This window comes from Perissodus microlepis, chromosome 12, assembly GCF_051167445.1.
Source record: "Perissodus microlepis isolate ML-2025 ecotype Zambia chromosome 12, ASM5116744v1, whole genome shotgun sequence".
Taxonomy (NCBI): Eukaryota; Metazoa; Chordata; class Actinopteri; order Cichliformes; family Cichlidae; genus Perissodus; species Perissodus microlepis.
Genome location: NC_140472.1, coordinates 385985 through 458073, shown reverse-complemented (window position 1 = coordinate 458073; position 72089 = coordinate 385985). Strand labels below are relative to the sequence as shown.

Below are 72089 nucleotides of genomic sequence, written 5' to 3'. Positions count from 1 at the left end.
GCCTGGTTCTGCCGGAGGTTTCTTCCTGTTAAAAGGGAGTTTTTCCTTCCCACTGTTGCCAAAGTGCTTGCTCATAGGGGGTCATATGATTGTTGGGTTTTTCTCTGTATCTATGAAGCGCCTTGAGGCGACTTTTGTTGTGATTTGGCGCTATATAAATAAAATTGAATTGAATTGAATTGAACAAAATCTTCAGAGAAGGAAGATGATATCTCCAATAAAACTATTTTTGAAGCCATTCTGGGAAGAAGAAATTTGAAGTACAACTGGAAGATATCAAGGAACAAAACAGACAAAGTGCAGCTATGGTTGCCAGCTTGGCTAAGGCTGTAGAGTTTAATGCTGCAGAGATAGTCGATTGCAAACTGAAAGTTGTTAAACTGGCAAATGCGAATGAACAGCTGCTTAAAGAAAATGAAGACTTGAAAAGAAGAGTGAGAGAACAAGAGCGCTACCGAATGAGATGGTGCTTAAAGCTGAAAGGGGTGAAGGAAGACAAAGACGAAAACATTAGAGTGAAGGTTTTGCAAACGCTTCAGAAGATTGCCCCTGACTTGAACTTAGAAGAGGCCGTTGATATTGTCCATCGCTTAGGGAAACGAGTTGATGGCAGAAACAGAAACATCATTATTCTATTCACACAAAGGCGAATCAAAGAAGAATTGTGGAGGAGCACCAAAGATTCTTCAACCTGCAAGCAAGAAGGCATCAGCTTCGCAGAGATGTTACCGCAGGAGGACATACAAGAGGCAACAGCGCCTATGGCCTCTGGTGGAGGAGGCAAGACGTGCGGGTAAGCGAGCCTACTTTCGTGGTCCACATGCCTTCATTGATGGACGCAAAGTTGAGGAAAGACAGGAGAACTAAAAATGACAAAAAACTGAAATAGTGGAAACTTGTTCGCGGTCTGAGGAGCTCAGCATTTAGTACTTTTTTCTTTTTCGTTTTTTTCACGTGGTGAGTGATATTCTGTCTATAGTTCATGTTGAATGTTAACATTTGTTTTGGTTCTTTAAATGTTAGGGGTTTAAGAGAATCTGTTAAAAGAAAAGCCTTATTTTTGTACTGCAAAGGTAAAAAAATCTAACTGTATTTTTCTACAAGAGACTCATTCATCTGATAGTGATGTATCTTTTTGGTCAAACCAATGGGGCAGCAAAATCCTGTTTAGCCATGGCTCATCGAGGTCGGGGGGTGTAGCGATTTTATTCAATAACTTTCCTGGGGATCTTGTAATACAGCGGACTGACTTGAATGGTCATTGGTTGATTGCTGTAATGAGAGTTGAAAGTTTGTTTTTCATTTTAGTCAACGTTTATGGATATAATAATGAAAGCCAGAATAAAATTATGTTAGAAGATATAACTTTAAATATTTTTGAACTTAAACGTCGATACCCTACAGAATACATTTTAATGGGTGGTGATTGGAATACGACTCCTGATGAATGGACTGATAGATGGCCCTCAAGGACAGGTAGACCACAAAAAAATAACCTAATTATAGATTTTTTGATAAACAACGATTTGACAGATATTTGGAGAGTAAGAAATCCAGGAATTAAGAGCTTTTCCTGGTTTAAACCAAATGGAGCTTGTAAGTCTAGAATAGACTATTGGCTAGGAAGTGACATCATTCTTAACCACACTGTAAACGTTGTGATGTCAAATGCACCTCTCTCTGATCATTGCTTTATTGAACTATGCTTAGAATCGGAAATTAGACAATCACATAAAAGAACTTATTGGAAGTTCAATGCCAAACTTTTACAAAATGAAGATTACTGCAACATAGTCAAAAAAAATTATAAAAGATATTATGGCTGATCATTTAATTGTAGGATATATCAGTAAATGGGAATTCATTAAATTCAAAATTAGAGAATTTAGTATTCAATTCAGTAAAAACATAAGTCAAAAGCAAAGAGAATATGAATGTAAATTATTCCAAGAAATTACTTATTGCTGTAGTAAAGATGATCTAAATATCCTTTTGTGCGTTCACGGGCCAAGTGGATTGAGGAGGGGGAAAGAAATTCTTCATATTTTTTTAATTTAGAAAAGAGCAGACAGAAAAGAAATTTTATATCTTCCCTGTTAATTGATGGCATTGAATGTGACGACCCTAAAATCTTGGAGAATTTAATTTATACATTCTATTCCAATTTATACTCCTCACAGTTCTCCCAGGCAGATTGTGATGTCTTTTTTGATCAAATAGATAATCTGATCCCTAAAATTGATGAATCATTTAAGGAATTTTGTGAATCAGACTTTAGAATTGAAGAGTTAGATGCATCTGTTAAGAAAATGGCGCTTAATAAATCCCCTGGTCCAGATGGGCTTACAGTTAATTTCTTCCAATTTTTGGGGAAGACTCTTGATAGATTCAGAATAGAAACTGGTAATTGTGTATTTTGTGAAACAGAAGAGGATTTGGACCATCTATTCTTTTTGTGCAATTTTATACAAATATTTTGGTTGGATTTTCATACCTGGTTTTATTCCAGTGGGATTCAAATTACCTCATTTACCTTAAATATGATAATGTTTGGAGTGTTTTTCAAAGAAAAGAAAGCTAATTATGGTGTTAATGTGTTATTAATCTTGTGCAAGCAATTTATACATAAATGTTGTTTTTTTAAGACCAAACCAACACTAGCTTATTGGAGAAACGACCTAAACCTGTTGGTTAAATCTTTGACTTTAGTTAAAAAGAAAAAGGCTGCTTTTTTTGTTTCCTTTTTGGAAGATTTTGATTTAGTGAGTTAATAATCTGTTAAATTATATGACCCCATCTTTATATCTTCTTTTTCCTATGTATGAAAGTTGCTAATATGTAAGGAATGTCTATTCTCTGAATGTGTAATATATGGTGCATTTTGTTTGTATGTTGATTTTGCTAATAAAAAAAAAAAAAAAAAAAAAAGCTTCGTGGTGGTCCCATATATCCCAGACTTCATAGCGCGGCGGTGGGTGTGGATAATTTTGCCGCAGACGGCAGAAGCGGAGCGGCCAAAGAGTGAACTTTTTAAAGTAAGTACTGAATATTATGTCACTTATTTATGTGCGAATGTTTAATAATGAAAAACATTAAAACATTACTGTTGGCCACATGTCGGCAAAGTTACAAACATTAGTGATGTTTGTACTAACTTGGTTTTAAAGCCTTTACTTTAAAATATACGCCGTTCAATAGTCGACCTTAATCCTACAGAGTATGTGATGATTTTATGGATAATTAAAGTCAGTCATATATCCACAAACACAACAAGCTGAAAGTCAGTGATGCTGCTCGGTTTGCAGTCCTGAATATCACGGCACAAGCAGGATTCACTGCACTGTTAATGTTAGAATAGAATAGAATTCAACTTTATTGTCATTGCACATGTCACAGGTACAGGGCAACTGTTATGGCCCTGGCCATAATCTGTTTTGGTGGCTGTTTCTTTGTCTGTGTCTTTAAGTCTTTGCAGGTCCCTGAGTGGATGAGCTGACGGCTGCTGATTGGTCCCCTGGTCATGTGGTCTCATTCAAAATCCCTCACCAGCAGTTGTCCCGGGGCAGCCACTAAAAGCAGCAGCAGACCTGACCCTGGCCTCCAAAACCTGTGACATTTGTGCCTGTGACTTTTGCGACTTTCTGAGTTCTGTATATAGTGTGTACATTTGTTTTCATTGTAAATAGCACTGGAACAGAAGGGGTGAGCTGCCTTATTGTTTTCCCTTGCACTGTTTTTCTCCTGTTTATCTCAGTAGGGAGTTAGGTGTAGCGCTTGTCTTTTGTTTGATTTTTGATTTCTCATAGGGTTTTAGATAGCACCTCCTCCTGACTTAGCTTGTTTTGTTTGTTATTTTGGCCTTTGTTCACCCCAGAGCTTCATTTTGCAGTGTAGAAAAATAAACCACCGTTCACTAAGAAATTGGTTTTCCCTCTGTGTATGGTTTTGGGGACCAGGGCGGGGCAATCTTTTCAAACTTATGTTGCGTTCCTGTACCCCTAGACTGGGGCGTAACATAAAGTGGGGGCTCGTCCGCTCTTTTCTTTTGCCATTCTTTTTGCTCATTGTGTTTTTGGGTTGTCTGCAGTTTTTGGTTGGCAGTTTTCTTGTAGTGTTGGGGGTGATCTAGTCACAATGACTTTTGACGTGAATGATTTTGCACTGCAACCCACCATAGATAAGTTGGATCGATGCACAAAGGCAGATTTGTTGTTGGTGGCAAAGTTGTTTAAGGTTAGTGTGCCTTTACATGCTAAAAAGGCAGAAATTAAGCAGTGCCTGACAGCACAGCTGGTGGATAAGGGGGTATTTGCAAAGTCGAAACCTCGGCCGGTTGAGGCGACTGGAGGTTTGGTGGTGGATGCGGGAGCAGAAGCTGCTGCAACCATCCCACAAGCTGCCAGTGGACGGATGACGCCAGGGGCGGAGGCTCCTGCTGCCATTCAGATCCCAAACGTTACCCCAGCCGGATAATTAACAGGATTGGTTACAGAGGATCTTAGGCTCGCCCTTCGCCTGAAAGAGGTGGAGCTTGAGGCTAAAGCCAAAGAAGTTCAATTCAATTCAATTCAATTCAATTTTATTTATATAGCGCAAAATCACAACAAAAGTCGCCTCAAGGCGCTTCATAGATACAGAGAAAAACCCAACAATCATATGACCCCCTATGAGCAAGCACTTTGGCGACAGTGGGAAGGAAAAACTCCCTTTTAACAGGAAGAAACCTCCGGCAGAACCAGGCTCAGGGAGGGGCGGCCATCTGCTGCGACCGGTTGGGGTGAGAGAAGGAAGACAGGATAAAGACATGCTGTGGAAGAGAGACAGAGGTTAATAACAGATATGATTCAATGCAGAGAGGTCTATTAATACATAGTGAGTGAGAAAGGTGACTGGAAAGGAAAAACTCAATGCATCATGGGAATCCCCCGGCAGCCTACGTCTATTGCAGCATAACTAAGGGAGGATTCAGGGTCACCTGGTCCAGCCCTAACTATATGCTTTAGCAAAAAGGAAAGTTTGAAGCCTAATCTTAAAAGTAGAGATAGTGTCTGTCTCCCGAATCCAAACTGGAAGCTGGTTCCACAGAAGAGGGGCCTGAAAACTGAAGGCTCTGCCTCCCATTCTACTTTTAAATACTCTAGGAACAACAAGTAGGCCTGCAGAGCGAGAGCGAAGTGCTCTAATAGGGTGATATGGTACTACAAGGTCATTAAGATAAGATGGGGCCTGATTATTTAAGACCTTGTATGTGAGGAGCAGGATTTTGAATTCAATTCTGGACTTAACAGGAAGCCAATGAAGGGAAGCCAAAACAGGAGAAATATGCTCTCTCTTTCTAGTCCCTGTCAGTACTCTTGCTGCAGCATTTTGGATTAGCTGAAGGCTTTTCAGTGAGTTTTTTGGACATCCTGATAATAATGAATTACAGTAGTCCAGCCTGGAAGTAATAAATGCATGAACTAGTTTTTCAGCGTCACTCTGAGACAGGATATTTCTAATTTTAGAGATGTTGCGCAAATGGAAGAAAGCAGTCTTACATATTTGTTTAATATGTGCGTTGAAGGACATGTCCTGGTCAAAAATGACTCCAAGGTTCCTCACAGCGTTACTGGAGGCCAAGGTAATGCCATCCAGAGTATGAATCTGGTTAGATACCATATTTCTAAGATTTTCAGGGCCGAGTACAATAACCTCAGTTTTATCTGAATTAAGAAGCAGAAAGTTAGCGGCCATCCAGGTCTTTATGTCTTTAAGACATTCCTGCAGTTTAACTAATTGGTGTGTGTTATCTGGCTTCATGGACAGATAGAGCTGGGTGTCATCGGCATAGCAGTGAAAATGTATGCTATGTCTTCTAATGATGCTGCCTAAGGGAAGCATGTATAATGTAAACAGAATTGGTCCTAGCACTGAACCCTGTGGAACTCCATAATTAACCTCAGTGTGTGAAGAGGACTCTCCATTTACATGCACAAATTGGAGTCTATTAGATAGATATGATACAAACCACTGCAGTGCAGTACCTGTAATACCTACAGCATGTTCTAATCGCTCTAATAGGATATTATGGTCAACAGTATCGAACGCTGCACTGAGGTCTAGCAGGACAAGCACAGAGATGAGTCCACTGTCAGAGGCCATAAGAAGATCATTTGTAACCTGCACTAAAGCTGTTTCTGTGCTGTGATGAGCTCTGAAACCTGACTGAAACTCTTCAAATAAACCATTCCTCTGCAGATGATCTGTTAGCTGTTTGACAACTACTCTTTCAAGGATTGAAAGGAAGTTGAGCTTATGCATCTCCGCATAAGGGCTATGGAGCTGGATCCTTCCCGACAACGCAATGTTACCTCTACCCCGGTGAGTAAAATTGTGAGTAAACCTTCTGATTCATTCTCCTCTGACCAATTTGATGCAAGCAAGCAAATTGCTTTAGTGCCACCTTTCAGAGAAAGTGAGGTTGACTCTTACTTTAATGCCTTTGAACGCATCGCAACCACTTTAAAATGGCCCAAGGATGTGTGGAGTTTGTTGCTGCAGTGTAAATTGGTGGGGAAAGCACAGGAAGTGTGTGCAAGCTTATCCATTGATGACAGCCTGGATTATGAAATTGTGAAATCCACTATTTTAAGGGCTTATGAGCTAGTTCCGGAGGCATATCGCCAGAAGTTTCGGTCATGTGAAAAATCTGCCAACCAAACACATGTAGAGTTTGCCAGGGAGAAGACTCTCTTGTTTGATAAGTGGTTAGCTGCAAGTAAAGTGAAGGACTTTGCTCAGCTAAGAGAATTGGTCCTGCTGGAAGAATTCAAAACGTGTCTTCCAGAGAATGTTGTTGTATATATCAATGAGCAAAAGGTGGATTCGTTGTCTAAAGCTGCTGTTCTCGCAGATGAGTTTGTGTTGACTCATCGCACTACGTTTTCAGCTGTGCGCGGTGAATGTGCTCCGTTGTCTAAACCTGCGAGGAGTTTGAGGGTTTCTCCTAAGCATCAAATGCGCCCTGATCAGGTTCCCATGACCGTCCGAGAATGCTTTTATTGCCATGATACTGGCCATCTCATTGCCAATTGTCCATCGCTCCGTCACAAAGAGCAAACTCACACATTGAAAAAGCCAAAAAGTGTTGGTTTTGTTCAGTCGGTTTCTACTCCTAATCCCGTCAGTGATGAACCAGGAAACGACAGTCTTGACAGCAGTTACTGACCTTTCATTTCACAAGGGTTCGCCTCACTGACTGGAATAGAGGAGGATCGCGTGCCGATTGTAATCTTGCGCGACACTGGGGCTACCCAGTCTCTCATTTTGGAAAGCGCGTTGCCTTTTTCAAGTAACTCGTTTTGTGGTGCTGATGCTCTCATGTGGGGAGTGAAAATGAGTGTGTTACGAGCTCCGCTGCACAGAGTCTTCCTACAGTCACCTCTCGTTTCGGGCCCGGTAACAGTTGGGGTGCGTGCTCGCTTGCCCGTGCAGGGGGTTACTATGATTCTGGGGAATGATCTAGCCAACGGAAAGGTTTTCCCAATCCCTGAAGTAATTGAAAACCCTGTCGATGATTTTGTTTTTGTTTCTGAGCCTGCTGCTGATAGTCTGCCCTCTGTTTTTCCTGCCTGTGTTGTCACACGCGCCCACAAGCGCAAATATGGTGATGTTGACTTGTCTGACTCTTTACTATGTTCTGAAGCTGTTCCTGAGAAAGCTGTGGAAAAAGCTGAAAAATGTGTGTCTGATAAAATGCTACCCGCTACACCTGACCTGTCTTTTGAGGTAAACAAAACAGATTTTATTCATGCGCAACAGAATGACCCGACTTTGGCCAAATCTTTACTCGCCGCAAATTCAAGCAATCAGAATCCCCGTGTCTACAGCATTGAAAATGATGTGTTAATGCGCAAATGGCATCCTCCCTCATCTAGTGGTCTTGGCTGGAATGTATTTCAACAAGTGGTTGTACCGCAAAAATTCCGACCCCAAGTACTCAGCCTCGCACATGACAGTTTCTCTGGACATTTAGGAATTAGGAAAACTTACCATCGTATTCTGCGTCACTTTTTCTGGCCAGGTTTGAAGTCTGATGTGACCAAGTACTGCCGTTCTTGCCACGTTTGCCAGGTCAGTGGAAAACCCAACCAGGTTATTCCTCCCACTCCATTGCATCCAATCCCGGCTTTAGGGGAACCATTTGAGCACATAATCATCGATTGTGTAGGTCCGCTTCCAAAAACAAAGTCAGGACATCAGTACATCTTGACTTTGATGTGCGCCGCCACACGCTTCCCCGAGGCTATTCCATTACGCACTATCAAAGCCAAATCCATCGTCAGAGCATTAGTAAACTTCTTCTCCACTTTCGGTTTGCCTAAATCAGTTCAAACGGACCAAGGGTCAAACTTCATGTCCAAGATTTTTGCTCAGGTCTTAAAATCGCTGTACATCAAGCATCAAAAATCCAGTGCATATCATCCCAAATCACAGAGGTTGGTGATCTGGCGTCACGTCTGCTTTGGTTGTGGGGTTCCCTCGCTCAAAACGAGCATAAAAGTTGTTGAGCTCGTTGAGGAAGGAGACATCAGAGGATGAGGGTTTGGTGGTCCTGTAGTCTGTAATGGTCTGAAGTCCTTGCCACATGCGTCGGGGGTTGGAGTTGGAGAAGTGTTCTTCTACCTTCTTTTTGTAATGGTGTTTGGCTTTTTTTAAAACTATGTTATATTGCTGCCTCTGCTCGGTGGTGTCGAGCCAAACGGACTTTAACGTGTGTTTGAACGAGCTGACGGTTCACTCGTTAAGCTGAAAGAAAGATGCTTTAATCACAGCAGTCACACATGTGTCCACTGGACCATCTGGGAACTCTTCTTGTTTAGCACTCGTAATAACACAAACACTAAATCCTCCTTCTCTGTGCTGTTGTGTAGCAGTGTGTACACCTGAGACTGTCACCTGTCTGTCTGTCCTGCACTCTCTCTCTGTTTCTTTCTCTCTGATTGTGGAATAAAAGTATGAACATGTGTTTATAAGTTACACTTGTGTTTGAATCCTGCAGCTTATCACACATTTGATTTCCATGTGTGACGACTGCAAGTGTCCAGAGTGAGGACAGACTGAGGGACCCACTGCTGCACATCATCTGTGAGGCTGTGCACCCCTGATGATCCACCAGGACAAACTCAGCAGTGTGTGAGGAAGAGGAGGAGGAAGAGCCAGCAGCAGCTGACAGATGGAGAGAATAGACAGACTGTTCCCTGTTTGTGAAGGACTGCTAGGAAAGTTTAACATAACTGTCTGTCCTGAATCAGTCTTATTAGGTAATGTTCAAATAATGTGATCATCCCAGTGTTTTCAGTGTGGGAGAAAGTACTCAGGGCCTTCAAGTTACACACTATGAAAGGCAGCAACAAGTTTAATGTTCAGAAACCTAAAGTATGTATCAGCAGCAGAATGGAGCTAAAAATAAATGTTTGTTTCAGTTCTATGAAGCTTTGAGTATTTTGGATCAGTAGCTGCTGTGTTTGTTGCATCATATTGCTGTAATTGTTTATATGCTTTATATATTCTGAGCTAAGTTGATCTATAGTGTTACATCATATTCTATAAGGATGTTATGTGTTTGTAAACTTTCTGCCCAGTTTGACCCATTTAGCAGAAGTCAGCCTGTTTAAGGCTCTGATATCTATTCTGTATGACTTAAAGCAGTTATGACATGGTCTGATTTTCTCACCCAATAAAGGAATATTTACTATATCAGTCTACTCTTCATTCTATCAGACACAGTTATCACAGCTCGTACATTTGCTTTTTACACATATATGTAAGCATTCAGACAGATTTAGTAATGCCAACAATTTAAACGAACAATATTTGTCTCTTATGTATAATACATCTATATATACACTGTCAAAGATACTCGTCTTTGAGTGAAGATTTAAGGTGATAGGAAATATAAATAACTGCAACTTGAATCTTTGACACAGAGTTCAAGCTCACTGCTGTAATATATCCTGTAATATATATATATCATTATAATCTGACAACACATATAATATTGGCCATATTATATTTACATTACCACGGAGAGATGACTTTAGTCTCATGAACAACATTAACTAATTGTTATTTACTAGCTAATCTTAAATGACTGTTCAGTACAGAAATGAAGCCCAACAATCGTGTTTTACAGTCCTGTGGTTTCAGCCTCAGATACTCAGCTAATCAAAGTGATGTCATGAAAAAAATGAATGACCAAAAAAACATTTTTCTCCTTCATTTCTGTCACACAAAGCTGTATGAAACGTTTCTCGCGGTTAGTATGGTTGCTAGGCAACCTGAACAGCGCGACGAAGGCTAGACCGTCCCATTTCACAAGCCTCGCACTTCCGCACTTCCCGTACTTATAGTACGCACCGTACGTAGTACGCGTACTGCGCGTACTCCAAGCGTGCGGTCTCTTAATTGGGACACAGCCATTGGTTCGTACAGTGCTCTTAGAAAGCCTCACCTTTACACACCTGTAGTTATTGTGGTCAAACAGCCTTTGTCTCACCTGGCCATGAAACTTCTCCAGAAAGTGTTTGGCAGGACATTTCAGCCAAGCTTGAAGGAAAACAAAGACTGACTGCGTGCATATGTGAGGCACCTCAGGAGCCTGAGGTGTTTGTGGGCGTTGGCGTTTCCTCCTGGACTGTGGCTCTGACACTCATCTTCTGTCTAATCTTATGGACATATTTGTTTTGAGCTTGTTTTGTCTGCACTGGCCTGCATGTTGTTAAATGTTGGTTTCCTTTTTTCAGATCTTTCTACACTGTATATATTATTCTGCTGCGTGCACTCTTGTATGCCTCTGCTTCTGATATCCACGGTTCACTTGTGTCATACACCACAACAGAATGTCCTCCTGTTGCATGATATGCACTTATCCATGTGTTTTACTTAATAATATTCTCTTCATTATATTTATGTGAACTCAGTCGAAATTTTATTAAAACCCTTTGAAGTTATAAAGAGAGCAGCTTATAGAAGAAAGAAAAGTCTGACGCATTTTAACCCACAGCCCTGGAGAACACTGAGGCTGCTTAGCTAATGCATAGCAATCAATAACACTGCACAATGTTTAAGCTCACTATGATAATGCATGTAAGTCAATATGATTGTTTGAGAGAAACGGCACCTCAGAGAGCAGCAGTAGGGGGGCATCAACAAAAAGCTTGAGTCCAGAGAGTTTCCATTAAAACAAAAGAAAAGAGCAGGATTTTAATTCCCCCCAGAATTCTTCAAACCTCATGAATAAAGGTGTGAAGAAGAAAAATGTTCACTGAGGAAATTCTGCTTTCTGTTTGAGATCATCAGTTGATCTGTTCTAAGGTAATTAAGTGAAGATTAAATCCTCAAGAATCTATGTTTTACTTAAAAAATATATTTCACTATGTTATGTACTCCAAGTATTAAGAGGAAATCTAGCACCGGAGCAGTTCGCAGCCGAGTGTGAAGCAGCAGGAATGAGAATCAGCACCTCCAAATCTGACACTATGGTCCTCAGTCGGAAAAGGGTGGAGAGCCCACTCCGGGTCAGGGATGAGTTCCTGCCCCAAGTGGAGGAGTTGAAGTATCTCGTGTTTTTGTTCATGAGTGACGGGAGAAGGGAGCGGGAGATCGACACACGGATTGGTGCAGCGGCCGCAATGATGCGGACGCTGTACCGGTCTGTTGTGGTGCAGAGAGAGCTGAGTGTAAAAGCGAAGCTCTCAATTTACCGGTCGATCTACGTCCCTACCCTCACCTATCCGGTCGTTAAGTCTGACGTCACTAGCCGTGTCTGGGCCTAAACTCCGCTGCAGGTCCATATATCAAATGATCACTATGGCATTACTGAGAGTTGAAAAACTGTCTAAAGTCTTTCATCTTTAATAAAATGATCAGCGTTCTGCTCTACCAGGTGTAACAATTGAGTTTAACATCCAGGCATCCATGAAAACGGAATTTATGACATTTAACGGAGTTAGAAGTTAGCAGGAAGTTAGCTCGCTAGCTTCTATCTAAATACAATATAGCATGTCCTGACTGCGGGGTTTTGGAAACAAATTCAAACGTACAGCTCTGTTATCACTTCCAGCATAAATGAAGACAGAAAACTAAACAGCAGTGACGTTTGTTGGGTTACTGAAGTTTGGCTAGCTGGTATATAATGATGTGCTACGTGACCGCTAGCGACACAGCTATGTTAGCATAATATAAACAAGCTAACTTTTTTTCCACTCGATAAAAGTTAACGTGAGGTTCTCAGTGGTCAGGAACAAATGTAATCGCATGGCAGGATGCTGTAAAAGGACCAAACTTCAGCCAGGAGAACAACTGAGATAATCCATCCACAATACGAGGTTAGTCATTCATATACTGCTGCATGGGCTGGGCTGTAGTTACATCCTAAGGTTTTAAAAACTGAGCTTAAATAAATGATTAGATAAAAGCCGAGGGAGGTCAACAGTGATCACTGACTGTTTTAGGAGCTTTTTGAGATTAAATAGAAGAAAATACAAAACATTAAACATGTTAACAACACAAAAGCCATATTAAATGCAGACTACTTTAGGCCCGGAAGTAGGATTCGTCACGTCATCACTTAACGCCCGGATGGTCACGAGCTGTGGGTAGTGACCGAAAGAATGAGATCGTGAAATTAGATTCCTCCGAAGGGTGGCTGACCTCTCCCTTAGAGATAGGATGAGAAGTCCAGCCATCTGGGAGGGGCTCAGGGCAGAGCCGCTGCTCCTCCACATCGAAAGGAGCCAGCTGAGGTGGTTGTTCAGCACTGCTAAATTTCATCAAGGCACCACTAAATATAACATTACTATTATATTTTCCTAAGTTCTCTGTTGGAGACAGTACAGGTCACAGTGGAGCAGGTCAGGCAGAGTGGGGCCTGCTGATGGTCTGTTTGAGGCTGAAGCTCCAGCGCATGTGTCACGTACGTCCAAAGCTTCATTCGAGACGTTCCTACTTCAGTAGCCGATTCAATCATTTATAAAGAAGTGAATCACTGGCAGAGTTTGTGCCGTGTTTGGGCGATGATTTTCTGCAGGAGAGAGCGAACCAGTGTGCCACACATGGAGCCAGGAAGGACGAGCCAACGTTCTGCCTGTTCATATACAAAAACCAACTAGAGTAACCTTGTGTTTTTATTTGACTAGTTAATAGACGTTCTACCCCCACGTCAAAAATACACATTTAAGTTCTAATATATATACACATGTACCAGTCTGCTGGTTAATGACATAATCACATGGAGGTAGGGGCGTCACAGCACAGGCATACTCCCAACCCTAGCATAACACTGTTATTTATTATTACATATAATGTCATTTTTATCTATTATATTTACAAATGTCAAGAAGCAAAGGGAGACCACAGCATGGCACATGTTTAAGCAAGGAAGGCTTATTCATCAAGAAATAGACACAAAAAAACTTCACCCAAAAAATGCCTGTGCAAAGCAGCACAGCGACAGATATCGCACAGAACTGTCACGTGATATTACAGTTTTTCTCAAATGCTAAAACACATGTCACAAACGTTACCACCAGGTCCCCCAATGTCCAAACACAACACCCTTCTCTAAAGCTACATAAACACAACCACACCTTCCCACTGCAAAACTCAAACTCCCACACCAAGAGAGCAGCTCGAAGCTGTCAAAACTGTAAACACTATACACAGCATTACACACTACAGCAAAACAATTGAAAACACAATGCTCAATTTGTGAGAAGGTTCTTTGGTTCATAACTGCCAATGCATATTTTTATAAACTGTACAGTAACGGATCGTCATAGAACCCTGCAGAGGATTAGGCATTTAGATTTGTGAGTTTCACATGAAGACTATAAATCTATAAAAACATCCTGCATGTACGTACACTACTGTAACACAACTCAATGCAAAAACAGAATCTATCGCACACAACAGTACTCTCGGAAACATGATCAGGGTGTGAAGTCTTTTTTATTGTCTACACGGTCTTTTTACAGTATTACACACAGTCACTGTGCGGCATCATGTCGCCGAGCTGCATTGGGCCACATCACCTCATCCACATCACAGGCTATATTGTCCCTTGCTAGGCACCGCGGGAAAAACGCCCTGGAATGGCGAATCCATCCCTGGAAGGCCTCCACTGGGACGTCAGCACAGGCCAGCTCCATTGCCCGTACGAGGTTCTCTCTTGTGTATGGCTGTCTGTCATACACCTTCCATCTCCATGATGAGAAGAACTCCTCTATAGGGTTCAGGAAAGGGGAGTAGGGTGGCAGACAGACGTTTAAAAAGTGGTCACTGTTGGTGGTGAACCACTCTCTGATTTGGTGTGTTTTGTGGAAGCGGACGTTGTCCCAAATGATCACATACATGTGATGTGCTAGCCTAGGATGGTGTTGCTGACGGTCCAGGAGGATGTCTTTTAGCTCCTCTAGGAAGGTGAGGAGACGTTGGGTGTTGTAAGACCCAAGGACAGCATGCCGGTGGACAAGCCCCTCCGTACCCATAGCTGCACAAAGAGTAATATTACCCCCCCGTTGGCCAGGAACCTCAGTGATGGCTCTTTGGCCAATGATGTTACGGCCTCTTCGCCTTCGTTTCTGGAGGTTGAAGCCAGCCTCATCCAGGAAGAGGTACTCATGGGGTCTGGCCATTGCGTCCAACTGCATTATCCTCTGTGAACATGGAAAAGCGTACAGGTGTTCAGAACGGTCAATCAGGTAGCACAGTATTGTCCAGAAGTAATGTAGGCCACTAAGCAACACAGTATGTCCACTAACTGTACTGTGGACATGGATGTATACGTACTTGCACATACTCGTAACGTTGTTCTATGTGTCGCGCAGAGTTGCGCTCAAAGGGAACCCTGTAGACCTGTTTCATCCTCATCTGTTGGCGCCAGAGAACTCGGTCTATTGTGGACACGCTGACAGCATCAATGTTCTCAAAGTTTACATTATCTGCAATGAGGGTTTCTTGTGCCGCTGTGAATATGGCAACCCTCCCACCTCTATGTGGCATCCTTTCAGCTCTAAAGAAAGAAACATGTGTTGTCAATTGACTGATTTATATGTAAAACTACATGTAAAGTAACAGACCACTTTCACAGGCCTGTAAAACTGTAGTGTGACAAAGAAAGCAATAGCGTACTATACCTGTTGTGTTGTCTAAATGCCTTGATAATGGTGGCCACGGTGAACCTACTCAGGTTTGGATGTACTCTTCGTCCCGCTTCAGCCATTGTCATGCCATGGCCAATGACATGATCAATTACTGTTGCTCGCATATCATCTGTTATGATGGTGCGAGGTTGTCTTCTTCTCCCACCTGGACCTTCTCCTCTCTCTTGTTGGCCTCCTTCTCTTCCTCCTCTACTCCGAACTCCTCTTCTTCTTCTTAGGCCTTCACCTCTTCCTCCTCTGATCTCAACCCCTCTTCCTCTTTGGCCTGCAGCTCTTCTCCTTCCGCACGCTCGAATGCCTTCATTCATTGTGATTGTTTGGCATCTTCACCAAACTATGCTTTTATAGGTGGGGTCACATCATTAGCAACAGGTGTCTTCAATTTTGAGTCGTTGTGTGTAGTGACTGACGCCAGGTGTGTTCCCTGTGTTCAAAGATTGGTGACTGTGGCAAGCATTTTGCATCACATGGGCTTTCATTTGAGAATATGAGCAGAGTTGTTTTGCAACATGTGTTTTAGCAAGGAAAAATGTGTTTAGATTTATGAGTACAGAGGGTTGTGTTTTGTGAATTGTGTCTTCATGTGACATGTGTTTATGGTACTGGAATATGGTGGCTACATTTAGTAAATGTGTTTAGACTACTGGTCATTTGGGTTACAGGATTGGCTTTTGTGTTTTAACATTTGAGAAAAACTGTAAACATACGCTCTCTCCGGTGGGCACACATGATGAGGCAGATTCAAGATGCTTTGCATATTTCTGGCCAGCAGATGTCACCAAAGAGCAGCAAACGTGTTCTCTACAAGCTTCAGAAAGCTTCATTTGGTCATCACGAGCAGGACTCGGACATAAAGTGATTAACTAAACTTATTTATTTTTATATTATCCTATTCTTTTTTTGCTTGAAGGAGAATGGGCTGGCTTTATGCTTTTAAGAGACTGGGCCATGTTTCTCCTTTTATCTGCTTTCCTATAGTTCTCTAACTTACTCTGGAAAAGTCATGATAACTAAGGTGTCCACACTCACATGTGTATATTAAGATCTGTGATTATTCATTCTGAATCATTCTTAGACACCACAAAGGTAGTTTTGTAATTAATTTTGTAACTTTGAAAGTAACATTTTAATGTTTATCCAGTTGAACTGAGGTTTGCAAAAGGTGAAACAGACTGAATATGTTTGCATGTTTCCTTCTGAACAGATGCAGCTTTCTGCATCTTGTCACTGTGTTTGTGAGTTTAGGAGATAAATAACTTTTTTGTAACTAAAACTGATTTTGAAGCACAATTTCACTAACTCATCTACACAAAGCAATAACATTTCTCTCTATTTTATAGCCAACAGCCGGATTTATGAGCACCTCTTTCTCAAATCTGGCTTCACAGAGTTACATCTCAGTCCGTTTTTGAGAGCAGGGCTCTGTGGGGTAAAATATCCTGTAGTGGTTAGGGCTAGTCCATTTTAATGTCCACTTTAATCTCAAAATCATCAATATTGTTTTTTTTAAGGTGGCCCTAACTCTCCTTATATTGTTATGATGATTGTTCTGGTGCAGATAAATGTAAAAACCACAGTATCCAATGCCGACATCTTGAAAGCTGTTAATTCTCTGAATGACAGATTCTCCAGTTTTGAACAAATGGTGAACAAAAACACGGCAGAGATTATTGCCGTGCGGGATCACGTGAAAGGTCTTGAAATACAGAGCAAAGAGACAGAGGTCACCGTGAAGAAGCTGAAAGATTGTATTGCTGCACTCCGAGGAGACGCAGAGATATAGTCAGCTGTGGAACCTGTGTTTGCTGAATCTCCCACAGCATAGTAACGAAGATGTAAGAAAAGAGGTGATGGATGTAATCGCCCTGATCATCCCAGAGGAAAAAAACAAATTCGAGTTCATGATAGAGACTGTTCACAGAGTTGGTCGAAGAACAGATGAAAACACGCCCCATCATCATACAGTGCACCATGCGCACCTTCCCACACAAAGTGTGGAATGGCCATCATTGATGGTGTAAGGCACACTGCATAAAGAAGAGATTATTACAAGCTCAGCAAGATGACTGGAATACCTTAAGTTCCCTTTGTAAGTTACCTAACATTAACAGGTATTTCAACTACCTCAGGCTCACAATGTTACTGTTCAATGTTTAATAATTTTGTGACACACGTACATTATGATTTTTTTTTTTATTTGAAATACCTCAGGTTCATTCGGTAATATGTTTACAACCAATAATAACCTCTTTATATTTTCTATAAAACTTTTCATACCTCCAAGTTAGTCGTACGAATATTTGACAAACATTATTATGGTAATGTTTGGACTTGTTTGCGTTTTACATTGTGAGTAGTTAAACACAAACTTTTATAGGAGTATAAATGTTAATTTGCTTAAGCATTTGGATCACTTCATTGGAAAAAAAAAACAAAGAAAAAAAATAGAGTGAAGAATTTTACGTAGGTACTCAAAACTTAGTGTTCCCTTTTGAGAGTATCTTCTTTAGGTGTTTATACCTTAGCACCTTATAAGTTTCTAGTTGATTTAACAGACATCCAGTTCACTTTATTCGTTCCCTTCTTCCCTTATGGCAGGCTTACATTTCAGTTCCTTAAAAATACTATCCCTTAAAGCTCAAGGTATTCATGACAGTACCAAAAGAAAGTCCATTTTCATTTTCTGTAGACAGAAAAATGCTGATTTGATTTTTCTACAAGAAACTCATTCGTGTAATAATGATGTAAAATTTTGGAAAGCAGGGTGGGGTGATCACTGTTATTTTTGCCATGCCTCTCAACATTCGGCAGGCGTAGCTGTTAGGTTTAAATTGTTATCATTGTGTTACTTAAATTTTTAAGTCTTAGTTCAAACAGCATGATCAAAGACATTCCTTTGTTTCTATTGCCCTCCCCAGCCTGTTGGTGGTGGAGGCTGTAGTGTTTACAGTTTTTCTCAAATGCTAAAACACATGTCACAAACGTTACCACCAGGTCCCCCAATGTCCAAACACAACACCCTTCTCTAAAGCTACATAAACACAACCACACCTTCCCACTGCAAAACTCAAACTCCCACACCAAGAGAGCAGCTCGAAGCTGTCAAAACTGTAAACACTATACACAGCATTACACACTACAGCAAAACAATTGAAAACACAATGCTCAATTTGTGAGAAGGTTCTTTGGTTCATAACTGCCAATGCATATTTTTATAAACTGTACAGTAACGGATCGTCATAGAACCCTGCAGAGGATTAGGCATTTAGATTTGTGAGTTTCACATGAAGACTATAAATCTATAAAAACATCCTGCATGTACGTACACTACTGTAACACAACTCAATGCAAAAACAGAATCTATCGCACACAACAGTACTCTCGGAAACATGATCAGGGTGTGAAGTCTTTTTTATTGTCTACACGGTCTTTTTACAGTATTACACACAGTCACTGTGCGGCATCATGTCGCCGAGCTGCATTGGGCCACATCACCTCATCCACATCACAGGCTATATTGTCCCTTGCTAGGCACCGCGGGAAAAACGCCCTGGAATGGCGAATCCATCCCTGGAAGGCCTCCACTGGGACGTCAGCACAGGCCAGCTCCATTGCCCGTACGAGGTTCTCTCTTGTGTATGGCTGTCTGTCATACACCTTCCATCTCCATGATGAGAAGAACTCCTCTATAGGGTTCAGGAAAGGGGAGTAGGGTGGCAGACAGACGTTTAAAAAGTGGTCACTGTTGGTGGTGAACCACTCTCTGATTTGGTGTGTTTTGTGGAAGCGGACGTTGTCCCAAATGATCACATACATGTGATGTGCTAGCCTAGGATGGTGTTGCTGACGGTCCAGGAGGATGTCTTTTAGCTCCTCTAGGAAGGTGAGGAGACGTTGGGTGTTGTAAGACCCAAGGACAGCATGCCGGTGGACAAGCCCCTCCGTACCCATAGCTGCACAAAGAGTAATATTACCCCCCCCCGTTGGCCAGGAACCTCAGTGATGGCTCTTTGGCCAATGATGTTACGGCCTCTTCGCCTTCGTTTCTGGAGGTTGAAGCCAGCCTCATCCAGGAAGAGGTACTCATGGGGTCTGGCCATCGCGTCCAACTGCATTATCCTCTGTGAACATGGAAAAGCGTACAGGTGTTCAGAACGGTCAATCAGGTAGCACAGTATTGTCCAGAAGTAATGTAGGCCACTAAGCAACACAGTATGTCCACTAACTGTACTGTGGACATGGATGTATACGTACTTGCACATACTCGTAACGTTGTTCTATGTGTCGCGCAGAGTTGCGCTCAAAGGGAACCCTGTAGACCTGTTTCATCCTCATCTGTTGGCGCCGGAGAACTCGGTCTATTGTGGACACGCTGACAGCATCAATGTTCTCAAAGTTTACATTATCTGCAATGACTTTGTCTCTGATCTCTCGGAGTCTAATGCAGTTGTTCTCACGGACCATATCTGCAATGAGGGTTTCTTGTGCCGCTGTGAATATGGCAACCCTCCCACCTCTATGTGGCATCCTTTCAGCTCTAAAGAAAGAAACGTGTTGTCAATTGACTGATTTATATGTAAAACTACATGTAAAGTAACAGACCACTTTCACAGGCCTGTAAAACTGTAGTGTGACAAAGAAAGCAATAGCGTACTATACCTGTTGTGTTGTCTAAATGCCTTGATAATGGTGGCCACGGTGAACCTACTCAGGTTTGGATGTACTCTTCGTCCCGCTTCAGCCATTGTCATGCCATGGCCAATGACATGATCAATTACTGTTGCTCGCATATCATCTGTTATGATGGTGCGAGGTTGTCTTCTTCTCCCACCTGGACCTTCTCCTCTCTCTTGTTGGCCTCCTTCTCTTCCTCCTCTACTCCGAACTCCTCTTCTTCTTAGGCCTTCACCTCTTCCTCCTCTGATCTCAACCCCTCTTCCTCTTTGGCCTGCAGCTCTTCTCCTTCCGCACGCTCGAATGCCTTCATCCATTGTGATTGTTTGGCATCTTCACCAAACTATGCTTTTATAGGTGGGGTCACATCATTAGCAACAGGTGTCTTCAATTTTGAGTCGTTGTGTGTAGTGACTGACGCCAGGTGTGTTCCCTGTGTTCAAAGATTGGTGACTGTGGCAAGCATTTTGCATCACATGGGCTTTCATTTGAGAATATGAGCAGAGTTGTTTTGCAACATGTGTTTTAGCAAGGAAAAATGTGTTTAGATTTATGAGTACAGAGGGTTGTGTTTTGTGAATTGTGTCTTCATGTGACATGTGTTTATGGTACTGGAATATGGTGGCTACATTTAGTAAATGTGTTTAGACTACTGGTCATTTGGGTTACAGGATTGGCTTTTGTGTTTTAACATTTGAGAAAAACTGTATTATAGGCACATCCTATGGGAGGGTTCTGTTTTCTTGCTTAGTAAGTTTCCTGCTTTTATGATCCTTTTGGTGAGCAGGAGGTCACACAAACACACACGTGCACACACATACACACATGGTACCTTATCTTTTATAACCATAGGGGGGTTTACAATGGGTGGTGCTTGTGTGTACTCTAACTGTTTTCAATAAAAGGCAGCAAGCGGAGGCCGGTTCTTCGAAGTGGTCTGAGACGGAGGGCAGAAGGGCTGCTCTGAGATCCTCCCTTGCGCAAGTAAAATCGCTGTTTGTCTTGCTTCCTTGTCATTAACAGGAATAAGTCTCTAAACTAGCGGCCTGTGGAAGCACAGACCCAACAGTAGCCATTCTGCTTAACAACTTTAAAGGTAACATTATTGAGTCATTGTCTTCAGATGAAGGCAGATGCAAACAAATATGTAAGACTGCTTTCTTCCATTTGTGCAACATCTCTAAAGTTAGAAATATCCTGTCTCAGAGTGACGCTGAAAAACTAGTTCATGCATTTATTACTTCCAGGCTGGACGACTGTAATTCATTATTATCAGGAAGTCCTAAAAACTCCCTGAAAAGCCTTCAGCTAATCCAAAATGCTGCAGCAAGAGTCCTGACAGGGACTAGAAAGAGAGAGCAGATTTCTCCTGTTTTGGCTTCCCTTCATTGACTTCCTGTTAAATCCAGAATTCAAAATCCTGCTCCTGCAAATCCTGCAAGGTCTTAAATAATCAGGCCCCATCTTATCTTAATGACCTTGTAGTACCATATCACCCTATTAGAGCACTTCGCTCTCACACTGCAGGCCTACTTGTTGTTCCTAGAGTATTTAAAAGTAGAATGGGAGGCAGAGCCTTCAGTTTTCAGGCCCCTCTTCTGTGGAACCAGCTTCCAGTTTGGATTCAGGAGACAGACACTATCTCTACTTTCAAGATTAGGCTTCAAACTTTCCTTTTTGCTAAAGCATATAGTTAGGGCTGGACCAGGTGACCCTGAATCCTCCCTTAGTTATGCTGCAATAGACGTAGGCTTCCGGGGATTCCCATGATGCATTGAGTTTTTCTTTTTCACCTTTCTCACTCACTATGTGTTAACAGACCTCTCTGCACTGAATCATATCTATTATTAATCTCTGTCTCTCTTCCACAGCATGTCTTTATCCTGTCTTCCTTCTCTCACCCCAACCAATCACAGCAGATGGCCCCGCCCCTCCCTGAGCCTGGTTCTGCCGGAGGTTTCTTCCTGTTAAAAGGGAGTTTTTCCTTCCCACTGTCACCAAAGTGCTGCTCATAGGGGGTCATATAATTGTTGGGTTTTTCTCTGTATCTATGAAGCGCCTTGAGGCGACTTTTGTTGTGATTTGGCGCTATATAAATAAAATTGAATTGAATTGAATTGAATTATTCTGGTTTTCAAATTGGACAACACCTTCTTTATAATCTGTAATTTATACAGTCATAACAACACAAATCAGGCCAAATCTATGTGCATACAATTATCTGAGAAACTTGATTTCTTAAAATCAAAATACAAGGGAGCCCACATGATTCTTGGAGGAGATTATAATGATGCTCCAGACGATCTTATAGATAGAGTACCAATAAGAACATCTCAACACTCACAATTTAAAAGCACTGCGTTTTTCTGTGAACAACTTGCAGATATAGACGTATGGAGATTCTCTGATACAGAAGAGTTTACCTGGAGCAATGCAAATAGATCTCTACAATCCAGAACTGACTTGTGGTTAATATTTTCTTCATGTTTGCATTCTGTTTCAGAATCTTCTCGTGATTTTGCTCCATAAACTGATCACAAATTGATCACAATTCACGTAGTTGGCAATAAACAAAGTCAAAGTAATCTACGTGGTTTTTGGAAGCTAAATAATAATTTATTGAGTGATGATACATTTTGTAATATAGTGGAAAAAACGGCAGAATATTTGGGGATACCAATATGAATCACACACTAAAATGGGTATTTTTCAAATCAAGGTAAGAGAAGCAGCAATAAGGCGCAGCAAAGAAATTAAAAAAACAAAAACAAATGACTCTAAAGAAATCAGTATTATGAATGAATTAAACATATTCATGAAGAAAGATGCTCTTTCAGATTATTAAGAAATTAAATTGAAAAGACTAAAGGAAGAAATAGATAATGCATATATTAACATGCACTGTTCCAAAAAATAGTAATGTCAAAGTATCTTAGTGTATATTTTACAGTTTTGTACTGTCTTTCTAGAATATCATTAAATTTACATAAGTAGACTGTGATTTTACATGTCAAAGGTAAAATAACATAACATCACTGTAAATATAGTAAAACACAATTTACTTGTTTTTTAAATATATTTTTTTTGTACATATGCATATTTAGTTTATAAAAATACATTCAGAAATGTATCATAATTTCACAAATATTTGTCTGTTATGTGACAGAATGATCTGTTAAATTCAAATGTAATACTATGGAAAAATATATAAAATGATCGAAAATTAATGAGAATAATCAATAATTAAAGGAGTATTTGAATTATAATCTTTCTGAAAATCTCATGTCATCTAGGTCTGATTCAATCATTCAGAGGTAACAAGTGAAAATATAATTAATAGGAATAAAAACTAATAAAAACATATAAAACATTGCTCGGCCACGCTGTGCTAATTATATATTTAAAAAAATAAATGTAGAGGTAGGAATTGCAATTAATATAAATCTCAAAGTATTCACAACATTCCTGAACAGAAATAGGCCTCTGCACCTGGGGTGAGGGTGTGGCCATGAAAACAATGTGACATGCCATTGGATGTTGGGACACATAATAACATGACGCTAAGCATCGGCCAATGAATGTGAACTAACAACTAACTAACTAACTAACAACCACAAGGTCGCGGGTATGGCTGCACTGTAGGAAAACATCCTAATATAAAAGTATTTTACTGCATTTTACAGTTTTGTTCTGTTCTTCTAGAATATCATTAAAGTTACGTAAATAGACTGATTTCACATTTCAAATGTAAATTAACATTAAATCACTGTAATGTAATAAAACATCATTTTCATGATTATTAAATGTATCTGTCTGTACATATGTGTACGCTGACAAGTACGCCAACCACAGGGACAACAGCAGCCAGAGGAGCAGGGAACATGCAGCTGATTGACCCGGAACTTATGCAGGGTTCATTCCCGCCACAATAAAGGGACTGGCGGAAGTGGGGTCAGAAGTTACCGTGGTTACATATGCATATTTAGATTGTTAAAATACATTCACAAATGTATCATGATTTCACAAATATCTGTCCGTTATTTGAAAGATTGAACTGTTGAATTCAAATGTAATGCTATGGAAAAGTATATAACATGATCCCTATAAGCTTGTGTTACATCACATAAGTATTATTATCATTGCTATTTAGGGCAATCGTGGCTCAAGAGTTGGCAGCTCGCCTTGTGATCAGAAGGTTGCCGGTTCGAGCCCTGGCTCAGACGCTCTCCGTCGTTGTGTCCGTGGTCAAGACTCTTCACCTGCCGCCTACTGGTGATGGCCAGAGGGGCCGATGATGCGATATGGCAGCCTCGCCTCTGTCAGTCTGTCCCAGGGCATGCAATCCATTATTTAAACCAACTGTTAACTGTATATTTCTGTACATTTACGTATTATGATTCATATTGCCACATTCATTGACCTTGTTTATAGGTAATTTCATTTTTTGATCACGTTAAAATGTTCCTAATTTGATGTCTAAACACACTTGGAAAAGGCAGAAGCCCATGTAAAATTAGCGCAACAAACTCTATTTTCATTACTGAAACTAACTGTATTTTCATGAGAAAGTTCTTTTCTGTTATTTTACGGTAGTATTTTGGCGCCCCAGCTGCCGGAATATTACCGTTTTTTTTAAGATGTTTTTTGTAACAGTGAGGGTACAGGGGCTTTTATAAAGTCCAAAGCAAAATGGCTAGAACTAGGTGAAAGACATTCTTGTTACTTTTTTTGCTCTTGAGAAACGAAACCAAAGAAGAAACAATATATCTGCTCTTAAGATTGATAATAACCACTAATCATTTCGATATGTCAAAACATGTTGGTTCATTCTACAATGATATATACAAATCAAATTGTAATATCAATGATTGCGATAGATTTATCGAGTCAGTTAAAAATTTTGCACCAACTATCTCAGAAAACTTTAAAACTAATTGTGAACGTCCCATAACAAAATCAGAAATTTCAGAGGCAATTCGATCAATGAAAAAGGGCAAATCTCCAGGCAAAGATGGTTTATCAGTGGAATTTTATTTACATTTCTGGGATATCATTGTTGATCCTTTATTAGAATTATTTAAGGAATGCCGTGATAGAAAAGAAATGTCCACAAGCATGAAACAGGGTATTATAACTTTAATTCCTAAACCTGATAAAGATCTTCTTAAAATTGGAGGCGTATCACACTTTTGAACATAGATTTTAAGATCATCTCATTGGTCTATGCCAAAAGATTAAAAAAAATTTTTTTTGATAAGATCATAGCTGAAACGCAAACCGGATTTATGACCAACTGCCATATCAGTTCAAACATAAGGCTTATTTTTGACCTATTACCAGAGGCGGAGCCAGACATTTGAAACACCCGGGGCTTAGCCCTAAAGGGTAGTATGCATGTGGGATTTTTTTTTTGGGGGGGGGGTTAGAAATGACTGAAAGATTAATAGGCTCTGTTTTGAGTTTTGTTCAAAAAAGAATGACTTCATATAGGGAAAAATATATATCACATGTGCAGGACACCTTAAGCTAGGTTTTTAATTAAGCAGCAAGGCAGAACAAAATCAGGGCTGTATCAAGACACGAGGACTAAACCCCAATTCAACCAGACCAAGAACTGATCCGGAATTAAAACAGGACTACAACAGTTCAAAATCAGGACTACTGAGGACTTAACCAAGACAGAACCAGAATCAGAACTAGATGATAGTAACACTAAAAATCATCATAGACCTGCACTACACTTATTTTTTAATTCTACCAAAGTCCACTATTTAGATTTAGAAAAGTTTATATAATTATTTAGCCTTGTTGTGCAACAAGCCTGCATAACTTAATAAATATAGAATTTGAAAAATAACAAACCTAACAAGAAACACTAGGTACGAGATACATGAGTACCTATGATACGGTGATACTTTTGGTAAACAACCATTTGACTAACATGTGTGTCTCACCTGCTCTTGTTCCATCTCTGTTCTGTCCTCATTCTCCATCTCCCTCTGTGCTCCTCTCTCTCCCTCTCTGTTCCTCTCTCTCCCTCTTTGTGCTGACAATCATCAAATATACAATTGAAACCAGATATTTACAAACTCTTCAGATAAAAACACTTTTTTAATTGTAACATCAAATCAGACTAAATGTTTATTTTTTTAGATTGATAAATATAAAAACATATTTGTTAACTTTAAGAGTAAAGAGAGAAACTGTCTGTATTTCTTAATTGTAAATGGCACCAAATTGTATTCAAACTGAGCCACACTTATGGAGCTCCACAATTCTTTTCCTGGTGTTTTGGTTGACATCTCTTGATGTTCCCATGTCACAGAAACAGGCTCTGTGTTTTGCCTTATATGCATCCACAGCTGTGCCACCAATTTACTCACATGGACTCTACTAACCAATCAGAAGCTTCTTCAGCTCAGAATGGAATCGTCTGCAGTTTTCTTATTAATTAACAATAAACTTAGTGTACATGTACTCCCAAATTTGATCAAAGTGATAAAAAATAGAAGCTCTGTCTCTCTTTATTCTGAAATTTAACTACTTCAAAAGATATTTCAATATTTATCTAAAACAAAAGTTTACTCTAAATTGATGTTGTACAGTAAAAATGTTTTATGTTTTCTCCCTAAAGTGTAAATATCAGGTTACAAATGTGAATATCCTGCTGTGTACTGAAATCCCTCTTGTTTTGCATAGAAATATACTGAACAACATACAAAGCATAATATATAAAATAACATTTACCTGAGTTTTTTCTTTGAAAGAACCCTCTAATGTCCATTCTTATATTTCAGTACATAACTGAAACCTATTTAGTCGGGGAGGGTAAGAACTGAAAATATGAAATAAACACATGTAAGCTAAGACTCTCTAAAAAAAATAGCATTTGTTCGGCTTTTCATTTCGCCATTTGTTGATTCACTTGAAGAGCAAGTAACGTAATATTGGTCAAGTGATCAGCTTGATATCAATCTTTCGTGATTCACTGTCATATTTACATTATTTGTACGGTACGAATGATTTGCTTTGGTACCTGGTCAAACTTAAGCTCTCCTTAGTATGGCTGGCTCCATTTCTCTAACAGCGCACTTGCAGGCAGCAGCTGCCCCGCCCTCTCGCTCAGTCGCTTAGTGCCTGAGCTCGGATCATACCAATATCAGGGGGGATTCACGCACAGTCGTAAATTCCCACAGTGTACACTATGTGCTTCGAATATTGTGTGTACTTTTTGTTTTATACAGTTGTCAGCCAGGCATCTAACTATGAAAAAATTACACTCCAAAAGACCCCGGGCTTCTGACAAAACAACCCGGGCTTAAGCCCAGTAAGCCACCCCCACGCTCCGCCCCTGCCTATTACACTACCCTGACAATATAAATAATGGTTCCCTTATTGTGTTTCTTGATTTTTATAAAGCTTTCGATACGGTAGAACATTATTTCTTATTTAAAGCACTCAAAACCTTTGGTTTTGGTCCAAACTTTGTGTCAACTATCAAAATGTTTTAGAAAAATATTGACAGTTGTGTTATACTATATCCAAATACTACTAAGATTTCCAGTCATGAGATCTGTTCGCCAGGGTTGCCCAATTTCGCCCTTTTTATTTTTGATTGTGGCTGAACTACTTTCATTCCACATTTTGAATAGCCCAGTAATTAAAGGTTTATCTGTTATGGGTAAAGAAATCAGACTGACTCAACTAGCAGATGACACCGCGTTATTCTTAAAAAACAAAGATCAGATTGAAAAGGCTATTTCATTAATAGACAAATTCTCAACTGCCTCTGGATTAAAACTAAATAAATCTAAATGTGAAATTTTATTTTTGTACCAATCAAATGTCAAATCTTTATACGATATTCCTGTCAAAAACTGTGTTAGATACCTTGGTATTCATGTCTGTAAGAATGACACGGAGCGTCAACAACTCAATTTCTCTCCCAGGATGGAAAAAACTAAAACTATGTTGAACTTATGGCTCCAAAGAGACCTATCAATTTTTGGTAGAATCCTTTTGACTGGAGGTGTTTCCAGATTTGTGTATCCAGCCCTTTCCATTAATGTGTATGATTCCATGTGTAAAAATATTTTGTTAACTTTGGAAGAATAAGCACCATCATCTGAAAAATCATTGCTTTGTGGAACTAAAGATAAAGGTGGTTTTGGCCTTCTGGACTTCATGGACCTGAACTATACATTCAAGGTGAAAAGAATGCTTAAAATCTCCTGGATCATTATGGCATTTCATTCCACATAACATTTTTAGGAATGTTGGAGGTCTACAGTTCTTATTGTCTTGTAATTACAGTATATCAAAGTTACCAGTTAAAAACAGCTTGGAAACGATGTTGTTCACATAACTTTTCTCCACATAGATCTATTATCTGGAATAATGAATGTATCACTAAAAGGAACAAATCACTTTATTTGCAGAATTGGATTGATAAAAAGATAATCTATTTAAAAGACTTATTTGACGCTGAAGGCCAACTACTTAGTTACAATGACTTTATTACAGAAAAAACATTCCCTATCAAATTTAAAGATTTTAGCTCAGTAATAAAGTCCGTTCCCAGCGGACTGATTGATTTAATGGAAGGCTACAAAAAACAGAACACACTACATGCATCCGTTAACACTCTTTATATAAATGGTATTGATCTCTTAAGCAAGAAATGCACCAATAAACATATTAGAGAATGTTTGTATAATGCAAAGAAAATAACTCCAAGAGGGAAGTTTTTTTGGAATGCTATTTTTGAAAATATCAACTGGGATAAGGCAAGGCTTATTCCTTTTAGATTTTGTATCACAAACAAAATAAGAGAATTACATTTACAACGGGAAAATACTACATTACATTTTACAACATATACAACATAACATATACACAACATTTCAAGATTCTGTGACACTGATAGAAAATGTACCTTTTGTAAAACTAAACCTGAAAGTGTAACTCATTTGTTTAATGGCTGTTCATATAGTGCTACATTTTGGAGAGAACTTGAAATTCTATACTGTGCAAAACAACATACAAAGTCGAAATTGAAGGGAAGGACATTATCACTTATTTTGAAACCAAAGGAAAAAGGTTAGTGTACCATTGTCAATCTTTATATCTTACTAGGGAAATTCCACATACATAAATGTAAATTTCAAAACTCAACCCATTTGTTTTTGATTGAAATGGAATATTACTTAAACTCTCTTAAATCAACTTCAAATAAAAAAGGTTTATCATTGATTGAAATTCATTCCGAAATTTTCAACAAATGAGCTGTCACAGATACAATTTTCAAGTACAAAGCTATTATGAAGTCTGTCACATCCCTCTTTTTTCCCTCTATTTATTTATTTACCCTTCTTATTTTCAGTGTACTGCTTATTGTTACGCTGATTTGTCCTGTATCTCTACTGTACAAACTGAACTGGAATGACTGACTGTTCACGTTACAATTTCAAATAAAGTTCTGAAAAAAAAATTCAAGGTTAAAAAAAGTTGTTTCCAGTTTGATCACGTGATGAACAAAGGCTGAAAGTGAAAGCAAGCGGAGGTCGGGTCTGCGCCGAGTCCACAGACAGCTGCCATGTCCGCGATCAGCAGAGCAGAGGTAGGGGCTTCTGTTCTCATGTACAGCTAAAGCGCGACGGAAGCACAACAACGTTTTTACGGTGGTCCGGTTTGCGCAGTGTAGCCTGCACCGTATCTGCGCAGTTGCTCTGGCAGCACGTAGGGTTAGAGTGCGCTGCTTTCTCTTCTTTAGTTCATCACAAAAGCAGCTTTTACAAAACAGAGTTAACTGCGATACGGCGCTCACACCGCTGTTTAATACGACTTCCGGTGTTCTGACAAAACACCCTACCTATCAAGCTGCGAATCTCTGATTAATACGAGCACATTTCTGCTCTGAGCTCTTCCACTCATGCTACGGTACTTTGGCTGTATCCCAGTTCAGGGTCTGCAGCCTTAAAGGCCGCATTTTAAGGCCGATGACGTCACAGCGACGCGACGAAGGCTGCTCGAAATGCGGCCGTCAAATGCGTCCTTCATTTCCCTGAATTTAAGGATGTGGCGGTGTAGACTTCATGGCCCAACATATCCCAGAATGCATAGCGCGGCGGTGGGTGTGCATAATTTTGCCGAAAAAAACGGTGGAAGCGGAGCCGCCGAAGAGTGAACTTTCAAAAGTAAGTACTGAATATTATGTCACTTATTTATGTGCAAATGTTTAATAATGAAGAACATTAAAACATTCCTGTTGGCCACATGTCGGGAAAGTTACAAACATTAGTGACGTTTGTACTAACTTGGTTTTAAAGCCTTTACTTTTAAATATGCGCCGTTCAATAGTTGACTTTAATCTTACAGAGAATGTGATGATTTTGTGGATAATTAAAGTCAGTCATATATCCACAAACACAACAAGCTGAGAGTCAGTGATGCTGCTCGGTTTGCAGTCCTGAATATCACGGCACAAGCAGGATCCACTGCACTGTTAATGTCAGCTGTGTTATATTGCTGCCTCTGTTCGGTGGTGTCGAGCCAAACGGACTTTAACGTGTGTTTGAACGAGCTGACGGTTCACTCGTTAAGCTGAAAGAAAGATGCTTTAATCACAGCAGTCACACATGTGTCCACTGGACCATCTGGAACTCTTCTTGTTTAGCACTCGTAATAACACAAACACTAAATCCTCCTTCTCTGTGCTGTTGTGTAGCAGTGTGTACACCTGAGACTGTCACCTGTCTGTCTGTCCTGCACTCTCTCTCTGTTTCTTTCTCTCTGATTGTGGAATAAAAGTATGAACATGTGTTTATAAGTTACACTTGTGTTTGAATCCTGCAGCTTATCACACATTTGATTTCCATGTGTGACGACTGCAAGTGTCCAGAGTGAGGACAGACTGAGGGACCCACTGCTGCACATCATCTGTGAGGCTTTGCACCCCTGATGATCCACCAGGACAAACTCAGCAGTGTGTGAGGAAGAGGAGGAGGAAGAGCCAGCAGCAGCTGACAGATGGAGAGAATAGACAGACTGTTCCCTGTTTGTGAAGGACTGCTAGGAAAGTTTAACATAACTGTCTGTCCTGAATCAGTCTTATTAGGTAATGTTCAAATAATGTGATCATCCAGTGTTTTCAGTGTGGGAGAAAGTACTCAGGGCCTTCAAGTTACACACTATGAAAGGCAGCAACAAGTTTAATGTTCAGAAACCTAAAGTATGTATCAGCAGCAGAATGGAGCTAAAAATAAATGTTTGTTTCAGTTCTATGAAGCTTTGAGTATTTTGGATCAGTAGCTGCTGTGTTTGTTGCATCATATTGCTGTAATTGTTTATATGCTTTATATATTCTGAGCTAAGTTGATCTATAGTGTTACATCATATTCTATAAGGATGTTATGTGTTTGTAGACTTTCTGCCCAGTTTGACCCATTTAGCAGAAGTCAGCCTGTTTAAGGCTCTGATATCTATTCTGTATGACTTAAAGCAGTTATGACATGGTCTGATTTTCTCCCCCAATAAAGGAATATTTACTATATCAGTCTACTCTTCATTCTATCAGACACAGTTATCACAGCTCGTACATTTTCTTTTTACACATATATGTAAGCATTCAGACAGATTTAGTAATGCCAACAATTTAAACGAACAATATTTGTCTCTTATGTATAATACATCTATATATACACTGTCAAAGATACTCGTCTTTGAGTGAAGATTTAAGGTGATAGGAAATATAAATAACTGCAACTTGAATCTTTGACACAGAGTTCAAGCTCACTGCTGTAATATATCCTGTAATATATATATATCATTATAATCTGACAACACATATAATATTGGCCATATTATATTTACATTACCACAGAGAGATGACTTTAGTCTCATGAACAACATTAGCTAATTGTTATTTACTAGCTAATCTTAAATGACTGTTCAGTACAGAAATGAAGCCCAACAATCGTGTTTTACAGTCCTGTGGTTTCAGCCTCAGATACTCAACTAATCAAAGTGATGTCATGAAAAAAATGAATGACCAAAAAAACATTTTTCTCCTTCATTTCTGTCACACAAAGCTGTATGAAACGTTTCTCGCGGTTAGTATGGTTGCTAGGCAACCTGAACAGCGCAACGAAGGCTAGACCGTCCCATTTCACAAGCCTCGCACTTCCGCACTTCCCGTACTTATAGTACGCACCGTACGTAGTACGCGTACTGCGCGTACTCCAAGCGTGCGGTCTCTTAATTGGGACACAGCCATTGGTTCGTACAGTGCTCTTAGAAAGCCTCACCTTTACACACCTGTAGTTATTGTGGTCAAACAGCCTTTGTCTCACCTGGCCATGAAACTTCTCCAGAAAGTGTTTGGCAGGACATTTCAGCCAAGCTTGAAGGAAAACAAAGACTGACTGCGTGCATATGTGAGGCACCTCAGGAGCCTGAGGTGTTTGTGGGCGTTGGCGTTTCCTCCTGGACTGTGGCTCTGACACTCATCTTCTGTCTAATCTTATGGACATATTTGTTTTGAGCTTGTTTTGTCTGCACTGGCCTGCATGTTGTTAAATGTTGGTTTCCTTTTTTCAGATCTTTCTACACTGTATATATTATTCTGCTGCGTGCACTCTTGTATGCCTCTGCTTCTGATATCCACGGTTCACTTGTGTCATACACCACAACAGAATGTCCTCCTGTTGCATGATATGCACTTATCCATGTGTTTTACTTAATAATATTCTCTTCATTATATTTATGTGAACTCAGTCGAAATTTTATTAAAACCCTTTGAAGTTATAAAGAGAGCAGCTTATAGAAGAAAGAAAAGTCTGACGCATTTTAACCCACAGCCCTGGAGAACACTGAGGCTGCTTAGCTAATGCATAGCAATCAATAACACTGCACAATGTTTAAGCTCACTATGATAATGCATGTAAGTCAATATGATTGTTTGAGAGAAACGGCACCTCAGAGAGCAGCAGTAGGGGGGCATCAACAAAAAGCTTGAGTCCAGAGAGTTTCCATTAAAACAAAAGAAAAGAGCAGGATTTTAATTCCCCCCAGAATTCTTCAAACCTCATGAATAAAGGTGTGAAGAAGAAAAATGTTCACTGAGGAAATTCTGCTTTCTGTTTGAGATCATCAGTTGATCTGTTCTAAGGTAATTAAGTGAAGATTAAATCCTCAAGAATCTATGTTTTACTTAAAAAATATATTTCACTATGTTATGTACTCCAAGTATTAAGAGGAAATCTAGCACCGGAGCAGTTCGCAGCCGAGTGTGAAGCAGCAGGAATGAGAATCAGCACCTCCAAATCTGACACTATGGTCCTCAGTCGGAAAAGGGTGGAGAGCCCACTCCGGGTCAGGGACGAGTTCCTGCCCCAAGTGGAGGAGTTGAAGTTTCAAATATTCAAATATTGTTTTGTATATACAGTTCAGGTTATTGCACATAGAATTTAGTATTGCACATTCATAGAGGAGAATGGGAGAATGGGGGGTGGGACTGTGTTATCAGTGCATGTGTGAGTTAAGGGTGGTTATGGTTATTCCTGTTGTCCCATATGTCTTGCACAGCTGGTGTGGAGCACCAAGAATTTTGTGACAATAACAGGCTATTCTATTCTATTGTGTTTCTATTTGTTTGTCTAACGTGGCCGCTCTGGTATGGACACAGTTCTTGACTCAATATTCTGAGCTTTATTATAATGTAGTGCATTTTAATGGCATTAATGATCAAATAACTAAAGCTGTCCTGTCTCGTTGCAGTTTTTCACAGACATCATTCTCAGCATTGATGAAACTCCTTTTAAAGATAAGGGAACATTAAAGAACATTGTTGGAAGCAGGAAGGATTGTTACTCCTATGAGAAGAAGGGTTCCTGTTACAGAGTGAAAGGAACCTTTGAACAGCTGGACAAACTTGTAAGAAGATGCCAAAGAGCAACCGATCATCACAGTACTGCTACACATGGACGGACAGGTCAGCACAGTCATCACGCTTCCACTCCTGTCAAATCTGTGGAAGTGTCTCGGGTTGTTATGGACTACATTAATAAAAAATGTGAAGAAAAACTTGGAAAAATTCTTGGAAACTGTTCACTGGTCCCTGTACCACAGTCTGACATCACTGCACGGATTACTTTCAGACCACAGAGCGACTCGTTCCGCCAAGCTGCCTTTGTCAGGCAGAGGTTCATCACATTTTACCAGAGAGTTGCGTCTGACCTGCACATCATATCTGTCCCTGGGAATCTACACGAGCACAACAAGCTGCAGAGAAAATTCCCAACTCTCATCTTTGAACCAAGCAACAATAAACTAACAGTCATGGGACCTTTCCCACACATAGCTGAATTTAAGGAGATTCTTTGGAAAAATCGTTCAACCAAGCGTCTGGTCAGCAAAACTCCAACAGACAGTCTGAGCAACAGAATCTCAGCGTCTTCATCGGCACACAAAGATCCTGATGATGAATCCTGCCCCATCTGTATGGAAACAATAGTCATAAATAAGAAAAAGACACTGCGGTGCAAGCACTCTTTCTGCAGCGACTGTCTGGAGAAAGCTTTTGTATACAAGCCAGTCTGTCCCACCTGTGGGGAGTTATATGGTACTCTAAAGGGGACACAGCCTGATGGAGGCACTATGGAGGTCACCAAAAACGCTTCACCTTTGCCTGGTTATGAGAAGTATGGAACAATAGTCATCCACTATTATATTCCACGTGGCATTCAAAAGGTAAGAGTGCAGATACAAGGTCATTTTCTCTGTGATCTGCTTCCTGGTTTCAGGCAGACATGTTTGACCCGGTCAGACTCATAATTATTAAAAACAGGAATAAGACTAAGGCATGGGCTAAATCCAGACAGCAGAATATAAGAACTTAACTTTTAGTGTGTGTGTGTTTTTGTTACCCTTTCATGACCCCAGTCTGCAGCATCTAGGTTTCACATCATCATCATCATCATCATAAAAATGTTCCACCTGCTCACCTCACTACCACAAAACTCTGGGCTGCACTTCCACCAGAGCTCCACACCCCTTCTCCTTTTAAATCACATGTCAACATCCATCTGTTCAGAACTGCATACCCGTCATTATAACTTGGTCCTAGTCTCTTGATTAGTTTTAGAGTTGTGACTCTATTTGTTTACTTTATTTAATCGTCTGTTTTTATTTTGCTGTACTAATGTCAGGTGACCTTGAGATCGTCTCACGGAGCAATCTGAATCTAAAACAAGATACCGGATAGATAGATAGCCTGAGTCTAGCTCCTGTCACCACATTAACCTGGTCCTGGTGACCCTTCTACTACTCTTATCAGTACCTGCACCAGATTTGATCCTGTGTGACTCTTGCAGTGGGCGTGTTTGTCCAATTGCATGACCCTCTTGGTTGTGTTGTAGTGAGCAGTCAGTCACGTAGCTTTCCATTGCCCTAGTTCACGTGTCAGTGAATTAGGGCTTTGGCTAGTTCACTGACAAAATGTAACTTGTATTTAATTTTATTTATATAGAACCAAATCACTACAAGAATCACCTGGAGGTGCTTTATATTGTACTGTAAAGAAAAACCTACACCAGGCATGTCTGCTGCCATGAGCATCAGGCAGCATTGGTCACAGCGTCGGCCCCGTCTGATCCTGCAGGGGTGAGAAGCTCTGCAGCTTTTGAAGATGTTGTGTTGTTGACACCTCAGATACTGGTCTTATCGAGGTGTTATCACCTCGTCTGTGCGGCCAACCTTGATTTATTGCCACTGTTATATGTTATATGGTCAGTGTTGGGTGTAATGTGTCACAAAGTTCATGTTACTGGAATCACATTACATTTTTCAGTAAAACAGCGGTCTGTACTAAATTCAGTAATTACACGCTGAAAGATCAAAATCCAACACAGACACGTGTCAACGTGAACTCTTTGATCAGAGCAGGACCCAGTGTGCTCCTAATGTCACCAGCCTGGAGGAATGGCAGGGCTGTGTTAGGAAGGGCGTCCAATGTTAAATATTTGTCAGATCAAACAAAAACTCAAAGAGGTGTTTTGGAGGTCGTACTCCTGTGTACTAGATGAGTGTACATGAAGCACACAGGTGGGTTCATTCGTGTGAGACTCACAACTTCTGTCTTGTGTGCATAATTTTAAGAATTTCTCAGCACATATAAGCTTTACTTTTATAAAGAGTAATAAAGAAAGCAACTGCAAGGTCAGGCCCTAAAACTACAGCTACCTGAGAGCCAAATCCACATTGAGTCTAGGCAAGTTAGATAAAGCAGAGAAACCTTTTCTGTCTGTCTGCAGGAGGAGCATCCCAGCCCGGGTCAACCATATGAAGGAGCATCCCGGACAGCCTACCTTCCAGACTCCCCGGAGGGCAGGATGGTGCTGGGCCTGCTGGGGCGAGCCTTCGATCAGAGACTCATTTTCACCATCGGACGCTCAACTACCAGTGGCAGAAACAATACAGTCACATGGAACGATATCCACCACAAAACCTCAACACATGGAGGACCGACTCAGTAAGGACAATGGCAACACTGCAGCTCATTGATCGATCATTTTGGATTGATTGTACCCTCAGTCTCTTCTATATTTAAGGGGCGTCCACACAGGAAGCATCGCTAGTGAACATTTCAAGCACCGGTTGCAGAGATCACACTTTATTTACCACATCAGTGGTTCTTTTGTTCACTGTTGCTTGAAGTCACTTACTTTCATGTCCATGCTGCGGTCGCTGGACGGCACCTGCTGTGTGGACGTCCCCTTACAAATGTACTGATGAGTGCATGTCAGCAGGTTTTTGCCTCTGAACATTTCTTCCCTTGCAAAGAGAACTAGCGTGTATCGATTCCTTTATTTTACATCAGTCTGTGTTAATGTCTCAGGCTCATTATTAGTCTTCATCACAGGTGAAACCGGCTGTAGTTCAGTTTGGTTTGTTAGTGCTAGTTTACCAGGTGCTTTCTATGTCATTTAAGTTAGACACCTTACATATTAGCCTACCTTACAGCCAGACAGCCATATGAACAACATGCTGGACGTTTCAGACACCAGCAGAACCAGGCAGCCGTCTGCTGCTGGGTGGTGAGAGGATAGAGGCGAGCGTACCATAATCAAGGACAAGAGTAGACAGGAGTCAATGATGTGCAACAGTAAGAATATAAGGCAGCACTTCTTTTCCTGTGACTGTGTTACAGCTACGGATACCCCGACCCCGAGTATCTCAGCCGAGTTCGAGATGAGCTGAAGGTCAAAGGAATTGAGTAAGTTTAAGGTTTGTGTCTGCACAAAGAACACTTACGATTCCTTTTCTACGTTTTGTCCCTGTTTCATGATTCAACATTTTGAACATAAACTGTATTTAACATAAACTGTAATGTTGGAAGCAGCTAATATTTGCAAAAGAAGTAACAGTAGTAACACTTAACTATCTGCAAAAGGTCAAACAGTTATGTCCCCTTTCAAAAAAAGTCACAAACAGTGCATACGAGTAGATGTAAGGAGCTATGGCATGACGTGTGTTTCTGTCCACTTTGTCACAGGTGAAAGATGCAGCCGTCCCAGACTGACCGCTGCTCATCACAAGCTGAAGGCACACGAAGCGTTTCCTCTCGTTGTGCTTTCATGAGTCGTGATTTTTGACAAGAAGCCAGTTTAAGTTGATTCTCCATTAACTCCCCCCCATAAAATATCAGCTACATTGTATAAATGCACTTTGGTAACACTAACCAGAGGTCTTAATAAGGAGGATGGCTAACACCCCCAGGGTCACTCAGTTGTGTTGTTGGACCTGCAGTGACTACGTTGTTTCATTCAAGTGTCGACTAACAAACATGCAAAGTGCTGGGATGAGCGTGATCTTTATCTGATTTTTGTGTTGTTCTTTCATTATATGTATTTAGATGTTTGTACACTGATTAGGAGGCATGTTTGTGACTGTCCAGAACTCCAATTTCCTTTTTCTTTTAAATTATAAGCCACGTGAAGCTAAATGAAGGTAATGTTGATTTCCTCTTCTGAGCACAGGCAGCCACAGCATGGCTCCTCCAGGACTGGTGGTGCTATTCTCCAGGCTGATTGGTCAGTGAGCTGTGATTGTATACCTGTTCAATCACACCTGTAACCTTGAACAGAACCTCCTCTTAAGCAGTTTAGAGTCGATGTACGAGGTGAGAAGTGAATCATCACTAAACAAACTAAAGTAACCTTCAGCCCAAATCACACTTTGAGCTAAAAAGTTGCTCTCCAGAGCATCCGTGAGTGTGCGAAGTGTGTGACGTTCAACACACACACAGAAAGAGCACACAGTGCTGGTATGAATGAGTGTGAAGCGCTTTGAGTGCGCTTTAGAAGAACTGTTCCATTTACTATTCAGGTTTGAGGTGACAGAGTGCTGAATGCAGTGTAGTGTATCAGTGTGTCACACTCGACCCACCGACAGGGTGACGCAGCCCACTCTACCTGGTGTTTACGTTCAAACCTAAACGTCCCTGTAAGACTGCACTAGTGTTTGGTGAAGCTGTGTTTATCAGTACGGTACAGCAGGCTGCACCACACATCTGTGCCCAGCTGTGTCATCCATCACTTGTGGACTTTGTATAAAAGTTGCATTTATAAATTCTGACTGAATTCACTGTGTTGCAAACAAATAACAACAAAAACCACGAGTAGGTGTGTCTGTGACTTCTGTTCAAACATTTTCATTGGAATTGAAGCTGGCCTGGTACATTAGTGCTACACAGCTCACACAAGCACAGAGTTTGGTTTAAACATCTAAGTCACACGTTATGATCTGGCTGTTCTTGGATCTGTTTTCAGGACAGTACACAGACTGGAGGTCCCTTTATTTAGAGAGCACACATCACTTTGCTGCAACATGTCATGCCTTATGCACAAACCTCCTGATGTCTCTTCCCTTGTTAGATATGGAAAAGAAGAAGGCCATCCTAATTAAGCAACATCCTTCATCACATCCATGAGGATCAAACCTGTGACCCAACAGTGTAAAACAAGCATTTAGACCAAACTATGGTTCATGGGGAAAAGGCTTTGTACATTTTGACAGTGAACCATAAACTTATGCCTAATTCAAACACATCAATAGGAGAATGTGAGGTTCGATTCTTCTGACAGTCTGACGTGTACCCAGATATCCAACAGACGGATCAATCTGAGGAGTTTAGCTAAAACGTAGAGACAATGGCTACATCGGCTCCACTGAGAACCACAGTGGGCAAAGATGTAAACACAGAGCTTCTGATTTACATACTGTAGGTTACACTTTACTGATTAACCCTCTGACTTCACAGTGGGATTAGTTAAAATAACCTCAGAACTCCTGGGCACATCTTGAGTGGGTCCACTGAGATCACAGACCCACACTTGATAACACAGCAGAGCCCGTCTTTCCACTGATAGTGGTACAGTTCATACTCATTTAAACTGAAAACTGCTTCCAAGAAGAAATAATGGCATTAAAGACACATCGATGGACATGATACAATCAGTTTGTGCAGTTCTTAAGGCCTTTTGTTTTTGGTGTGACGTGGTTGTTACTGGTGAAGGAACCCTGCTTACGTTTCAGATGACGTTCTCGATTAGACGGAGTGTCCAGGTTCCCAGGCTGAGCTTGTTTGGTGCAGACAGCACATCGCATCAGAGTAACGTGTAAACAGTCAGTTTGGGATTTTGCTGTGTTTGGAGGTTCCTGGAGTCTCCCTGTACTGGAGAAGAGGTGGATTAGGAGTCATCAGACGGAGCTCGTTTCACTCAGTGAACACTTTTATTTTATGCACCCAAGACCAGGCAGCATGAGCACATTCTGGAGGAGGAGCCTGCATTCAGCACCATGTCTCACTGAAATGTGTCATTCTAGTTGGGAACGTACCAACTGTAGCTGTCACTGATGCTGAGTTTGTTCTCTATTAAAGTGGAACATTGATCCTTAATAAACAGAGTAAAAAGGCGCTGTCCCACCACCTGCTGCTTCAACCCTGGCGTGCTAACATTAGCCGGTGTGCGTCTGTGAAGGTCATCAGCTCTTTCCAAACTCCTTACAGGGCTGATATTAGTCCTGCACCAAAATCTGTTTTCATTGCAAATAATTCATAACTGTTTTCGTTCAACTACCTTTGAGAACATTTCTCCTTTGATCAGCACAGAAATGACAGAAGCTCAAATCCAAAACACCTTTTGCAGGAGCGTGCGCTGGTCCACGATCGGCAGTGTTGATCCCACAGGAACTCATCCAAGAACAGCGAGACCGCTCACATCTGTATAGCTCTAGTCTTTACCAACCACACATACACACAGGACTTTATTCTGTACACTTCATGCACATCATCTCCATGACCACCTTAGAATGACCATTTACCCAAGCATGCATGTCTTGACTGTGGGAGGACTAGCTGGAGCAAACCCATGCAGCACAGGGAGAGCATGCAAAGTCCACACAAAAGGCCTCAGCCAACCACGAGACACCACAGCGCTAACGACGACACGGGCGCGCCGCCCCGGGCCGACAGCACTTAGCTGCTTTTATGGTGTCTGATGTTGTTCTGCGTTGAACTGGAAACTGCCACCGCCTGATGGGAAATGACTTTTGGCTTCTCAACACTTGATGCCAGCGTTTTTGCAAACCAGAGAGGAACTTGGTTTATTATCATCATGGGTTCTCAAAGTTGTTCAAAATTGGAACTGAAATTGCACTTCTCTAGTCAAAAGCCTGGTCCAAGTGTGAGCGAGCTATACATCAAGTTTTACTTCTTCATTCCCAAAATGTAAACGACCATACAAACCAGGGACGTTACAGAGCTACAGACTGGTGTCAAATGAAAACAAAATCCTGTGGGTTAGTAAGAACATAGAGCCAGGACAGCTTCAGTGCTACAGCATCGTCCATCACTGGGTGTGTTGATGATGCAAGGCTCGCTCCATCATGTAGGGTCCGTGCTCGTGCCTCGACGGTGGCCACACTGGTATTGTAGGAGAGGTTTCATCATCATGATCAAATTTATACTGGTTTTCAGTGACTCACTTCTAACTATGCCAGCAGCACAACAGAGCCAAACCAAACAGGAGTTAGTGTCCCAACAACTGAGCAAACATCTGGAACTCAATCTGATGGTGGCCCACAGTCAGAGTGGACCAGTACAGATGTTACGCCCAATAAATTAGACTCCAGCTCATCTAACCTTTTACTTTCCTGCTGCTGTGCACATGTACATCATTGCTGATAACCTGTGACATCTGTACCACACTCGTTAAAAAAAGAAAAACAGGATATGAGTCAGTGATTTCAGGCCTACCCATACCATCAGCAAGCACTTCATGTGACGTGGCACTTAACCACGGTTAGTTTTTATGAAAGTGAACACATAACTGATGCAGGGTGGAGACAGGGTCATGGAGCATCATCAAAGAGAATCATCAGGAAGGAAAAGAAACAGGAAGAGGAAACAGGGCAGCCCATGCCACAAAATCCAGCCGTCTGGTACCAGAAGTCACTAAAGTCAAAATGTTGGGGTCAGGAGTAATTTTCACCCCCACTGTCACGTCAACGCCACTGCCTGCTGTTCCCTCATTTAGTGAAAGCAGCCACCACAGCCCACAGCAGCTCGTTGGTGTTGGCCTTCATGCTCTCCCCTTCTGGCTCCAGTTCCAGCAGCTGCCGCACTCTCTTCATGGCGAGGTCATACTGATCATCTAACAAGGGGGCAAAGGCATTTTCCAGAACATCAGAGGAATGGGCTAAGAAGATGAGAGCCAGGAGCCGCTTGTCCATTCGATGAGGATCATTCACCCACTTGTCCAGCACAGCCTCCTGCACCTTCTTAATGAGGCGCTGTTTGATGTTGTTGTTGGTCAGGGGATGTGTCGTCATGTCAAACAGCAAAAAGTTCTGCTTCTCCGTAGTCAGGACACCTTTTTCCACCAGGTTTTTGGCCAGCCGTTCACGGACGTTCCTCAGCTGGTAATGAAGCTTCAACGGGTTCCACGTCTCTCCTACAAGGAGCCAACAGAACACGAGACCGTTAGTGCCGTCACACGCCAGCATAACCAGCTCAGCTACGTCTACACCACAGACAACAGGAAGAACCGCATCAGCGCCAGTACGGCAAAGGCCTCAATGAACCTTTAGCTCAGTAAACTGTTTGGTGTGATTGGAGATGCCGGTTGTTTAAAGTTGTCGGTGGACTGGTTGTTACAACATGCCTGTCAACCTATTCAGGAAGACGGTTATTTACCTGCTTCACAGTGCACACATCACAGCACTCACACTCTAACTACACTTTACCTGCAGACACAGTGTTTGCTTAGAGTCACTTGGAAACACAGTGAGGAAGCACACAGTGCAGTGGGAGAGCCCACAGCAGCAGGACAGCTGAACTCACCGCTGAGCAGCTCGATCCAGCTCTGCACAGTCTCTGGTGGCTGAGTGTCTTTGATGTGTTTGAGGGCTTCGTCCAGGAGCACATCCCCTGTAGGAGCATCTGACTTGCAAATCACCTGCAAATGCATCCAGAATCAGAGCAGGCGGAGCGTGGAAATGTTCTTAACCCTGAAAGAATCCTGAAGTTAATCCAGGCTTTGCTGAACCATGAAAAAGTCCTTACCAACAAAGTGGGAGCAGATTATTATAGTAAAGACTGACACGACGTGAAACAGCACCGAGTGAACTAAAATACAAACAAACATGTGTGGGACTAGTCAACTCATCGTCGCTGCTGTCACTAGTCAGTACCAGACTTACTAGTCAGTTAATCTGTTAAAATTTTATTCTCAATTATGATAAATGGTTGTGTCCTAAGCAGGCACCAGATGGAGCATCGTTGTTGAGAAACACATCAAATCTCAGCCTGATGGTTTGTTATCAGAATGAGACAGAGGATAAAAACAATGAGTGGAGACGTCACATCTGTAGGGAAGGCTCGGTGTTTCCCCTGAGAAGCTGAAGGAGGTGAAAGAGCGAAGTCTGAGCCTCCCTGCTGCCTCACGATATCACTACTAATAAGCTGATGTATTGTTACTTTTACTGAGGTGGCTGTCAGTTTGTCATACTTTAGTATCGTGGCTCAAAGAGTTGGCAGTTCGTCTTGTAACCGGAAGGTTGCCGGTTCGAGCCCCGGCTCGGACAGTCTCGGTCATTGTGTCCTTGGGCAAGACACTTCACCTGCCGCCTACTGGTGATGGCCAGAGGGGCCGATGGCGCGATATGGCAGCCTCGCTTCTGTCAGTCTGCCCCAGGGCAGCTGTGGCTACACCTGTAGCTGCCTCCACCAGTGTGTGAATGTGAGAGTGAATGAATAGTGGCATTGTAAAGCACTTTGAGGGCCCCGAAAAGTGCTTTATAAATGCAATCCATTATTATTATTATTATTATTATTATGTGAACATCTCCTGTAGGGCTGGGCGATATGGCCTAAAATTCATATCGCGATATAATTTGAAGCACGTGCGGTAACGATATATATCACAATATATTCTTTTCTTCTGTATAACGTATTTTCCACACTATAAGGCACACTTAAAATCCTTTAATTTTCTCAAAAATCGAGAGTGTGCCTTATGTATGAACTCTGGTTGTGCTTACTGACCTCGAACCGATTTTGGCTGCAGAAATCTGTTAAAAAGTGTTTTGATGGATTGCCAGAGCATTACGCTGCCGCAGTGAGGAGCTTCACGGAGTAATCTGGGTCCAAAACTCCGTCTGCTTCAGGTCCCAAAGTCAAACGAACACTGAGAGTTAAAAACGGTCTAAATTCTTTCACCTTTAATAAAATCATCAGCGTTGCTGCTTTATCGGGTGTAACAATTAAGTTTAACATCCAGGCATCCATGAAAACAGAATTTATTAAATTTAACGGAGTTAGAAGTTAACAGGAAGTTAGCTCGCTAGTTTCCACCTAAACATTTCATAGCATGTTCTGACTGAGAGATTTTTGAAGCTAATTCAAACGTACAGCTCTGCTACCACTTCCAACATAAATGAAGACAGAAAACTAAACAGCAGCGGCGTTTGCAGGGTTACTGAAGTTGGACTACCTGGTATATAATGTTGTGCTACGTGATTGCTAGCAAGTAAGTAAGTAAGTAAAATTTATTTATATAGCGCTTTTCACAGATAAAAATCACAAAGTGCTTTACAACACAGGAAATGGGAATATAAAAACAATATAACAGTAAATGTAAAATGTAAAACAATAAAACTATAAAAACAGCATAAGAAGAAATTAATCAAATGCTTTTCTAAATAAAAATGCACAGCTATGTTAGCATAACATTAGCACAGTGAAGCTGGAGGATGAACGCCAACTTTTTTTCCACTCGATAAAAGTTAACGTGAGGGATTCTGGTGGTCAGAGACAAATGCAGTCGCATAGCAGGATGCTGTACACGGGCCAAACTTCAGTCAGGAGAACAACTGAGATTATTCATCCACAATACGAGGTTAGTCATTAATATACTGCAACAACATGGGAACAGAGCAGCTGCCAGAGAATTCAACATTAATGAATCAATGTTACGGAAGTGGAGGAAGCGCAGTTTTTGGCTTTCCCCATATTTCAACAGTGCTTCATCTCTTTGCTGTGACTGTCGGCATAATTTGCAGATGATAATGGTTGTAGCCGCTGCGATGCTTTCGACCAAAACAGGCGCAGCTTGATGACATCATCAACATGCGCTATCGTGATAGAGCAGTATAGTCAAAATCTCTATCGTTGGCCAAATTTATATCGTTTCTATCGTATATCGTTTCTATCGCCCACCCCTAGTCTCCTGTAGCAGCATGTTCTCATATCCAACATCAGTTTGCTGTAAGTGTTTTCTTCTTCGTTGTCTGTCTGGAGTATAACGTGTAACGTTGATAAGGTGTTGAGTTGAGTGTAAAACGCTTTTATGAGTTTGACATTTTTAAGACATGAGTTGCCAGAAATATCAAAATAAAATAAAACGATGCTCAGTTTTAGTATTTGCTAGTTTGGTGAAACCTTTTATTAGCGCATTATTAGTAAAACTTTAAGTTGTGGTTTATTGTGATACCTAGGGCTGTGCGACATGACCAAAATCTTATATCCCGATATAAGACATTCATCGTCCCGACAACCATATATATCACAAAACGTTTACATTTTCTGTCAGTTCGGTGAATCTCGGGCAGCTCGACCTGTGTGAAGCGTTTCAGCCGGGCGCCGTGTACCTGGAGTCGAGTGTTTTGACCGATGCATGAAACTGTAACAGCCGCATTTTCTTTGTATTCATTACACGGCGTGCTCGGGGAAAAGCCTGTTCTAACGTTTGAGTCGAAGGTTTATCTTTTAGCACCTGACGGCTCTTTCACTTCTCATCCGTAAACACTCTGCGTAGTCTTTCACGTGATTCAGTTTATTTTGAAAACTCAATAGGATCTTCAGCTTTACCGTAAAAGGTTTATGTGGAAAATAAACAAGTGGACGTCAGAGCTGTCACTACCCGATCCGTACCGGAAACCCGATCGGTACTACGCATGTGTGAAAGGCGTCTCCTCCCGGCTGAAGCATTTTACGCTAGTTACGGGTCACAGTATCTGTTAAGATGTTAAGAATAATAAGTATCGCTTAAATTGTTTGCAGTAATGAAACATTTCAATGTAATGTAGACAAAAACGAAAAATAAAACGATAGTTACAGATCAGGACTCCCCGATCCGTACCGCGCATGTGCAGATTTTTCTTCTTCTTCTGTTCGTTTAATGGCAGTTTACTCCACAGTGTACAAGGATACCGCCACCTGCTGACCGAGCGAATGAACCATTTTGTAAAATGAACTAGCGTCATTACAAAAGCGTGTTAAATTTGATTTAGTGATAGTCGAGTGCGTTTATGCTCGTCTGTGTGGAGAGGACTGATTGGAATAGTGATGATGATGTCCGCTGTCACTGTCAGTTGTCAGTAAACACTTAATCTGGCTGATGAATCTTCACGTGTCATATTACTAAGTCAGTATTAGTAAGTATGTAATTAGGCGCCATTCTTCTTATTTTACAGCGCTGCTGTTTAATCGGGGGACGAGAAAAGCATGAATTTGTTTGTAAACGGATTCTCCATTGTTTAAATGTCCCGGCAGTCGAAAAGGAGGCAGAGCTGTTGAGAAATGCTAAGAGCTAACTGGGCGCTAACCGTGTCACTCAAATACATTAACTGTCGCAATGTTGGCAAAGAGAAGAAGTGACATAAGATTTGCGCATGCGTGGTACGGATTGGGTTTTTGGTACGGATCGGGTAGCGACAGTAGCCACGTGCTGGGTTTACGGTCGTTGTTGCTAACGACAACGCATAAAAACAGTCGCTTGTCCGTCCGTAGCGTGGTTTTATTAAATATAAGAGAAAGAGAGAACTTTAAGAAATTAATACTACAGTGACCATCAAAACCATGAAGAAATATTACCGTAAAGAGTTTATTTTGTACCAATAACGATACAAACGATAGCGGAATGTGAAACGATAGACGTTTTCATATCGTCATCCGATATATCGTTATATCAAACAGGCCTAGTAACACCGGTACTTATTTTCCTAAATCCAGCCTCTGACATACGCCGGCTATACACAACAATTAACCCTTTAAGACCTACCATAGAACCAAGTCCGCCAGAGCTTATATTATATTTTTACAGGCTGTAGAGCCATTTCTGGGAGCATTTCAAGTTGCTATACATCAATACAACCATAATATCCCAAATTTTAATAATATGTCTGCATTAAGTGCATAGCAATTACACAAAAGTGCAATAAACTACAAAAAAAATTGAAAATCGTTTTTGTTTTTTTAACATATAGGCTTATCCCTCAAAACTGTAAATACAAAAAAGTCGCACAAAATTATTTCCAACCACAGGAAATTTATTTTGAGTGTCTTCATAGTTTTGTTTTTGAAATAGACCAATTTTTATATACTGCAGGAAAACCAAAAATAAATATTATCATGCAAATTTGCAAAGAAAATGGCATGTGCATCAAAATAAACCATTTCCAGCAGTGCAATCTGAGTTCTAAGCATCCCAGAAACGACACAGAAAGTCAAAGTCAAACATAACTTTTAAAAACACCAGTATAAGCTCATGAGGCCCTGAAGGTAAAAAACTACATTTCCGCGAAAAATGACGTCACTTCCGGTTTCGGGCAGGTAATGGCGGACATGCGATAGTTCGCGCTGACGTCTATTCCAACGTAGGAAGTGTTATGAACAGCTGATCGGATCGGCAAAGCCTGTTTCTGGAATGTTATGTTTTTGTTCCTGCAAGTGTTTTTTATGAAATTTTTGCAAAGCTGTATGTGGAAGGAAACTGTGACCGAGGACAAGCTGATGGCATAAGATGTAAGTACAACTCCTCCGGTTTCTTATGAAAAAAATAATTGTGCTAGCTTACGTGGTTGCAGTGCTACCGGGATTGAAAAATAGTTACACAAAACGGAGCGTGCCCGCTCCGACCGGCTTTAAAGGGTTAAAAAGACTAATAACTAATAAAAACTAAACATTTTGAATGAATCCAAACTAAACTGAAATGAACTCTAGAAACTCAATGAAATGAAACTGAATTAAAAACAAAGAACATCTTCAATGCAATAAAAACTGATTAGAAGATACAAAACTGTAACAACATGAGATTTTAGGTGTGTGCTTGGCTGATATTACACGTCTGTTAAAGATGATCGTTCCTGTGCAGGCCTTCACTACACGCCGTGACACCATGACACTAATACACCAGCAGGGTAACGATGTCTAAACGGGAAACAGCTTGTGTACACAGTGAAAGCTTAAACATAACCGTGTCGTACCTTCCTGGCCAGCAGACCTTTCCTCCTCATGCCACAGGCCTCCAGCTGAAGGCGTCCTCGCAGGGCCAGCTCGATCAGCATGCACCCTCGCAGCCCTGATGAAATGCAGTCATTCCAGAATGAGGTGTAGCCCTGTGCAATGGGACACATCGTCACAATCCAGGTTGTCAAAGAGTGCCAGAAGCCGACGAGCTCAGTACCAAATCATTGCAGGTACTTGGGGCGCCTTGAGGCGACTTTTGTTGTGATTTGGCGCTATATAAATAAAACTGAATTGAATTGAATTACTTTCAGTTAGACCCATTCTAAACACACAGTGTATGAGTGTGGCTCATCACTTCTGATGTTACGACAAACATCACCTTTGTGTCTTCATCCATTCTCTTGTTCACTTATCCGTGTGTGTGTGTGTGTGTGTGTGTGTGTGTGTGTGTGGAGGGGGGGGCTCTTCCCTGTACTGCCCACTGTTCACCCTGACAGGTTGCCGGTCTGTTGACCTGTCCATGGTGTCTGTCACAGGGCTAACACACAGAGACAGACAACCATTCACACTCACATCCACACCTAAGGGTACTTCCTTTCTGCTCTTGCTCTTGACGAAGGCAGTCGCACTTTTTCTCCTCTCCTCCTCTCCCTTAGCTTCCCTGCTTAGCCTCTTGTGTCCTCGTCTAGTCTCGTGTTTTTTGTATTACTTTTCCCTGGAACACTCTCTCACAGTCTGTTCTCTAAAACCTAAAAGAGGAATTCTGGATTTGATCAACTGGTCTCTAAATGCAATTGACACTCTTTCTCAACGAGAAGTCTGGGCTCGGGTGAGCCTGAGTGCTGAAGATATCGACCTATTCGGAACCATGATAACAGGGTTCTGGCTGATCGGAGCTGGCTTGGCCCTGACGTATCGAAGAATTAAGGAAGCGGAACTGGCTGTTCAAACCCCCACAAGGCTGCCTGCTGGGATTGGAACGATGGGACGAGGCGTGAGTTTCTCAAAATGGGCTCATTGAGTCGGCACGGATAAGATCTTGGAGAAGCTACGGCTGCTGTGAATACTCAGAATAAGACCTCTGACTGCAGACTGGATACATCTCGGGGAGGCACACTGCCGTGAGTTCTCAGAATCGGCTCCTTGAGCACAAGAAATGACAACATCACAGAACGCAAGTATGGCGAAGCTCGCGGCTCTCCAACGGGAGATTGAGAGACCAGTGTTGGACTGTAGAACTGCTTTGAAATTCATATGAGCTGTTCGCACTAAAGTAAAAACCACCATCATAATGCAGATACCCCTTTGGCGCCAGCTGCGGCCTCAAGGCTGGAGCTGAACAACAACACCCTGATAACGACTGTGTTGAGTCTGTTCTTCCCATTCCATGCAAGGCCACCTGGGTTGGCTGGAAGACTGTTTACTTAGCCTGGCAGGGCGAAGGACACTGTCTCAGCTGAACTCTGGACACACACACACATACATATACACTGATATGCACACACTCATCCCCCCTCCCTTTCCAAACGCCTTCGACGCTTATTCCCCTCCGATGCTGACGGTGGATCGAGGAGACCAGCGCACGCAGGCCCGGATGTGCTGTCTAAATCGGCGGTCTCTCACCCTTTACCCCCCCCTGCTGCTTGTCATGTGTTTCTTTGGTGTATTTAGAGTTTTTCATGTGCAGAGGTGTTTTTTCTGTTCTCAAACTGATCTCCCTGTTGGAGCTCAGTCTGGGGGGAGTTATTTTTTCTCCTTATCTTTCCTCATGTGGTGCATTTTCCATTGTTATACCTCTCTGACCTGTCTTCCCCATGTGATGTTTTGTGTAATGTATGTATGGTCGGAGGGTAAGATTGCGTGCAATAGGTTGGCAGCCTTGTGAAATTTCCCCTTGTGGGACTAATAAAGGTTTATCAATCAAACCAACTAACTCAACCCCACTAACTGCATGTCTTTGGATGGAGGGCGGAGCTGGAGAGCCTGGAGAGAACCCACGCAACCACGGGGAGAACATGCAAACTCCCCATAAAGGGAGGTGGGGGAATCGAACTGCATCCTGTTTGTGGTAAATTCAGTTGACTGTACATGATTGGGAAAGGCACACAGCTGTCTACATAAGCTCCCACAGGTAACAGCACAAGTCAGAGCACAAACCCAGCCATCAAGTCCAAGAACGTGTGTAAACCAGGACTGTATCGAGGCACAGATCAGGGGAAGGGTACAAAAAGACTTCTGCAGCACTGAAGGTCCCAGAGTACAGTAACATCATCTATAAACAGAAGTTTGGAAACACTTCTTAGAGCTGGGTAATCTGAGCAGCACATGACAGGCGCTTGCAGTTTGTCACCTGAGGGACTCTCAGACCATGAGAAACAAAAGTCTGATGAAACACAGATTGAACTCTTTGGCCTGAAAGACAAGCATCATGTCTGGAGGAAACCAGGCGTCCCTCATCACTTCCTTACAGGTGCTGCCCATGGTGGTGGCAGCATCATGCTGTGGAGATGCTTTCTAGCAGCAAGAACTGGAAGACCAATCAGAGTCGAGGGAAAGAGGAACGCAGCGACATACAGAGACATGATAACGTGCTCCAAAGAGCTCTGGATCTGGAGGGGAGTAAGCTGTGCGCTTACTTTTGCTTTGACGATCAAAAATGTCTTGTTCCTCCCCTCCCACAGAGTTACTTACCGATCCTGACAGAACATATATGCATGTGTCCGTACTGACAGCAGTGCAAGCTGAGTGAGCTCTGGGAGACACTTTGACACTTTTGAGGCAGAATATGGACCACAAATGTCATCGTTGTTCACTGTTAGCATCACAGTGGAATCAATGTTTTGGCCACCAGGGTTGTGAGTCGGTCACACGACTGAAAACTGTGAGTAAATGGCTCATTTTAATGTGTGCACCACCCAGGCTAACTTTTATGATCATTATTTAACAGTTGTTGTTGCAGCAGAGCTTTTCCGACCTCTGACATTCCTCCTGAAGTTGTTCAGTGCTGTGAATGTAAACTACTTCAGTCAGTGAGGGAGGGACTGAGTGCTGGTCTGTCTGTCAGCTGGAGGAGGCAAACACAGCACCGTTTGTCTCAATATTGTTGACAATTTCAATTCTAGATGACCTGAATATCAGATTATCAGTTCTGTTAACAACCAATCAGCAGCAGCTTGTCATCAAAGCAGAGTCCCACAGCCGTGGCATGGGTGAGAGAGGACCACGCTCTACTTTATCAACATGGATCTGAAGGAATAATGTTTGGTTACCCACTGAAACTCATCCGTCTTCATTTCTCAGCCAAATTTGTGATAAACTGGAGTCTTGTTGTGTACCTGAAACTCTCCATCAGCCATTTGGCTACTGAAGCTGCTGCATTTACTCTTTACAGAAGAAAAAAAAACAGTTGTTTGTGTTGCTGACGTCAAAGTTAAAACGAGCAAACATTGTTTGTATTTTTGTTTAAACTGACACAAGTTTCCTGTTAAATTTGGAGGTTAAATGACTCCGTTTTAGTTGCATTCCTAATGTTATGTGAACGGGACTGAATCCGTACTCGAGGATTTTAGATTTATCGGTAGATTTCACTTTTCTTGCTGTTCGTAGTTCAGTGACAGCAAATCATCGATACATCTAAACACACCTTTAACTGGTACTGTAGCACTTTGTATTAGTTATAATAATCAAACACTCCTGTAAACAGCTTTTTACTTTGACTCCATTCCCCGTTTATTCTTCTTACTCAATGTGTTAGCTTAGAGCTACTAACATCAAGCGATAACGCCAGGATCGTCACACTTATTCTCCGACCATTACTGCTGAACTACTGGAAAATATCATTTCTTCTCATAATCGTGTAGCACCAGACATTAGCTATCTCGCTACAGACCGAAGACAGCAACTGTTGTTAGCTACAGCTAGCATTGTAGCAAGCAGGGATGCTAACTTACATAGAGCTGTTTGGAGACTACAGCTAACGTTAGCCGAGCGATAACGTTTAGCTTATTTGCTACAGCGTTAAGGCGCAGTTTGTCTGCCATTACCTCTCGGTCCTTCAGTCCTAACAGCAACACTTCTTCCATCAGTGTAAGACGTGTTTCTTTGGAGTCTCCGGTATCATCATCGTCCTGATCCTCCGCTCGCCGGGGCCCGTGGTCTTCTTGGCCGGACGGTCGGTCTTTCTCAGCGGCGTTACGCGAGGCTTCGGTCCGCCTCTGCACGAGGCCCGAACTCCTCTGAGTCAACGAAGTCATTTCTGCCGGCGAGTGTGCTCAACAACTACGAAAGCAGCAAGTCTGGGACTACGTTCACCCAAGTACTTGTCAACCATAAGTATTTTGCGTATAGGTTAGTACCCTTATCAGGAGGAGTACTCCTCCCCTTCCCCACCTTCCGCACCAGCGTCTGTCTAATATGGCGCCGAGCGGAGACTGTGGTACCAAACCCATCCAGCAGGTTTGGTACCACAGTCCTGCTGGATACCAAGCGACCCACCTTTAACTTAGTCTGAACGCCACACCAGCTGGCTAAAAGTCTCATGCTTGGACAGACCCACTGGACTCCTCCATATAATAACAAAATCTAAATACATACACAGATTAATGAAAACAAATAAGTACATTAAAAATACACTTGTTCCCAAGTGGAACCACAAGATAAACATGATTAAAGAACCAAATTAGTTATTCTGGACCTGTTCCTCTCGTGCTCTGTGTTCATTAATCATCTTAACTAACAGGGAAGGAATGAACTTGTACTGGTCGTGCTGACATAGAAAAGCTGTGTACCGTTGCCCGAGCTTTAATAAAACATGCTCAGAATGCAGAGCATGCAGATCTGTTATAATGCCGTCTGCCTGTGTGAGGATGGTCTGCTAGTAATTCTTGAGAGTTTCACAACATGTTGATTTGGCTGGGAGCTAGTACAGTCATGAGTGTAAAGGTACTAAACGCTGTGTCAGAGAAGACAGAGTTCAGCTTCACCTGCTGTGGCCCGTCTGACATGAAAGAGCGATACCAGTTCATCATCATCGTTTATTTGTATAGCACTTAAAAAAAACACACCAGGCAGACCAAAGTGCTGAACAACACAAATCAAAACAACTAGCAAAGTTAAAAATACAATAAATTAATAAGAAAGGTGTCAGTTTCCTACAGAGTTAAAAGCCAGGGAATAAAAGTAGGTTTTCAATCTGGACTTAAAGACCTGCACTGATGACACTTGTCTAATATGGAGGGGAGGGTTATTCCAAAGCATCGGACGCTCGGTCTCCTCTGCATTTCAGCCGTGACTTAGGAACCGACAGCAACAGCTGCTCAGCTGAACGGAGCGAGCGAGTAGGAACATGTGACTTCAGCAAATCAGATACAGGAGCCAGACAATTTAAAGATTTAAAAACCAATAAAAGGACTTTAAAACGAACCCTAAATTAAATGGGAAGCCAGTGTAAAGAAGCCAGAACCGGAGTGATGTGATCGAATTTTCTACTACCGGTTAAAAATCGTGCTGCCGCATTTTGCACTAATTGCTGGCGTGACAAAGTGCCCAACTCAACCCCAATTAAAAGGGAATCACAATAGTCCAGACGTGAGGTGATAAAAGTATGAATAAGAGTTTCCAAATTGCGTTTGAAAAGAAAAGGCTTGACCTTCGACAGGCGTCTGAGGTGATAAAAAGCTGATTTTAACATTTACATGACCATCGAAGGTAAGTGCGGAATCAAATTTAACACCAAGATCAGTGATTGAACTTTTCAGATGGGAGGTCAAATCACCAAAATCAACATCTGGCGAATCAGTAGAACGATGTGGGCCCTATAAAATTGTGTTTTTGATCATTAAAATTTAGAAAGTTATTTGCCATCCATGATTTGACATCGCTAAGACAGTCAAGCAGAGATTGACATGGGGAGGTATCCAAATGACTAAAAGGTAAGTAAAGCTGACAGTCATCGGCATACAAATGAAATGACACTTTGTGTTTATGAAAAATCGCACCAAGAGGGAGTAAATACAGCGAGAAAAATAAGGGCCCGAGGATAGATCCCTGGGGGACACCCCAAAGCAGAGGGGCCACAGAGGACGCGGCCAACCCCAGCTTAACACAAAAACTCCTTTCAGAAAGTTTTTATTCACGACAATGCCAAATCAGAAATTCCCACACAGGGGTGTAAGCGGGAGATCAGCAGGTCGTGGTCCACTGTGTCAAATGCAGCTGTCATGTCCAATAAGACAAGCACAGCATATTTACCACAATCAGTCGCAACAAGAATGTCATTCATAGCTTTAACAAGAGCTGTCTCCGTACTGTGAAAGGGCTTAAAACCGGATTGAAAGATTTCAGACAGCTGCGAGTCATTCAAGTAGTCTAACAGCTGGGTATGTACAATCCTCTCCAGGATCTTACTTAAAAAGGGAAGCTTGGAGATAGGTCTAAAATTCGACATAACAGAACTATCAAGGCCAGGTTTCTTAAGTAAGGGATGTATGACTGCATGTTTAAAGGTCCATTAGACATGGATCCACATTCAGCTGGATCAGTTTTTCAGAAGGACCTGAGGCGAATTAAAAGCAGAGCTAAGATCAATCCCACATATGGTAAATGGACTGGATACACTTTTCTACTCTATCTGAGCACTCACAGCGCTCTACACTAGTTGTCACTTTTTCCTACACACTTCCTGTCTAACATTCACACTCTGATTGATACATCAGAGATGCAACATGGGGTTAATGTCTTTGCCCAAGGATATTTGGCAGCAGACTAGGATCAAACCACCAACCTTCCAGTTAGTAGGTGACCACCCCATATGCAGAGGGACATGAATTATCAGCAAACATTCATAAAAAATAAATAAACAACAGTCTGGTCTTATATAACCTACTGTTCCCACCTAAACTATTCAGCCTCTTCTCTCAAGAACTTCTGCCGAGATTTTTGTCAGTTGGCACCCGCCTGGCTATAGCTGGGTTTAATTTATTCTGGTGTTAGGATTTAAAAACTACAAATAAAATAAAATTATAACCCTTACCTTTAGACTGGCAACTGTCTCAGGTTGGACTGATGACAGCTGGGTTAAGGTCCAAACTCCTGCCACTATTTTAGATAAGCAGAGTGTTTGAAGAGAATGGATGGAATTAAAATCAGCAGATGTTGAAGTTTCCTATGAAGCAGTACCCTAAAAAGACCAATAAATGGCGCTATTGTACCATTTGCCCTGTAGAGTAGCTCTGTTATACCTATTCTTCATACTGTTTGTGAGGGAGTTAACCTGTTTTTCCCAGGGTACAAAAGTTGACCAGAAAATGGACTGAAGAAAAAAATCTATAAGAAAACTTAGAGGGAGGTATGCCTTCACGCACGCTCAATCATCCGGGTAAGGAAATCCCAGAAAGTTGATTCTGTTCATCTGTTTTCAGTGGGAGAAACGCTTCGTCATCATCAGGTGACTTCTTCAGTCTCAGCTGACTGCAGGTTTCCAACCTTATAAACAGGACATTTGTAAAATGACCTAAACTAGGACCACTGACTAACTATTGGCCATAAGGTCACTGATATGTCACATGGAGGATGTGGCCATGTAAGAGAGAGAAAAACTGTCAACAACTCACTCAAGCAGAGAAAAATATCCTTGCAAAAGGGCTGAACTTTGCTATGATGCTGAGATTGTGTAACTGATCACAGCCACAGAGTCAGAAATTCAAAACAACAACACCGCAGATGTGAAAGCAGAGCAACTGTGGATGAAAATGTTGGCCTGTCTCAGCAAAGCAAAGTCCCCAGCATCCAATATCAGCATGGAGGAGAGGAAGGTACTTACACCGCTTAGTAAGGACAACAACAGCACCATCCAGCAGTCTACAGCAGGTGTTGGTTTGCTAAACCACACAGACCTTCATGAGAAAATTTAGCTCAGTGACAAAAATACTATAAAATACTAAAATATGAACCCTTGAAACAAGACCCAGGTAGTGGTTACAGGAAAAGGTGATAGATTGTCTTAAGCAGTTGACTTTACTGACCAGACCTCAGACCACAAGTCACACCCAGGGGAATCTACACCAAGTCTGTATAGTTAACCAAAAAAACATAAACAGGGTGCACCTTTAAGACCTCCTTTAAAGCCTGTATGATCAGCTGTCACTTGTAACATCTCTTAGTTTCTGGCTTCGATCCTCAACCCATTGATAGGCAGCTCTGAGCACCACATCCAGAACACTTTGGATTTTGTTGAGAAGGTGAGAGATGTCATCATGGAGGCAGATGAAACCATGGTCTCGTACGACGTTACATCTCTCTTCATTTGCATCCCAGTCACGGAAGCGTTGGAGGTAGTTCGTAAGAGATTACAGGATGACCCCAACCTCAGCAGCAGGACCACTCTCAGCATCGACCAAGTGTGTTTGAACTGTGTCTTCATTCCACCTGTTTCACATACAAGGGTCAGTACTACAGGCAGAAACATGGGTGTGCCATGGGCTCCCCAGTTTCACCCGTCATGGCCAATTTGTACATGGAGGAAATGGAAAAGAGAGCTCTGCCAATCTACCCTGGAACACCACCAAGCCATTGGTTCAGGCATGTGGATGACACCTGGGTGAAAATCAAATCTCAGGACATACCACATTTCACGGATCACATTAACTTGGTGGACCGACACATCAAATTCACCAGGGAGGATATGAAAAGGGGCAGGTTAGCCTTCTTAGACTGTGAGATTTCCATCAGTAATGGGGGACATCTAAAAGCTGACGTGTACCGTAAACCTACACATACAGATCAGTATTTAAGGTTTGACTCTCGTCAAACGTCATTATATACTCTCTATTGTTCTATTATACTGCCTTACAGGACATACTGTGTGGAAGTGTGGGGAAACATATAAAACACACACCCATCCAATATACATTCTGCAAAAAAGAGCATGTAGTTTGTTGTTGCTGTGGTTTACGTGCTGAAAATGGTTTTATTTGTGTATGCTCATGTGTTAGACTTGTATATAGTGAAACATGTATGGATCAAATAATGTTAATTTTGGATATGGATTTGAAAATGAAATTTGAAATAGGGGGTAGGAACAGGAAAAGTGTAAACTTCATCCTACTCCTTGTCGAGCACACATAGTCTGTAGACATAGATATATGCATGAAAACTTGATGATTTTTAAGTTTTGTTTTTGTTTTTTCTCTTGTTATTTCAGTTATATTTGCATGTTCCAAATAAAAATCTATCTATCTATCTATCTATCTATCCATCCATCCATCCATCCATCCATCCATCCATCCACTGGAGCACAAACTGGGGGTCATCAGGACGCTACAACACAGAGCGAACACCATCCGCACTGACACAGCGGCCAGGGAAGCAGAAGAACATCATATCAAGAAGGCCCTGAGTAAATGTGGTTATCCCAGCTGGATGTTTGTCAAAGCTGGGAAGGCTCCTAAAGAAAGCTCCAGCCGATCCAGGAGTACGTGTCAGGAGTATCAGAATAGTTGAGACAAAATCTCATCTCTTTGACTTTCAAACCCCAAAACGTGCTGCAATAAGGATCCAAAGTATCAAACAGAGTAACATAGTGTACGCTGTTAAGTGCAGGAGGATTGCCAGGATTTATACATCGAGGAAACCAAAGAACCTCTGGCTAAGAGGATGGCACAACACAGAAGAGCCACCTCGTCAGGCCAGGACTCTGCAGTCTATTTACACCTACAGGCCAGTGGACACTCTTTCAATGATGAGGATGTAACATGCTGGACAGGGAGGAACGCTGGTTTGAATGCAGCCATTTATGTGAAAAGGGAAAGACCATCTCTGAATCGTTGAGGGGGCCTACGGGTACATCTGTCACCATCTTACAATGCTGTGATTGCAGCCATTCCCCAACTCTCTGTGAATTCTTGAATGTGTTGTCTGTCACTTCTTTTCACCCACTTGTCCACATCATCTGTGTGGGTGTGGCATATCAGTGGCCCTGGTACTGACCTCCCAGTCCATTGTTCATCAGTGGTGCTAGTTTCAGTCAATAACCAAATGTACTGTTGTGTAAACCTGCAGTCAGCTGAGAGTCACCTGGATGAGTCATGAAAACTCTTCATCCAGATGAACAGCTGCAGTCTCTCACCCTCATTTTTCAAATACATTTACAGTTTTTCTCAGTCGCTTTGGTGCGTTCCTCAGAACACCATTAACATTTGCACAGCAGTTAGTGCATTTCCCAAAACAATTAGTGCAAACTGCAAAACCTAGTGGATAGCCTGCAAAAGCACGTCACATGCACAGAATTGATTATCCATACCTCAAAAGCAAGTATCCATGTCAATGAAACTGTCAGTGCCATCAAAATGAAAAGTCTTGACACCATCTTTATGAACAAGATAGTCAAATGGCATTGTCATGTTTCCACTATGACAGTTTATAATATCAGTGTTTCCCATTGCAAAAACAATTGGTGACACCTGAAAATGCTGACGACAGCACTATGGCCTACCTGTACAGCCATCTGAAATGTGCAGTAAAGTCACTGTAGATGTTATGGGAGTCTTGGGAGTAACTGAGACACTGAATACGTACGTTTCACATTTCCATTGTGTAGAAGTGTTTGTAATCCTACAGAATTGTGCAAAAGAAAAATATGCTACAGTCACTTGTTCACTGTAGAATACATGTAAACATAAAATCACCCATTTGGTAGAGCTGTGCACTAATGTGAACAATAAACAGCACATGTAACAGTACAGTAAATCATTCTGGCACATCCAGACGTTCCTGTCTGTCTGGCCACATATTTTCATCTACATCACAACAGATGTTATCCCTCGCAATGCAGCGAGGAAAGTATCTCCTGGAGTGGCGAATCCATCCTCTGCAGGACCCTGCTGTGATGTCGTCACATGCTGCATCCATGGCTGCTAGCAGGGCCATTTGCTCATGTGGATTTCATTTTTCTTGAGTACTCTGTCAATTGTTGAAATTGAAACAGATTCAATATTGCCAAATACCGTGTGATTCTCTATGACAGCGCTTTGTATTTCTCTCAGCTTTATTGCATTGTTTGCAATGACCATTGCACAAATGGCTTCTTCTTGCTGTGGGGTAAAAAGGGGCCCTCTTCCGCCTCCGCGAGGTTGTCTTACAATCCTATGTGGTGCAGAGTGAACTTTTTGTGAAATTGCAAATACAGTACAGTAACATGTGATGTGTCTGAGGTGGCACAGTACAGTACAGTGTATTACTGTTTGCATACCTGTTTTCCCTACGGAATGTTTGGATGATTGAACTGACAGTAGTTCTTCCAATATTGGGTTGCACCCTTCGACCAGCCTCCTCCATGGTGAGGCCGTGATTGACAACATGGTCCACAATTGTAGCCCTTATTTCATTAGGAATCCGCCTATATCTGCCTCTTCTCCCTCTTCCCCTTCCCCTTCCTCCCCGCATCCTCACCCCTCTTCCACGGTGCTGACCTTCCATTTTGTGTCACAGAAGTGTAGAAATGGTACACACTAGCTCCTGCGCAGTTTATATATGCTTGCCAATTGGGGATTCACAGGATTCATCCATAATTGACAGTGAACAAGTTGTTTGTCATTGGTTACAACTAAACTTTCACACGCCTCCTCATGAGTGACAGCTGTGATTCACCTGAGATCAATTGTTCAATGTCGGAGACATTTCCAGGAAAAATGATACAGAAAGGTATAGGATTTGCTTGACAGATGGCCAATATTTGGCATGTGATAACTAGTTCAACAATTTTGTGTGTGATGACTCAAGCAATGGATGTATGACTATTAGTTTTATTGGGAACGACTATTCAGCATCCATAGGTATGATTACTTTTGACTGACATGACATAAGCAAATGGAAATGTCAGAAAGCAGCAGGGAAATGTATGGAAGCAACTGATTCATGTCCAAAATCATTTGCAGTTTGTTCAGAGAGAGGAGAAATTGCTACTATGATGTGCACAAATGACTGAGTGTTGTGGAGGTTGAACTAATAGTTATGAGAATTTCAATTCTGATCTGAGAAACGCACCAAAGCGACTGAGAAAAACTGTAATAACAAACACTCATAAAGCAGTTTCCATCTGAAGAGGACATACCACGTTCAGACATCAGAGACTAAAACAGCTCTGCTATCACTTCAGACATGAATGAAGACAGAGTGTTTGAAGGGTTAGTGAAGTCTGGCTAGCTGAAACATAATAGTGTGCTACCTGGTGGTGCTAACATAGTGTAATGAAGACCGAGGAATAGTGGTAACTAATAATAATGAAAGTAAATGTGAGGGTCCCTGATTGGATGAATGTAGTCCGACAGTGACCAGTGATTATTTTCAGGGGCTTGTTTGTGTCAAAAAAAGGAAAATGCAAAGCACTGCAACACGTTAAAAAGATGGCAGTCTTAATAAACTCAGTAGGAGCTTGGAACCAGAGGCAGGGTTGATACGTCACCATATATGACCTATTGTTCTACATGTTGGAACAGCAGGTCATACTAAATAATGATGACGTGCACCAGACACGTCTTAGTATCAATAAGCATAAAACAAGAAAGGCACTGCTAAGTGAAATGAAAGGGCACAACTGGTAGAACTCGTGGGGCTCAATCTAGGCTGAATGCTGCAGAGCCATGTGTTTACCTGAGGACACCAATCACCCACCTTGATGGCCCGGTGGAAGCACCTTCAGTTGAACTAATCATTTACTGTATGACGTTATCAGTCCCTAACATTTTGGCCCATTCTTCTTTATAACATTGCCTCAGTTCAGTGCTCTGTGTGGGTATTCAGTTATGTGCTCTCTCTGAAGGTCCCACCAAAGCATTTTAGTGGGGCTGAGGTCTGGAATGGGCCTTTGCAGCAGCTTGACTCTTTTCTTTTTCAGCTGTGCTTGGGATCATCGTCCTGTTGCATGACCCAATTACAGCCAAGCTTTAACTGTCAGACAGATGGACGCACATTTGACAGATGGTCCACACTTCATGCTCCACTCAGTGATTGAAAGGTGCCCAGATCACCACGCCTCCACCACTGTGCTTCACAGTTTGTGCTGATATTTAAAAGTGGTCCTCTGCACGCCGCCAGACGTCTTCACTTTGGTATCGTCTGTCTGAAGGATATTGTTCTAAGTGTTTTGTTGTTCATTTTGCAGCTTTGCAAACCTAAGCTGTGCTACCACACTGACTTTAGACAGAAGAGGCTTTGCCTGGCAGCCCTTCCAACAACTCGTATGATTTCAAGTCTTTTTTCTAATTGTACTGACATGAAATGCATCATTTGAGATGCAACACAGGCCACCTATATCGCCTTATCCCAAGGAAGCATTAAGGTGTTTTTTGTACTTTTCTGTACTCTGTAGGGTCCTGTAAACGATTTTTAACATGGTTGTATGTTGAATATATATGTGAGAGTGTGCTGTTTGAGAAGAAAGCCCGGGTCTACCAGTGCACTAAAGGAGGTGAAGAACAAAGGTTACAATGTTAGAGAGATGTCCATGTGTGTGGCATCATAGTAACCAAGACGAATAAGCACAGTCACGTATACAGTGCGGCTGGTTTCATTTGAACTTGGAGACAGCCAGAGGCTCTAACGGTAAAGAAACACCGAGCAGCATGCTAACATCTGCTAATTCCTGCTTCATGTTGTAACAAGTTCAAGTTGGGAGAGCGCAGTTTGACAGACCATAGTATTATTATTACTACTGTAGAGTTATCACACGATGTGATGGACAACACATCACAACACGTAGTGTTGAGTGGGGAGCCCACGGGGGGAGGAGCTGGGCGCAAAAGAACCACCTCAACAAATCTGGACGTGACTCCACCCTCCGTGTGCAGTGGGGAGTGGGGCAGCCGAGTGACAGTTCAACCCGAACCCAAACCATCCGTGACTGTGGCTCAGCAGGCTGAAGTTTGACTTTGTCTCTGTGTTTTTTTGCCTCGGTGTTCCTGGAGAGGATATCGGGATATCGGGACTTCTGAAGTTTGGAGCCGCTTTTCTTCAGAAGCTTTGCGCCACTTTATTCCTGCACACAGGCGCTCTGTGAAGCGCGCCTTTCATCTCTCTTTAAAAAGGAAAAAACCCGCTGAAAACACGGAGGATTGTTCGAGCTGGAAGTGGAAGCCTTAGAGGAACACAGTGTAGCCCGCAGGTACAGTAGCTCTGCGTTATCTTCGCACTGAGTACACGTTTAGAGACGTGGACGGTAACACAGCAGTGACTGAGCCTTTGCGAGTGTGTCGCTTTCACAGAATAGGGACACGCTGGAAAACAGCGAGCATCAGCAGTATCGTGCTTGGCTGCACAGCTCTGGACCGTCTGAGCGCTTCACTGTATTACGCATTTTACGGACAGCTGTGAACTAAATAAGTGACGTTATTGAAGACTTTCAGATACTAACTAATCATAACCAACCAATCTGACCAGCAACGTTTTCTTTAGAAAAAGTTTGGTGTTAATGCATTATTATTATTATTATTATTATTATTATTATTATTATTATTATTATTATTATTATTGGTAGCAGTGTATCTAGATACATGTAGATAACAGCAGAAGGTTAAACTATATAACCTCAACAACAACACCGTGTGTGTGTGTGTGTGTTGTTTTTCTTCTTCTTGAACTTATAATTTAAAAGCAAAAAGCGTGAATGTCTCTTTGATGTGTTTACTGACCATCAGTCTGTCAGACACACCGAGTGATTCCTTAAAGTTCCCTCTGCTCTCTCAGCTCCATTCACTGTTGCTTTCAAGCTCTTTTGGCTCCAGCTTTAAAATGACCTCATTAAGAAGTAATGTGATTTCTTTTCAGTGTAGAGACTGCCATCCAACATTCACAGCCTACCACCCTCACGAGCCACACAAGTACTTAGCTGAACAGAGCATGTGAAATATGTACAGTATGATTATGAACATGGTGTATACGAAACCATCCAAACACATTTCACTGCTACATGTCTCACGTCTCTGATGTCTCACTGATGTATGAGAGGACACATCGTGGCCTTCACTGGGAAAAAAACACAAATAATCTGCAATACCTGGTCCTGGTCCTGATACTGCAGATAATATGGATGTTTTCCCCAGGTTCCAAATTAGAGTGACTTTGTGTGCGTCTGTATGTAAAACGCCTCGAGGCAGCTGTACTTGCTGTGGATTGAAATTGAACTGTGTCGTAACAGAGGTCGAAAGTAACAAAATACAAGTACTTGGTAACAGTGCATAGAATCTTCTGTTATTTTTATTGTTGTCCTTTATTTATCCAGATCAAAGTTTCCAAGAGGGCAGCACATAAATACAATACATAACAATATAACAATGCAATATTCCACACAGACACAGGAAGAATATGCAACAATGACATTATAAGCAGTCACACTAACCAGAGGAGCTTTTCTCTCGCTCATATAAATACAACTAAAGTCCCACATTGTAACTATTTCTGACCATTTCAGTTCATTCTGTGGATTATTCCAGAAAGCCATATTTAAATGTTGTTGTTTTTTAATTGTGTTCTGACTCAGGGGACAAACATTTGTATAATGTTTGGAGAGCGTAGGCTAGACTGGATGTGATTTTTACACATAAACACACAGATAAGAAGGAACCAGGCCAAGGAGACATCGATTTACCAAGAAACTGTGTATGCAGGTGAAACTGGATATATAAGGTCTGTGGATATGTGCAGTGTGTGGATATGTGCAGTCTGTGGATATATGAGGTCTGTGGATATGTGCAGTCTGTGGATATGTGCGGTCTGTGGATATGTGCAGTCTGTGCATATGTGCAGTCTGTGGATATATGAGGTCTGTGGATATGTGCAGTCTGTGGATATGTGCGGTCTGTGGATATGTGCAGTGTGTGGATATACGAGGTCTGTGGATATGTGTGGTCTGTGGATATATGAGGTCTGTGGATATATGAGGTCTGTGGATATGTGCAGTGTGTGGATATATGAGGTCTGTGGATATGTGCAGTCTGTGGATATATGAGGTCTGTGGATATATGAGGTCTGTGGATATGTGCAGTGTGTGGATATATGAGGTCTGTGGATATGTGCAGTCTGTGGATATATGAGGTCTGTGGATATATGAGGTCTGTGGATATGTGCAGTCTGTGGATATATGAGGTCTGTGGATATATGAGGTCTGTGGATATGTGCAGTCTGTGGATATATGAGGTCTGTGGATATGTGCAGTCTGTGGATATATGAGGTCTGTGGATATGTGCGGTCTGTGGATATATGAGGTCTGTGGATATGTGTGGTCTGTGGATATATGAGGCCTGTGGATATATGAGGTCTGTTGATATATGAGGTCTGTGGATATGTGCAGTGTGTGGATATATGAGGTCTGTTGATATATGAGGTCTGTGGATATATGAGGTCTGTGGATATGTGCAGTCTGTGGATATATGAGGTCTGTGGATATGTGCGGTCTGTGGATATGTGCGGTCTGTGGATATATGAGGTCTGTTGATATATGAGGTCTGTGGATTTATGCTGTCTGTGGACATGTGCGGTCTGTGGATATATGAGGTCTGTGGATATGTGCGGTCTGTGGATATATGAGGTCTGTGGATATATGAGGTCTGTGGATATGTGAGGTCTGTGGATATATGAGGTCTGTGGATATGTGAGGTCTGTGGATATATGAGGTCTGTAGATATATGAGGTCTGTGGATATGTGAGGTCTGTGGATATATGAGGTCTGTTGATATATGAGGTCTGTGGATATATGAGGTCTGTGGACATGTGCGGTCTGTGGACATGTGCGGTCTGTGGACATATGAGGTCTGTGGACATGTGCGGTCTGTGGATATATGAGGTCTGTTGATATATGAGGTCTGTGGATATATGAGGTCTGTTGATATGTGAGGTCTGTGGATATATGAGGTCTGTTGATATATGAGGTCTGTGGATATATGAGGTCTGTGGACATGTGCGGTCTGTGGACATATGAGGTCTGTGGACATGTGCCGTCTGTGGATATGTGCGGTCTGTGGATATATGAGGTCTGTTGATATATGAGGTCTGTGGATTTATGCTGTCTGTTGATATATGAGGTCTGTGGATATGTGCGGTCTGTGGATATATGAGGTCTGTTGATATATGAGGTCTGTGGACATGTGCGGTCTGTGGATATGTGCGGTCTGTGGATATATGAGGTCTGTTGATATGTGAGGTCTGTGGATATATGAGGTCTGTTGATATATGAGGTCTGTGGATATATGAGGTCTGTTGATATATGAGGTCTGTGGATATGTGCGGTCTGTGGACATGTGCGGTCTGTGGACATATGAGGTCTGTGGACATGTGCGGTCTGTGGACATGTGCGGTCTGTGGACATATGAGGTCTGTGGACATGTGCGGTCTGTGGACATGTGCGGTCTGTGGATATATGAGGTCTGTTGATATATGAGGTCTGTGGATATATGAGGTCTGTTGATATGTGAGGTCTGTGGATATATGAGGTCTGTTGATATATGAGGTCTGTGGATATATGAGGTCTGTGGACATGTGCGGTCTGTGGACATATGAGGTCTGTGGACATGTGCCGTCTGTGGATATGTGCGGTCTGTGGATATATGAGGTCTGTGGATTTATGCTGTCTGTGGATATATGAGGTCTGTGGATATGTGCGGTCTGTGGATATATGAGGTCTGTTGATATATGAGGTCTGTGGACATGTGCGGTCTGTGGATATGTGCGGTCTGTGGATATATGAGGTCTGTTGATATGTGAGGTCTGTGGATATATGAGGTCTGTTGATATATGAGGTCTGTGGATATATGAGGTCTGTGGACATGTGCGGTCTGTGGACATATGAGGTCTGTGGACATGTGCGGTCTGTGGATATGTGCGGTCTGTTGATATATGAGGTCTGTTGATATATGAGGTCTGTGGATTTATGCTGTCTGTGGACATGTGTGGTCTGTGGACATATGAGGTCTGTGGACATGTGCGGTCTGTGGATATGTGCGGTCTGTGGATATATGAGGTCTGTTGATATATGAGGTCTGTGGATATATGAGGTCTGTTGATATATGAGGTCTGTTGATATATGAGGTCTGTGGATATGTACGGTCTGTGGATATGTGAGGTCTGTGGATATATGAGGTCTGTTGATATATGAGGTCTGTGGATATATGAGGTCTGTGGACATGTGAGGTCTGTGTATATCTGCGGTCTGTGGATATGTGCGGTCTGTGGATATATGAGGTCTGTTGATATATGAGGTCTGTTGATATATGAGGTCTGTGGATATATGAGGTCTGTTGATATATGAGGTCTGTTGATATATGAGGTCTGTGGATATATGAGGCCTGTGGATATATGAGGTCTGTTGATATATGAGGTCTGTGGATTTATGCTGTCTGTGGATATATGAGGTCTGTGGATATGTGAGGTCTGTGGATATATGAGGTCTGTTGATATATGAGGTCTGTGGATTTATGCTGTCTGTGGATATATGCGGTCTGTGGATATATGAGGTCTGTGGATATATGAGGTCTGTTGATATATGAGGTCTGTGGATTTATGCTGTCTGTGGACATGTGCGGTCTGTGGATATATGAGGTCTGTGGATATGTGAGGTCTGTGGATATATGAGGTCTGTTGATATATGAGGTCTGTGGATATGTGAGGTCTGTGGATATGTGAGGTCTGTGGATATATGAGGTCTGTTGATATATGAGGTCTGTGGATATGTGCAGTCTGTGGATATATGAGGTCTGTGGACATGTGCGGTCTGTGGACATGTGTGGTCTGTGGATATATGAGGTCTGTGGATATGTGCGGTCTGTGGATATACAGAAAACATTATTTAGCAGTAGCAGAGAGAACAGTGACATACACGATTTCCACAGCCGGTAATAAAACATGGATCTGGAAACAGGATCTTTAAGTTCTGGTCTGATGCATTAATCAGCACATCAGCATAAAGACTCCAGTATCTGCTCTACGTCAGATTATCAGAACAAGCTTGTTACTTTTCTTTTAAGAAGTTTGAGGCAGGTTTTTATTTCATCATTGCGTGCCATCAAAATGATGAAAAAACATTTCATTTATGCATCATGTGTAGCGCTGTACTAAGAGTTTAAGTGGGGCAGAACAATCCAGAAGTGTCTTTGAAAGGAGAAATACAGGAAGGGGTGGGAGGGAGAGCGGTTCGGTTTGAAGGCGAGGGCTGTTCAATGCAATCTGAAATCTAAAGCTTACATGAGAGCGACCTTTAATATACTATATACTGGATCAGTATATGATGCAAAATGTCATATGAACCTGAAGTGTGTACAAACTGTGCGTTATTTACAGGGTGCGTGAAAACACTGCAGGTTAGAGCAGGACGACGGCTCACAGTGAAGCTCACAGCAGAAACTGATTGTTGTTGATTCACTACAACTAATGTTGTACTAATGCACTAAATATATTATTTTGTTCTTATTATTAGTAGCGTGAGGCTCAGTTAGCTTTGGACAAAATAGTAGAAACATCTTCAGAAAAGCTTTCTGACTGTGAATACATTTCACAGCCTGCACGCTTGTTCAAGAGTTCAGATTTTTTAACACAAGTACTGTACTTCTGCTGACCCTCCTGTTCTCAGGTACAACAATGATATGTGTGGGTCAGTTTGACACACGTCATTGTTAGTCGTCCAAAAGTGTCAGAAACCCAAATATTCCCATAAACAGTGTTTATATGTCATGATGAACTCCATTACTAACATTTCAATCAATATTTAATGCAATGTAGCTCACAGATCATGGTTCAATGCTGATATATAACTCGTTTTTTCATAAAAAATGTGTATTAAAACATTTTTAATGTACATTGGAAAGTCCTGCATACAAAACAGAATGTTTTCCATGATATCGACTTTTCTAAAATGTAGTAATAATAGCTGTAAGCATGTTGAACATTCGTATCTCAATTTTCAAATCAGATTACTGAGACAAAATACAAAGTCTCCAGAGACGTGTTCTGCATCCCACAGACTGGCTGCTGACTCACAGACCCAGCCAGGACTCCCAGACATGCATCCTGTCAGTTCTCCCTCAGATACACCGTCTCTTCAGATTAGCTGTTTTCAGAATGACTTTCTGTACCGAGCTCTGTCACACGAGTCACTGCCACACTAGTGGGACTTGGCACCGTTTGCTATTGTGTTTCGTGCAGACAGTTTTGGCTGATGTGTATCTCAGGATGAAGATCACTATATTTAACCATTTTTTGATAATATTGTTGTCCTTGGAGGGATATGAACAGCAGTTTCCTCATTTGGTTCATAATCTGAATCATCAGACTTCAAGATGTTCTTCAGCCACATCCTCCTCAGACGAATCTCCCACCCTGTGATCAAAGCTCCAGAGCCTGCTGGACTCTCAGCTTTTTACTTCTGCTGCCCGTTTGGTAATAAACTGACAGGCTGCAGAGTGTAATGTCTCCACTGCAGAGTCCTTATGTACTGTGCTCATTTCCTGCTGAGTGTACATTCAGTGTGGGTGGAGCTGGCCCGGAGAGCAGAAAAGGTTCCCATCAAACGTAATAACATCACTTTACACATGAGGTCAGTAAGTCAGTTGTGTGTTTGAAGTGAAATATGGCTCACCCCGTTAGCCTCCACTTTGACTGCCAGGTCAAACTGACTCGAACCGTATCTATGTAATATGAACCTGCAGGGTTACAGATATGTCAGATGGACCATTTATATGTTGATCACACTTTTTTAGCCAAGCAAAAGAAGTTTCATGTTAAAAAAGCAATTTGAACTATTTTTAAAAATGTTTTTCAAATATCAAAATAGTCAGTTGGACCCACAACATAACAGGAGGGTTAAATAAAGCCTGTCTGTACCTCAGCTGCTTCCCTATCACTGTGTAGAGGAAACAGCCTGAGCTGCATTGGTAATGAGAGCTCAGCACAGAAGCAGCAGAACCAGAAATCAAGTAAGACGAGCCTCAAATTCCTAACAGCAGGGTCAGCTGCTCTCCCGATCTCAAGTCATTTTTTGGTATCAGAATTGACCATAATGGATCAGTTGGGGTGACTCTGGGTTAACAGGCTCGAAAACTCATCCTGACAACCATCAAAAGGCTAAACTTGAAGCTTACATACATGACTTCACACAGTGCGCTGCTTACTGTACTTCTTTCAGAGTTAGTAGTTCTGTGCCCTGTGGTCTCAGTTACACTGCTGTAATTCAGTTCAATTCAATTGTATTTATATAGCGCCAAATCACAACAACAATTGCCTAAAGGCGCTTTATATTGTACAGTATATCCTATAATAATAGATACAGAGAAAAACCCAACAATCATATGACCCCCTATGAGCAAGCACTTTGGCGACAGTGGGAAGGAAAAACTCCCTTTTAACAGGAAGAAACCTCCAGCAGAACCAGGCTCAGGGAGGGGCGGGGCCATCTGCTGTGATTGGTTGGGGTGCGAGAAGGAAGACAGGATAAAGACATGCTGTGGAAGAGAGACAGAGATTAATAACAGATATGATTCAATGCAGAGAGGTCTATTAACACATAGTGAGTGAGAAAGGTGACTGGAAAGGAAAAACTCAATGCATCATGGGAATCCCCCGGCAGCCTACGTCTATTGCAGCATAACTAAGGGAGGATTCAGGGTCACCTGGTCCAGCCCTAACTATATGCTTTAGCAAAAAGGAAAGTTTGAAGCCTAACCTTGAAAGTAGAGATAGTGTCTGTCTCCCGAATCCAAACTGGAAGCTGGTTCCACAGAAGAGGGGCCTGAAAACTGAAGGCTCTGCCTCCCATTCTACTTTTAAATACTCTAGGACAGGGGTCAGCAACCCTTAAGACCCAAAGAGCCATTTGGACCCGGTTTCCACGCAAAGGTAAACACTGGGAGCCGCAAATACTTTTTGACATCTAAAATGAAGATAACACTGTATCAAGGGCGTAGACTTGGCATGGACGGAAGGGACATGTCCCCACCAATATCCAGCGATTATTGAGTTGTCCCCACCAATAATTTGATCTCTTCGAGTAAAGAAAAACAAGAAAAAAAATGATCTGTCAGCGTCTCATTCACCCAGCGGTGCAGAAAGAGTTAAATTACGTCCTCTACTGGAGTCCTACGTCATGTGACAAATATGGCCAGTGTGATTGGCTGAGCCTTTCAGGGAGATCTGTTTAGTTTTAGCAGCGGCAAGCCTGCGCTGCGAGGAGGAGAGGAGGACGGCAGCAAAAAGGAAGAACCTGGATATAAGAAAGTGTTTTTCAAAGAAACCTGTAAGTCACTTAAAGCCAAGTTCACTCATAAAATGTGTCCGTCACAATAATGTTACAGACTGTGCTAGGCTTTGGCCCACATCAGTCTAAAACTGTATGTAACCATGAATAACGTGTTTTGGAAACTAACTGCACAACATGCAGCACTATTAGTTCTCTCAGTCTCAGAGCAGCATTTCTAATTTTGATTGAAAGTGTCAGAAAACGTCAGCCTCGAGCAGCCAGGATATTAGTTTACAGAGGCTGTTAAAATTATATGTCTAACGTTAAAATGTTGGTGACACAATAATTTCATCCTAATGGCACTGACATATTCATAGGGTTTTGAGGTTTTGAGACAAAATATCATGAGGTAGTCATGATATGCAAATATTCCAACCAACACAAAGCTCAGAGAGTAATGGTGACACAAGATCACAGGTGAAACTGGATGATGACCTGTTGGTTCATGACTGTATTTGAAGCACATGTGTGACTGCATGTATGTGGAATGTCTCACTGTTATTCATCAGGTGACAGAGGCAGCTCTGCCATGTTGTAGCTCAGACAGAGGTGAAGAGGCGAGGTCACAGGTGACTGACTGATGATTTGGTGCTATAGATTAACTAGTATTTATTATCATGACAGTTGTTAGGCTGCTGATGTAAATTGATTCGTTAGTGTATGTTTGACAAAGAATCTGAATTGACACGTCTCACTTTTTATATGGCACGAATCAATGTGTTATTGTATCAGGTGGCAATATGTCCTAGTGCAGTCAGAGGGGAAGAGCCAGGGCCAAAGGTGAGGCACATCAAGCACAGAATAATAATAATTTTAATCTGAGGATAAAACGCAGGTACTGAGGCTGAAAGAAGCTTCAGTGCTCTCAGAAGACTAAAAACATGGCTAAGGTCAACAATGACTCAAATGAGATTAAACAATGCTGCTGTATGTCCACCAGGAGAGACTGGACAGTATAGATGGAAAACCAATATGTCAGCAGTTTATCTCAGTTAACGAGAGGAGCAGGCATGTGTTTGGCTGCTTCACATAGTGGACATTGAGTTGCTGTGTGGGACATGTAGTCCATGTCTGTTGCTGTAACAGTAGTTCATGTTTAGAATAAAAAATTCTCAGCTCACTGACATGATCGGGGCAGTAGTGCCTAAAATGTTGCATAATGTTGCTGAGAGATCTTTTACTTTGTGGTAATCTTAGACGAGTAGTTTTATGGACAAAAGCCACCAGGTCATTCAGTGTTCCCTTAGTGCTGATGTATCAGAGATGTTGGTGTAACTGAAGTAATGTTGTTAAGTCCTTAAAGTCATATTCTTTTATTGTCATGACTGTATTTGAAGCTATTTTTATGTTTGTATGATACCTGATTTATATGAAATATGGCTGAAGTAAACTAAACTCTAAAATACTCAGTCATTTGTTTAATAGTAATTTAACATTATATAATTCACATGTAAAACTATGAATTGTAATTTTAAATGGTTTAAAAGCATGTAGAATAGCACATGTAGGCAAGTATATTTCTCCTTTTTTATCAAGAAGCAAAGACAAAAAAGGGAAAAAAAGAAACAGGGTTCGATGGTTGAATCGTCCGTCCCCACCAATGCCAAAACCAAATCTACGCCCTTGCACTGTATATATTGTTTTTTACTTTTATGCTTTGTGTGAACAACTAAAGTGTGTTGCTTATGAAATCCATGAAATGCTACAGAGAAAATGACATGTTATTTATGTAATGAACACATTTTGAACTCCTAAAGAAACATAACAAAAGGAAAGACACCCAGCTGAACTAAAATGATCCAGCAAACAAAAACTGTTGTGAGCCGCCACCCTTATATCGCCTTTGGGCTTTTGGAGCCTTGACCTGACTTTTAAAAAAATAACTGGAAAAAAAGCTCTATGCTGCTGAAAGATGAAAAATAGATATTTGCAAAATTCTGCCTAAATATGTATTTTACCTGGTTAATGTGTGCGGCGGGGCGTGGTCTGCAGCGCCGCTGCAGGGGAGGCGGATGCACCTGAGCGTCTGCGCTATCTCTGCTGTTGTGTTGGTGTGTGTCGGGCTGTGAGCTGCAAAGCTACAGCCGGCTGTATGCGTACAGCAACCGTGTGTGAAAAGTGGTCAATAAAGAGA

At 41.7% G+C, this 72089-nt stretch overlaps 3 protein-coding genes across 5 annotated transcripts in view; 2 read left to right on the top strand and 1 right to left on the bottom strand.

Annotated features, from left to right (window-relative positions):
* The first annotated feature begins 23054 nt into the window (after nucleotides 1–23054).
* LOC146375530 (E3 ubiquitin-protein ligase DTX3L) lies at nucleotides 23055–38608 on the top strand. 2 transcript variants are annotated; one of them, XM_084945332.1, is made up of 5 exons: nucleotides 23055–29496; nucleotides 33654–34625; nucleotides 36188–36405; nucleotides 37084–37149; nucleotides 37429–38608. In XM_084945332.1, exons 1-5 carry the CDS (start codon nucleotides 29473–29475, stop codon nucleotides 37430–37432), a joined length of 1284 nt encoding a protein of 427 aa, XP_084801458.1. In that variant the 5' UTR covers nucleotides 23055–29472; the 3' UTR covers nucleotides 37433–38608. The 2 variants fall into 2 exon arrangements, with proteins under 2 accessions (XP_084801458.1, XP_084801457.1); XM_084945331.1 differs by having other exon boundaries at nucleotides 37084–37160.
* Nucleotides 38609–41069: 2461 nt separating this feature from the next.
* golph3a (golgi phosphoprotein 3a) lies at nucleotides 41070–52141 on the bottom strand. Its single transcript, XM_084945333.1, has 4 exons — nucleotides 51729–52141; nucleotides 47703–47834; nucleotides 42280–42394; nucleotides 41070–41890 (listed from the first exon to the last, which is right to left on the bottom strand). Exons 1-4 carry the CDS (start codon nucleotides 51936–51938, stop codon nucleotides 41466–41468), a joined length of 882 nt encoding a protein of 293 aa, XP_084801459.1. The 5' UTR covers nucleotides 51939–52141; the 3' UTR covers nucleotides 41070–41465.
* A 9394-nt stretch (nucleotides 52142–61535) lies between these two features.
* The window catches only part of pdzd2 (PDZ domain containing 2), an 80739-nt gene continuing 70185 nt past the window's right edge, over nucleotides 61536–72089 (top strand). Inside the window, exon 1 of one of the 2 annotated variants that reach the window (XM_084945199.1) lies at nucleotides 61536–61840. The gene's annotated coding sequence lies outside the window, so the exon portion shown is untranslated. Of the gene's footprint in view, nucleotides 61841–69138; nucleotides 69953–72089 lie in introns of those variants that run through there. The other variant, XM_084945200.1, reaches the window with a different exon arrangement.

What these genes read in the sequence shown, in the direction of transcription:
- LOC146375530 (XM_084945332.1), top strand. Translation starts at nt 29,473, where the DNA reads ATGTCCGCGATCAGCAGAGCAGAG. An exon ending in TTCCACGTGGCATTCAAAAG is followed by an intron (nt 34,626 to 36,187) that starts GTAAGAGTGCAG and finishes GTCTGTCTGCAG; the next exon opens with GAGGAGCATCCCAGCCCGGG. An exon ending in ACACATGGAGGACCGACTCA is followed by an intron (nt 36,406 to 37,083) that starts GTAAGGACAATG and finishes ACTGTGTTACAG; the next exon opens with CTACGGATACCCCGACCCCG.
- golph3a (XM_084945333.1), bottom strand. Translation starts at nt 51,938, where the DNA reads ATGACTTCGTTGACTCAGAGGAGTTCGGGCCTCGTGCAGAGGCGGACC. An exon ending in TAGGACTGAAGGACCGAGAG is followed by an intron (nt 47,835 to 51,728) that starts GTAATGGCAGAC and finishes CCCATTGCACAG; the next exon opens with GGCTACACCTCATTCTGGAA. An exon ending in CTGGATCGAGCTGCTCAGCG is followed by an intron (nt 41,891 to 42,279) that starts GTGAGTTCAGCT and finishes GGCTCCTTGTAG; the next exon opens with GAGAGACGTGGAACCCGTTG.